Source organism: Littorina saxatilis, linkage group LG12 (assembly GCF_037325665.1).
Source record: "Littorina saxatilis isolate snail1 linkage group LG12, US_GU_Lsax_2.0, whole genome shotgun sequence".
In the NCBI taxonomy this organism is placed as follows: Eukaryota; Metazoa; Mollusca; class Gastropoda; order Littorinimorpha; family Littorinidae; genus Littorina; species Littorina saxatilis.
Window position 1 is genome coordinate 77,100,557 of NC_090256.1, and position 66,279 is coordinate 77,166,835.

Sequence of the window (66,279 nt, forward strand, 5' to 3'; positions counted from 1 at the left end):
CCAACTCAACTTGCTGCGATCGTAGGAATACGGGGGTGTCAGTGACCTGGAAATCACAAATGACACTGTTAACACGGACACATCATCAATGACACTGTTAACACGGACACATCACAAATGACACTGTTAACACGGACACATCACCAATGACACTGTTAACACGGACACATCACCAATGACACTGTTAACACGGACACATCACCAATGACACTGTTAACACGGACACATCACCAATGACACTGTTAACACGGACACATCACCAATGACACTGTTAACACGGACACATCATCAATGTCTGTCTGTCTACTTAAAATTACTGGACCTGTCAACTCCAGGTGCACAAATCCCCTACGGCTTTCAGTCATGCCTCAGGCAGCTATCCGTTTGAAAAAATAAGTTTCATTGACTTTCATGCAAGGAGTAAAAAAAAGCAAACTTTTTACGAATCAATTTTTGACTGCCACTGGGCAGGTCTTAGTCGCACTCGGCCAGGCTCACGTCAAGTCCCGCACGTGAACAAATTACATCCAAAGCCTACATGGAAGTCTATTAGTCTCGGCGAGAGGGAGAATGCTCTCTGTTTTGAGTACCTTACGGATATAACCTTGAATGGTTGAAAACGACGTTAAACACCAAAGAAAGAAAGAAAGAAAGAAAGACTACCTTACGTCAAGACATTGTGTGTGATCACATAAGAAAATTGTAAAAGATGGTTTGTGGGTCCATTTTGGCATACCGCACAACGAACGTGTTCCGGGGAAATGTTAATTACTATTTGGCGGGAGATGCGAACTGACAAACCGCATGCAGTTTCGTTTGGCTTGCAACACTAAAGGCATGTGTAGGCATCTGTGAGATAGTTGTGGGAAGCTCCTGGCTGTTTATATCGTAATCTGAGACAAAAATGACAAATCTTTGCTCTCCATGCTGCGACTTAGGCACTGCATCTTTAAAAGACCAATGGGTTGACACACTGTAAATGTAACGTTTTGTTTTGTCAATAATTAAACGTTCCAATAACCTACATTTTCTTTTTGATTCTGAATTTTGGAAAGTTAGCAGTCTATCTGGGTTTTTTTATTTTCACATCATCAATGACTATGTTTCTACTAATGGTGCGATTTTCACATCATCAATGACTATGTTTCTACTAATGGTGCGATTTTCACATCATCAATGACTATGTTTCTACTAATGGTGCGATTTTCACATCATCAATGACTATGTTTCTACTAATGGTGCGATTTTCTGAGAGCTTTGCCAGGTCTAACACATCAATATGCTCCCCGGAAACAGTTCAACAACAAAGACTCATCATTTGTACAAACAAAGGCTGTCAGCGACTTGGACTCAACAACAGAACCTTTTAACCCCTTCACTGCCCACCCTGTATGTAATACGTGGTCATTTTCGGTTTGTCGTACGCCCATAACCGTATCTCATACGTGGGATTTGTGTCAACAACATTTAAGGACATTTCTGAAAACTAAATGGGAGGTAACCACTGTCCAAGTACTTGTAGGGGTTCTAAACACAGTTCTTTCCCATAGACCGTTCGGATAAGTTACTACCACGTGTTGAAAACTGTGTTAGAAATGTAGAACCGATCTATAGCATTCACAATGGCGGCCGAAAGTCGGACTTCAACTCGTAGACCTGTTTTCAAGCGATACAGTGTTCTGTAAGCTCTACAAGAAGTGATTTATGGATTACCACACAGAAGATACTCTTATGGGCTGTAATGTGAGTACCTGATGTTTGACACCAGTTTTAGCAGTGTTTTGTGTGGTTTTACGTGCTGCAATGTGTGTGTGTGTAAGTCCGGAAACTGTAATTTTTGACAAAAATGGTCATTATATCAATTTTTACTATATCAATCACAAACAAAGTTCAATGATCATGTCATCCTATAATAGCCAAGGGTAAAAGCAAAACACATGCCAAAGATCTAAGAGATATCTCAATAAATGATCGAGCAGTGAACAGAATAGTGAACCTACCGAAGAAAGCGAAATTTTGCCCTGGCACACAGCAATACCAAAATGCTGGACATTATACTGTGGCAGTGAAGGGGTTAATGACAATATTTAAACTAACAAATCAAACCTCTCCTGGAGCAGGTTAATGCCAAAGAATCTAAGGCAGTGTGCAAAACATGAATATTGTTGCATCAAAACTTATCGAAACCTTCTCTTAGAGTGTTGCTTCTTATTCACATCAGGCTCTGAGAAATGTATGCCTGCCTGCATGCATGCTCTGCTGACCGGTGGGCACAGTTGCATCATCATATCTATTTGAATGTATTGTATATGTCCATCCTAATAGACCAAAAACTTAGTTTCTTTTTATTGTAAAATCATAAGATCTTCAGCAAGTTAAATGTACAGTCGAACTCGCTTAAGACGAATCACTGGGGATCGGAAAAAAAGTTCGTCTTAACCAAAATTCGTATTAAGAAAATTGATCGATTTTTTTTTTTTTTTTTTTTTTTTTAAGTCTTGTACATTTTATGGTGTTTCAATTTGTTTCTTTCGCAACTTTCATGCTGCTTCACGTTTAGACAATAAAGTGACATATTCAGGTACATGTTCATGTGTGTCTCATGTTGAGTGATGATTGTTGAGTTTGAGTGAGAGTGAGCACACAGATGTTTCATCCAGTTGTTACGTTTTTGGTCACACACACGCGCACACACTGACACTGTCCACATTCGCGGTGTTCCTATCATTTGTCCGGAATCACTTACCTTGGCGACGGGTAGCAAACCTTGGCCAATTTAGTTTTTGTTTTGTTTTGTTGCAACATGATGTTCAAATCCAAATCGAAAGCACTGACTGACTGATAAACTATCGCGAACCGGCGAACGCAAACGTTGAGAGTGTGGTTTCCCTTGTCCAAGGGAAACCACTCTGGCATCTATATTTTTTGGAAATGGCTTCCGTTCGATGTTTCGTTTTTGGTATTCGCGAAGGAAATAAACGTCAGTCAGTCATTCATGTTCAGTGTCTGAGCTATCAATCACTTTGATTCTAAATTTGAAATTGTTTTGTGAGTACAGTGTAATCAGTTTAACTTTATTCAGTGATCGGTTGAGCAATGGTTCAAGCAGTCGACGCAAGGGAAGACTTTGACACACGTGTATTCAAACTTCTCAAATTCCCATGATATGTCGATCTCGGGACGAGTTTAAAGATTTCGTCATAAGCGTGAGTAAATTACAGACATTATGCATGCTTGGGAATCCAAAAAGTGCTCGTTATAAGCGTAAATTCGTTATAAAGAATTCGTTTTAAGCATTTTTTTTAAGCATGAAGAAAGAGGTATTCAGTTGGGAACTTAAAACTAATTCGTTATAAGTCAAAATTCGTAACTAGCGTGTTCGTTTTAAGTGGGTTCGACTGTAAATGCTTTCCCATCCCACCAACTTACTACAGTTCCAGTGCCTCATCATTGTAAATGCTTTCCCATCCCACCAACTTACTACAGTTCCAGTGCCTCATCATTATAAATGCTTTCCCATCCCACCAACTTACTACAGTTCCAGTGCCTCATCATTGTAAATGCTTTCCCATCCCACCAACTTACTACAGTTCCAGTGCCTCATCATTGTAAATGCTTTCCAACCTAACCCAAGTTCTATTACTCTCTCTGCACTAACCTCTGTGACTGGGGTGGCGGGGGAGGGATTGGGGCAGGCTGCGCAGAGTAGCCTCCCCTCCCTTCAGGACGCCAGTTGCTCCAGGCAGCAGGGGGAGTCACCGCTGCCGCCCCTCCCCCTGGCGCTCCGCTGGGTCCCACAGTTGAACGCGTATGACGGGCAGCCTCGCCGAAGTCGACCATCTCGATGGGAACTCTATTTTTCCGTCTGCGGTCCCCATCCTCCCCTTCCTCCCCCTGGCCGTCAGAGCTTGCGCTCTTGCCGTCATCCTTGGACCCTGCATCTTCCTTCCTCACTTTCCTGGAACCCCCTTCTTCCTTCTGGTCCGCTGCACAATCTTCTTCCTTCTCCTCCTCTCCTTCCTCGAACAATTTGTCCAGAGAATCGTCGTCAGGCGACACAGGCTCCAGCTCCAAGTCTGCCATTACGCTGGGGGTCACAGGTCGCCGCTCGAGGCTGCCCTGAGTTGTGGCCCCTGTGTAGGTGGCACTGTGTGTGGCGTGGGCCCTGGGCTCTGCGCGCTCATCCCCGAGAAGCTGGTTGTCGTTGTCTAGCCTGCGGCGTGACCGCACGTCAGGGGCGTACGAGTCGCTTCTGTTCGAAGGATGAATGAAGATGAAATAGAGCAAATGCTGACAGTTCACCACTCATCTTTTTCTTACGTAATATGAATCGGAAACAAATCATTTGCTGCTCTACATCTATTCAAGACAATGATAAGTTTTCTCTCATTGGAATCATCTCCACGCAAATATGCCCTTGAATCTTGACCAGGGTCAGCCAGACTTGGGTCATGTTTAGTGGTCATCCTCCAACACTAGAAGTGTGTGAAGTTTCAAAGATCTAGCTTCAAAAATGGTTTAAACGTCCAAGCAAAAAATAGAGATTTATGTTTTAGATCTAAACTTGACACCACTGTGACCTTGAAATTATACTGGGTTCAATGAGACTTCGTTCATGTCAGAGGTGATCAAACCCTTCAAAAATACCAAGTTTGAAAGTGCTATCTTCAACAACCTCCATTACTATCATCTATATCCCAAATCTTCCAGCAACACACACAGTAGAATATATTTCTCCTTTACAGCTATGAACATCCAGAACCTTTCCTTGACATCATGTACAGTATCTTTCCCATACAGGACTATCACGTACCTGTCCCTGACAGCAGCTGAAGGCGGAGTGAGAGGTCGGCGGTGACTGGTGCGAGGTTTGTACAGGTCATCGGTGCTGTATCGCTGATTGGTGCGTGACCGGCTCTCTGACGGTTCTGGTGGGCCCTTCAGACGACTGGGTTGACACACAGCAAAACAGTCATGAGCAAGAAGAAAACCAGTCAAATAACCTGAGCAAAGCAGTTACATGTATTTGCAGCAAGCAAAACAGCAAACGGCTCTGAATGGACAGTCATGAGCATTGTTGCATGTTTAATCTGTATTTGCACCTATATGATATCACAAAAATACATGCAAACACATTTACCGTCAAAAAATAACCCACCTTGAACTTCGAGTGCGTACAGGCTCCTCAGGTTCGGGTGGCCTGTAAGGCGGTCGTCTGATGGGTGGTGACCTCCTCTGGCGATCCGACCCATCACTGTCGTTGGAATCACCACGTCTGCGTCTGCGTGGAGGGGAGGGGCTTCTGTCGGAGGAACTGGATGACGACGATGACAACGACCTTGAAGACTGCGAGTCGGGCGATATATCGCTGTAAGGGGAGCTCACCCTGCTGCTCCTCTGCACCCGCCGGTCGCGCGCTGTGGGCTGAAAGTCTTCGGAGAAGATCTCGACGGTGCCGGAGGTGTGCGGGTTATCCAGCAAGAGGGGGTCTTCGGGCAGCGGGATGGTCTCCGTCTCGATGACGCACTCCTCCTGCACCTCCATGTCCTGCACGATGAAGGCCCCCCCGTCCACCTCCACCTCCGTGTCAACCTCCACCGTCTGCTCCACGACGTTGGGGTCCGAGAGGCCCAGATGAGGTGCCAGGCTGCGGTTCTCCGTGAAGATCGACGTGAACTCCTCCGACGCGTATCGCCGGTTCAGCGTGCGTTGTCTGCGCGTTCGCATCGCCCGCCTCTGTTCCACCTGCAATGTTAACATTATAATATAATACAGTACAACACAACACACCGCAGTGTCAGTTTCTACATTACAAGGATGTGCTGTAAGCTGACACACCAAAACTGTTGATCAATCAAACAAGAAAGAAAGATTGTTTGTTTGTTTGTTTGTTTGTTTGTTTGTTTGTTTGTTTGTTTGTTTGCTTAACGCCCAGCCGACCACGAAGGGCCATATCAGGGCGGTGCTGCTTTGACATATAACGTGCGCCACACACAAGACAGAAGTCGCAGCACAGGCTTCATGTCTCACCCAGTCACATTATTCTGACACCGGACCAACCAGTCCTTAGCACTAACCCCATAATGCCAGACGCCAGGCGGAGCAGCCACTAGATTGCCAATTTTAAAGTCTTAGGTATGACCCGGCCGGGGTGCGAACCCACGACCTCCCGATCACGGGGCGGACGCCTTACCACTAAGCCAACCGTGCCGGTAAGAAAGATTGTGGATAAGCAACAAATTGCCACACTTTCAAAGCTTCATATGAGATACACAGGAGAAGTGCAGGACAATAATCAAACATTCAAATTACCAGACAAAAACACATGCATGCATTAATTTTTCTTCTGAAGCTGAAGAAGTCGTTTAGTCTGCAGCTAAAGATGATTCTTTTCGTCTCAGTTTGAAGATACCGTCTAAACTTCATCAATTTCCTATGCCAACAAACGAAACAATGCCTAATACAAAAGAAAATGACAACACAAACAACAACAGCAACAAAGGCGACAACAACAACTACGTTAAGCTTAGATAATGGAGTGCTATTTTCATTATTTCATAGTCAGCACTGACACTAAAGGATAAGCAAAACATCCCCATCGTCACCTTCTGTTGCATAAGTTCTTCTTTCATCTCAGCCTTGGTTCTGTGTTTCTTGCGTGGCGTTGCAGGGCCTTTCGATGTGGATGTTTCTCCCTCGTCTTGTGAGGACGTTGCCACAGCGGGACTGGATGCCGTCTGAGAGCGTGTCTTCCTCGGAGACGGAGTAACAGGTGTCGTCTCCTCCGCCTTGGATTCTTCACCTAAAACATGAACAGAAATTACAGTGTGCCTGAACATTATAACCACCCAGCAAGCAAATCCAATCAGTTTCTTTAAAGAGTGATGGTTTTTGTGATCTGTGTCCTTGACGGTCGTTCCTTGGTCAATGACGTACCGTACTTTCCGGGTCATAAGGCGCAACTTTTTTCCTCGAGTTCGACCCCTGCGTCTTGTATAACGAAGCGCCTAATCCGTGTATGAAATACGAAAAAAATCAAAGAGACCGCCTGAGTACCAGTCAAACAACTTGTGATAATGCATGTTTCAGCTACTAGGTACTGCCCTGGCCAAGTTTCCTCGAGCTCTCAAGCCACCCAGCTATCACAATGGACCTGCCTTTGATCTCGCCACACACACAGAGCACACATATTTCCACTCTGTTAAACTCGGTCACTGACCGGTCACTGACCCCGGTGCAGGAAGTGTTTCCTCTCTCAGATATGACAGAGGAACCACCTCTCATGGCAAAAACTGGGTCATTCCACTCTGTATTCTTCCTTTGATGTGCGGCTTATTTTCATTCTTCGACCGTTTGTTACCGGTATACTTTTTCAATTTTGGTGCGCCCTATCGGCCCCCTGCGCCCAATGGGTGACTGGATTACAATTTTTGTTAAAAAGAAGGGGGTGCGCCTTATGCGCTGTAGCGCCTTGTCACCCGGAAAGTACGGTATGTAGTGCTGCCTCCACCTTCCTCTTCTCGTGTCTGAGAATCAAAGAGATGAAAGCGCTCTAAATGCAACAAGAGTAAGCCAGAGGTATGTGGAACCAGTCTCCTGACACCTGAGACAATAACAAGCCTTGAAATGAACAAGCCACTTTCATCTCTTGTCTGTTTCTCTTACCTTCTCTCTTTATACAAACTAAAACAGCTCTCCTATTTCTCCCCCCAACCCCCCCCTTCCCCCCCTCTCTCTTTATAGAAATACACTTTCAATTCAAACTAACCTTGCTGGTTCTCAGGTTCATCCTTGACTGGCGTTCCTTCATCAGACACGGATGTCTCCAGTGCTGCCGGTGCTTTCTTCTTCTCCTCTCTCTGTCGCACTTTCTCTTCCTCCCTCTCTTTCCGCTTCACTTCCATCTCTGCTCGGCGTGCCTGCCGCTTCAAGTAACGCTCCTCTTTCTCCTTGGCCTGTCAAGAAATCAGCCCAAAATTAACTCTCTTTCAAGGATCGGCCTGGGATAGTTCGCAATAGGTCACAAGAACAATTCAAACTGATGGTAATTGGTCTTCTAATAAGTCAATAGGGCCAAACTTTTTTTCGACAAAGTATTCATTGCCCATGCCGCATACACAAACACGCTTTGGACTTGACTGTTTCACTCTCAGTCTCAGTTAGGTCATTACTTCTTTTTAAACAGCTGCAGTTTTAAACTGCTATGATGGTTTTAAAATAGGTAAAACTGTAACTTTCCACTTTTCATCCTGAACAAAAACTTTGGTTTAGGCCACAAAAAAAATAGGTCTGTTTACGGTAACATAGGCCAAAAACATAGGGTCGGTAGGTCGGGATTGTTTTGTTTTTTTGGTTTTTTTTCCCCAAAAAACTATATTTTTTACGTTATTTTGCACACAAAAAACAAAAGATTTTTTTTTTCTTTTTTTTTTCCCCAAATGCCAAAAAAAAGTCTAGGGTCGCGCGAAAAAAATAGGGTCGGTCGGGTTACCGTAAACAGACCTATTTTTTTTTTGGCCTTATATATTTTCCTGGGGAAGCAGTTTACACTTACCATGCGAGCTTTCCTCTCTTCCCTCGTCTCATCATCCTCACTGTCGCTGTAGCGGTACGACAGGGCCACCAGTTTGCGCGGTTTGACATCCGGTGTTGGGGCTGGTGTCTGTGGCTTGCTGGCCGGCTTCACTGGGGACAGCTCAAGGTCGGACATTTCCGACATCTTGGCGTCGGAGTCTGTGTTGCTCGATATCTCCTCAAGGTCATTGCTTGGTGCCGTGTCTTCCGGAACTGCACCTGTAGAAGACACTGTCAACAGAAAGATGCTTACTGAACTCAGAGAAAACATCACCAGACCTGTTTACCTAATTGGAACCTAGTTGGTGTATCTTCAAAATATTGAGTGTATTTTCTTACCAGGTAGAGATGCTTGTTAATCATGTGACCGACGTAAAACGGTTAGCTCAGTGAAATTTCAATACAACGTCTGTCGCACTGATGATAAAACTGTAAGAATATGACACTGGAAATCGTCGTACTTTCTTATCAACCAGCGTATCTATCGTATTCTTGCAAACTAGGCGTACAAAATCGTATGAGTAAACAGGTCTGCATCACCAAATACTTGTGTGAAGAAGTTGGTGTGACTGCAGTGACAAAATGGGAGTGTGAGTGGATACAAGACAAACAAGTCGCGTAAGGCGAAAATACAATATTTAGTCAAGTAGCTGTCGAACTCACAGAATGAAACTGAACGCAACGCAACGCAGCAAGACCGTATACTCGTAGCATCGTCACTCCACCGCCCGTGGCAAAGGCAGTGCACGTGGAATTGACAAGAAGAGCGGGGTATTCGTTGCGCTGAGAAGGATAGCACGCTTTTCTGTACCTCTCTTTGTTTTAACTTTCTGAGCGTGTTTTTAATCCAAACATATCATATCTATATATTTTTGGAATCAGGAACCGACAAGGAATAAGATGAAAGTGTTTTTAAATTGATTTCGAAAAAAAAAATTTGATAATAATTTTTATATATTTAATTTTCAGAGCTTGTTTTTAATCCGAATATAACATATTTATATGTTTTTGGAATCAGCAAATAATGGAGAATAAGATAAACGTAAATTTGGATCGTTTTATAAATTTTTATTTTTTTTTACAATTTTCAGATTTTTAATGACCAAAGTCATTAATTAATTTTTAAGCCACCAAGCTGAAATGCAATTTACCGAAACCCGGGCTTCGTTGAAGAGTACTTGACCAAAATTTGAACCAATTTGGTTGAAAAATGAGGGCGTGACAGTGCCGCCTCAACTTTCACGAAAAGCCGGATATGACGTCATCAAAGACATTTATCAAAAAAATGAAAAAAACGTTCGGGGATTTCATACCCAGGAACTCTCATGTCAAATTTCATAAAGATCGGTCCAGTAGTTTAGTCTGAATCGCTCTACACACACACACACACACACGCACGCACGCACACACATACGCACATACACCACGACCCTCGTTTCGATTCCCCCTCGATGTTAAAATATTTAGTCAAAACTTGACTAAATATAAAAACTAAACACTCACATTCAAGCGCTCTTACAAGGTTGTTTTCCGTCATCACATGATTGCTTTTAACACTCTATAATAAAATCATGTAAAGCATAAAACATTTTTGCTGTGAAAATTGCACTAGGTTATCAGACAACCTTCTTGCAATGAACTCTGTATCTCATATCATCAAACGTCTGGGTAGTTAAGTCTATGTTTGAGATCATAAAGTGTACCAGAACCAAGCAGCTTATAAACCTTCAGGCAATAACCATTATTTCTTATTTTGCAAAAGATCTTCGCAATGAACATTGTCCAAATTCTCATTTCTCATAAAACCCAAGAATCCTTTCAAAAGACCTCAACTCATGGCAACAGCATTCTCGTAATCGTATCCTACTTTCTTCTTTCATACAGTTGTCCTGAAACGACTTCATGCCAACAACATTTTCGTAGTCATATCTTACCTTCCGCTTTCTTAGAGTTACAGTTGTCCTCAAAATACTTCATGGCAACAGCATTCTCGTAATCCTATCATACCTTCTTTTTTTTACTACAGCATTCTTGTAATCATATCCTACCTTCTTCTTTCTTAGAGTTGTCGTCTTCTTCTTTGTCAGAGACTTGTCCTTCATCGCTGGACTGGCTGGCGTCACTGTAGCAGGAGAGGTCACTGGTGTGGATGGAGCTGATGGTGACGTCGCTCATTTCCTCCTCCTCCTTCTTGTCCCAGGCAAACTGGTACCGCCGCTTGCCTTCCTTACTCTCCTCTTCTCGCGCCGCCTTTTCCCCCTCCCTTTTCACATCATCTCCACCTTCCATTTTCACTTGTTCGTATTCCCCCTCCGGGGGCTCTAGCTTCACCTCCCCATCTTTTGTCCTTGGCTGTGGGAACAGGTTGCGAGCGACGTTGGCTTCCTTGGCCTCCTCGGCTCGTCGACTCTGTTCTTCCTTCATCCTGACTGCTCGCTTGGCGTCCTTCTTGGACAACTTGGACTGCGGTGACTCGATCATGGCCTCAGCCAGGAGGCGGGGAGAGAAAATGGAATGCACCACAGGCGATACGTTCACTTTGGGCGAGCGAGGAGGCAGGGAGATGGGCAAGGCTATTTCCGTCCCAGGGGGTGGGGGGTCAGGGGAGAGGACCGACGAGGTGTTATTCCCGCCAAAACTGGGCGGAGGCATGGGAGGAATCCCGTCTGCTGGTGGAGGCTTGGAAAGATGAGGGATCCCAGGGGGCGGTCCAGTGGGCGGGGCGGTGGGTAGAGGGGGCTGTGCGGGAGCAGCAGGCGGGGTGGGCTGAGCGGCTGATGCAGTGGGAATAGCTGGAGAGATTGCTTGCTGCTGTTGTTGGAAAAGGTCGAGCCCCCCGCCAGGGGCCCCCCAGCCCTGCATGTAGGGCGGGAACCCTTGCTGCCCCATCCCCGCAAAACTGAACGGGTTCCCAAACTGTGACTGTGGGAAGAAGCTGCTGGCGCCCGACTGCCACATCGGATCCTGGGGGTTGAACATGCCTGGGGGTGGGATGCTGAAGTTGCCAGGCATCACACCTGCACACGAATAGCAATCATTTTGTGTTTTCTTTGCACTGTAGTCTAACACTAACAGAACAGCATTGACAATGCTGCTCATTTTCCAACAACAGAAGCTAAACTTGGGAAGCAAATTGCTTACGCTGTAACTTTTAGCTAAAATAGCTGTCCGCTACCTATCCAGAACAAGTTATTTTGTTTGGCTGATTTTGATGTTTTTTCCATGCCGAATGAAGTAGGTATTAACTGTGTCAGGGGTAAAAAAAAGACAAGTTTTGGTATCCGTTCTACGGGGCCGAATGGCAAATACTGCTATCTTTAATTAACTCTTTCCAGTTCGGGGGTTTTAGGGCATATTTTACAGTGCTGTTGGTGCCTACTTGCCGAGTGGCTATCTGGGGTCATATTGTAAATGAAATATAGAAAGTTATATATCACATGAAAGGAAAATGAATAAGCTTTTCATATTTGCAAAGAGAATTGTGCTATCTTTAAAGGTAAAAAAGGTTATGGGGGTGACAACATGATTTTTGTTGAAATTTGTACGCCCATTTTTTGGAACACGTGACAAACACAAAGAAGACATTTTTTTTGTGTTTAGTTTATTTTAGATATGCTGCTAACTAGTCTGTTTTGGCATTAATTTTACATAACATAGCAAAGTTTTATTGAGTTTTGCTGATAAACAAAAAAGTTATTGTCACCTGAATACCCCCACCCAAATTTCAAAGTTGGACGTTTCATGACACACGCATGCCAAAGGCAAAACAAAACAAAAAGTCTGTTTACGGTATCCCGACCGACCCTATTTTTTCGCGCGACCCTAGACTTTTTTTTGGCATTTGGGGAAAAAAAAAAAAGTCTTTGTTTTTTGGCAAAATAACTTAAAAATATGGTTTTTGGGAGAAAAAAAAGAAAAAAAAGTCTTTTTTTGGCAAAATAACTTTAAAATATGTTTTTGGGGGGGAGAATTTTTTTTTTTAAATTCAAAAAATCCCGACCTACCGACCCTATTTTTTGGGCCTATGTTACCGTTAACAGACTATTTCTTTTTTTTGGCCTAATAATGCATTCCTATAACTAACTTATAACAAAAACCCAGCTTGTTTCTGTCATAAAGTGTGTCTAACATATATGAGTTTATCCACTGTCCAACCCATCCAATGTAAAATTACCAATTTTTTTCCGATAAGTAGATAATTGGTCAGTGGAAAACTACAGGGAGGGGGGGGGGGGGGGGGGGGGGCATCGTAAGCTTGCTTACGATGGGTAAAGGAGCGAACTGGTAAGAGTTAAGCAGCAGTATGAGTTATTTCCAATATGCTGAATGTTAGCAAATGATAACAGACATGTCGAGAAAATGGATATCAACAAGAGCCTACCAGAGAGTGACATGCACGTGTACACTACTGACCAGAGGTGACATCCATGTACTACCTACCAGAAGTGACATCCATGTACTACCTACCAGAAGTGACATCCATGTACTACCTACCAGAAGTGACATCCATGTACTACCTACCAGAAGTGACATCCATGTACTACCTACCAGAAATGACATCCATGTACTACCTACCAGAAGTGACATCCATTCACTACCCACCAGTAAGTGTAGAAGTGCCGGTAGCAGCACCGCTGACCAAAGCCTGTTGCTGCTTTTGCAGTTCAGCCAGTTGCTGCTGCTCTTGTTGCTTCTCCAGCTGTTTCTGCTGAATCTCCTTGATGGCCGCCTGAATCTTGGCCTGCTGCACAGCTTGCTGCGCCTGCTGGTGGTGGCGGATAATTTCCGTTTTGCGTCGAGCGTTCTCCGCCTGCCACTCCTTCATGTCGATGCCCAGCTGAGCGCACACCACCTCGTCGATCCTGGGTTTGATGACTTGTAGGATCTTGGGGTTGACAACCTGCTCGATGATGCGTTCCACCCCCTGTGTCAGCATCCCAGACCTGTTGACATCATTCCAAATCTATATATATATATACGACTTGTGTCTGTGTGTGTGTGTGTGTGTGTGTGTGTGTGTGTGTGTGTGTCCGCGATGCACGGCCAAAGTTCTCGATGGATCTCTTTCAAATTTGGTGGCCATATTCAGGTACACCCCGGACACAACCTGGTCGATGAGATATTTCAACACGTGCTCTCAGCGCGCAGCGCTGAACCGATTTTGGTTTTTCTCTGGATCCATTCCCAGTAACTCTTCCTTATCTTCTCCAGTGTTTTCAGCGTTTATCTCCCTTCCTTCGTGTGGCGTCAATCCATATTCCCGTTTCTATTTTTAGAAGGTCACTGTCGACAACGCTCAATCCATATTCCCGTTATACTATTTTTAGAAGGTCACTGTCCCGGCAAAGCCGGGTATTACTCTTCTCCAGTGTTTTGCGCGTTTATCTCCCTTCCTTCGTGCGGTGCGCCGGCTTGCAGCCGGGTATTCGGCTCGACTTCTTCCCGGCGAAGCCGTACCCGGCGAAGCGGGTATTCATCTAGTCATAAATATATTGTATCACTCCCTCCCCCTCTTCATGTCAACTGTTTTATGCACATCTGAACGTCAAAGTGAACATGGAGGTTCATCTAACGAAAGGGGACCTTGTTCATTTACGACCATCCATGTGTGGAATTTGATAAGAAAGATCAAAGTAATTAAAGTAATTTCGGTAAGGAGAGTGTCTGGGTCTTGAGTGCATGTTTTATTTGTGTCGCTGTATGTTTTCTGAGTACCAGAAAATATTCTCTGAATATTCTCGTCATTGTGTATGCCTTATGCCTCTTTGTAAAATTAAACCTAGCCTAACCCCTGCAATGATATCATCCCACAGCCTAAATAATGCACTGAACACTTCCAGATTTCTTTCAACAACATGAAACAAGTCGCGTAAGGCGAAAATACAACATTTAGTCAAGCTGTCAAACTCACAGAATGAAACAGAATGCACTGCATTTTTTTCAGCATCGTCAGTCCACCGCTCGTGGCAAAGGCAGTAAAACTGACAATCCAGAATAGCGCGGTGGTGGTTGTGCTGACCAGGATACCACGCTTTTCTGTATCTCTATTGTTTTAAACTTTCTGAGCTTGTTTTAATCCAAACATATATATCATTAACAGCTATTGTGTTTTCAGCGTAGCAATAGGGTCTGATATTTAGACTAGACAAGTATAATGTCGACAAGTCGAAGACGAGTCGCATTATACTTGTTCGAGTCTAAATATCGGACCCTATTGCTACGCTGAAAATACAATAACGATTATATAGCTGTTCTGACCTTGATTTGTTGTTTCAAACTTACAAAATGACAGTATTTGCGTCGATGCGTTGATCTCAGGTTTTGAAAGCAGACGCTGTTTCTTATGCGCATTAGTTTTGCGCAGGTGCCACACTGACTCGATTTGACAACACAGCTGTTAAACAGCTTTTTATTAGTTCATTCGTACAAAACAAAAAGAAGTTTGAGTGTTTTTAATTTTGAACAAGACTATATACTTATGAAGAAGACCAAAACACAACATCAACGAAAAACTAGAAACAACTAAAGAACTAGGATGCAACAAGGGGAGGAGAAGAGAACAGCTAATCAGTACAACGCGAGCAGACGGCAGCGAAGTTTTCAGTTTGGGTGAATGGCATTTATACTTGTCTCGTCATGAAGCGAATTTTTCAACTACTTTTCACGGCCTATTATTCCAAGTCACACAGGTATTTTGGTGGACATTTTTTATCTATGCCTCTACAATTTTGCCAGGAAAGACCCTTTTGTCAATCGTGGGATCTTTAACGTGCACACCCCAATGTAGTGTACACGAAGGGACCTCGGTTTTTCGTCTCATCCGAAAGACTAGCACTTGAACCCACCACCTAGGTTAGCCACCACCTAGGTTAGGAAAAGGGGGAGAAAATTGCTAACGCCCTGACCCAGGGTCGAACTTGCAACCTCTCGCTTCCGAGCGCAAGTGCGTTACCACTTGGCCACCCAGTAACCTAATACATCAGAGAAGAAGTGGGGCATTTAGTGTGGAGTTACGATAATGTGAAAGTTTGTGTCAGTCAGCAACTGAGGGCACACAAAAACGGCTGTTCCGTTTTACTCCCTGTTTGTACATCTTTCAACTTTGGGCATTTTGTGATGTTTAGGGACAGAAAATAATTGGTTTAGTCCTGTTTCATCGGGAAGTTAGCAGAAAAGGGTATGCTATCGACATTTGTAAAGCTGAAAAACATTCCCGAGAAGAATATCAAGTTGTCAGTGTATGCTGTTGTCGATTGTTAACATCGTGTGGTACAGATGGGTAAACCGGAACCATGCGTCTTTGTTATTGCCAATATGCTTTTGGATATTGGCAAAAATGGACGACTTCCGTAGCATTATGCTTTGATGATGATGTTGAGACCATCCAATCACAGCCCCCGAATTCCCCCACGTGTCCATCAGAATAGCTATATATCTATATGTTGTTAGAATCAGGAACCGACAAGGAATAAGGTGAAAGTGTTTTTAAATCGATTTTGGAAATTTAATTTTAATTATAATGTTCATATTTTTAATTTTCAGAGCTTGTTTTTTTTTTATCCGAATATAACATATTTATATGTTTTTGGAATCAGAAAATGATGAAGAATAAGATGAAATTCTTTTAGATCGTTTAATAAAAAAATAATTTTAATGACAATTTTCAGATTTTTAGTGACCAAACTCATTAATTAATTTTCAAGCCTCCAAGCTGAAATGCAATACCAAAGTCCGGCCTTCGTCGAAAATTGCTTTGCCAAAATTTCAATCAATTTCATTGAAAAATGAGGGTGTGACAGTGCCGCCTCAACTCTTACATATGACGTCATCAAACAAAGACATTTATCGAAAAAATGAAAAAAACGTCCGGGGATATAATTCCCAGGAACTCTCATGTCAAATTTCATAAAGATCGGTCCAGTAGTTTACTCTAAATCGTTCTACACACACACACAGACACACACACACAGACACACATACACCACGACCCTCGTCTCGATTCCCCCTCTATGTTAACACATTTAGTCAAAACTTGACTAAATGTAAAAAGGGTTAACAATTTGAAGACTTATTCAAGTTATTGCCACGGTCCTGAAGAAGACCCTTAGGTCGAAACGTCGCTGTTATTCGTTCCGTGTTCGTCATTTTAACGTGAGTACATTGCTTTTTGGTCTCTTTACAGTCCTAATAGGTAATAAAATAATAAATAAAAAAAAGACGTACTGGATTATCTGTTTGCGTAGTGAATCTCGCAACTGGTTCTTGTTCAGTCCAGGGCTCCATTTCTGCTGGGCCAGAAATCGATTCACAAACCCCTCCACACGCTGGCACAGGTTCTGGGCAGCAGGCTGAAAACAACGAGCAATCGACGCGAAAGGTTAGAAAAGACTCTAAGTATAAAGTCAATGACTATTGCATGATGTCAGGGTTCCACAAACTGTGTGTTCCAGCGTCCTGTATGCACTAGAACCCGGAGAGAAAAAAACCGTACAATAACCAAATGTAGGGAGACACACTGGACACACTACACATTTAATACAATTAAAAATGACAATCTGTTTTCACGCCTTACCATCAGTATTTTGTTTTTAGAAAATGGTCTCTTGGTCTTAGATTCAGTACAAACACTAATTTACAGAGTTAACCTAGCTACCTTCTGTTAGTGTAGACCTACTGAATGTTTAATTACTTTAAACAACATGTGTCGTTTTAAATCGTGCAGATTATCCCTGCAAGGTATAAGCTAGTTTAAACGTAGGAAGCGAGTGGGGGGTGGAGGTCGGGAAGGAGGGGGTAAGTTACAATAAGAATGTGGGTGTGGCCTGTGGGTGTGAGTGTGTGTGTGTGAAAGAGAAGATGCCAGGTAGCGTGGAGGGAAACGGAATTGGTCAGTGCAGGGATAACCACACACAGCGGCGGCAGCAGCCACAGCACCGAGCAGCAGCGATAATAAACAATGTGTGACAAGGATTTTTTTCCGTCCTTTGTTCGAGGCAACGAACTTGACAAGGACGTTGTTGTGGCTCTCGAAACGGAGAAGATAGTCACTATGACGTCAATGATGGGATTACGGGAGACCGACATTGACGCTTTGTCTCTAAAAAGAGGAGATGCCTCTGCCCTTCGCAGGGCTGTAGGACTGTTGCAGGCAGAAAATGGTGGGGGACCCATGTCAGTGACTTCTCCAGTTGTGCCCCAAGGTGTATCAGCAGAGCGGTCGCCCAGCATGCTGATGCATGATTTGCTGGGGACGCCATCAGTTCTCCAGGATACAGAACACAAGGTTTCCGAAAGGGTCGACCTGGACCCACAGGTCTACCTTTCAACAAAAAGGCCACAAGGTGAGAAAGCCCACATCATCGTGGATTTTTTGCCTGCCACGGAAAACGTGGAAGAGGTGGCCCTCATCCCTGGCACGTCCCTGTACCTCAAGACAGGGACAAAAACGAAGCTGCGGGAGGTGTCACCAGCGCAGTGGATGTCCGCCAACGCCAGGATCATGGCCAGGCTATTGGATGAGGGTCGCCTTAATGGCACAGGAATAAAGGACTACCTGTCCTATACAGCTAAGGTGGGAGAGCTGGCTTGTCGCTTTACCTGGACAAGCGTGTTGGTATACGACAACGAGTACCGACAACAACAAGCGGCAGCATCCTTCCGGTGGGGCAGCGACAGTCAACACCTGTCAACAACGCTCCTGAAAGAGAAGCCTGTCACCGTAGCGACGAAGACCAGCCGCCATACAGACAACCGTGACAAGAAAAAAGGCCCTGGTGGAAAGGACATCTGCCTTCAGTACAACAACGGGAAGTGTTCGTTTGGAGCTCGGTGTAATTACGAGCATGTGTGTCTGGTGTGTTCTAAGCCACACGCTGTTGTCCTTTATATATTTTAAATCAACACACTTGCAAACAACTTAACAAGAAAGAAATGTGAGGTAAACTTTGATAAACTTTTTTATTTTATAGAACCACAGCAAGCACCTGTCTATGATTACCACTTTTGGTTGGTCCCTTAGGTACTAGGTAGTCATTATCTTTTGACAGGTTTGACTGTACATGTACCTACCATTTTCCCTTTCATGTGAATGATTGCAGTATGCTGCCAGCTGGACTGTTAGTGTTACCAGAAACATATTTTTTATCTATGTCTCTGGTGTTACATGTATAATATGTTCACTGCATTATTACTCAACAAGTCAAACTACAAAATAAAGCTGTCTTTTCTACACATACATGAATGAAAGCTTACGTATGACTACAATTTTACTGGGAGAAGTTCAAAAATGTAATACTAATAGTGTACGGTGTACTTATAGTTATACTTATAGTAAGGCTGAAGGGGTCTATGTCGACCAAAAGTGGGTGCATGTGTTACGCGCATTCTTACGATTACGACCATCTTAAGATGGCGCTGTGCCGGTACACGCCGCGTGTATTGGCGCAGCCGGCTTAAGACGGTTGCGCTATTACACGTCTGCGGAAAAACAGATGGCTGCGCCGATACACGTTCATAATCACAATCTATCAAACTTAAGTCGATACATATTGATAGTAGCCGACCAATGCTTTAAATGTAAAATGTGTGTATGTATAATTATCGGTGTGGGTTTGAAATAAAGTTAGGTAGTAGTAAACATTTGTTGTGAATATTGCTATTCTGACAATGTGGGTAGTATGGAAATGTGAGCATTTGAATATGCCTTTTAGGAATTACAGTACTCAGGAAGAGAGATGAGAGACAGATAGAGTAAATCGCAATAGGTTGTGTGGAATCTTTGTGCTTTGAGGATCTCCCGGCAACTCTTCCTCTCACGTAAATCCTCTGGGGTTGTGGTTGGGAGGGAGCTGTTGTCCTTTATATACTTTACAATTTTGTTGTAACGGCCTTCAGTCATAACAAGAGACCTAGGATGGTCGGCCCTGGGACAGGCTGATCTTTCTTAACCCAGTGTGGGATTTTCAGTGGGGCGACCACCCCCAACCCAGCGCGTCCCCGGGTGGCGGATAGGGGAACGGTCTTCAGATATGGAGATCAGCCGCTTGCGGCCGCGGACCAAACTGGCTCCGGGTGGGATCCCGGAAAATCCTCCCCCCTGTGCTCTCAGGGTAGGACGTACGGGCCATGAGCTAAGGGTGAGGTAACCCCGACAGAAAACCCCGAATGCTGAAGACGGAGGACCCGGGCCGCACGGCGCATTCTAACAAACCATGGGTACACGCACTTACGCAAATGATGACACAATCAACCAGCACAGATGGAAATGGCGCTCGCCCATTGAGGACCCCCCAGGGTGGAGCAGCGTCGGGTCCCATGCCTCAAAGGGACCCAGCCCCAACTACTGGAGGTCCCTCCCGTCCGTCTTGTCACGCCAGGGGACGCGGGAGGAAAGTGACTGGCACCACCACAACCAGGAAGAAACCCAGTCAGCAGCGACCTTTTCAGGTCATGCACTGGAACGCAGAAAGTATCCTGAACAAGAAGACAGAGTTGGAGCATATCCTGCATGAGAAGAACATCAACATCTGCTGTATTCAGGAGACGCACCTGACACCCCAAAAGTCCTTCAAAGTGAGAGGCTACCAATGCCTTAGGTCCGACAGAACAGACCGAAGCAAAGGAGGAATCCTGACCCTCATCAGGAACAACATCAATGCCTGTTTGATAGAAACGCACATGGAGGACTCCGAATATCAGGTGATTCGAATCCAGACGAAGACATCAGAATTCCATCTTGTCAACTTCTACTGCCCCAATGATAGACACCTCGCCCTTGACACGATCCCCGCAAAGGCCTCCAACTTCATCGTGGTGGGTGACTTCAACAGTCATTCACAGAGTTGGGGATATGACCACCTGGATCGGAGAGGAGAAGAGGTGGAGAACTGGCAGGACGACAAAGGTCTCATCCTTTTGAACAGTCCCTTTGACTGCCCTACATTCTACTCCAGAAGATGGCACACTACATCAACTCCTGACCTAGCCTTCTGCACGGAAGACATGCACCAGCTAACCAGCAGAGAGGTCGGAGAACAGCTAGGTGGAAGTGACCATCGGCCAGTCTTTTTGACCCTGGGCATGGAGTCCTGCACTGAAGCTTCCTTCCCACGGTGGAACTACAAAAGAGCGAACTGGTTCCTCTTTAGACACCGCACCAGCGAACTCACCAAAGACATCAGAGTCGAGGGTCGAGACATCAACATGGTGGCGAAGGACTTCAACATGAGCATCCTCAGAGCAGCGCGTGAGTCCATTCCCAGGGGTGCCAGGAGAGACTATAAGCCCTACTGGAGCAATGAATTGCAGGAACTGGATGATGATCTGGCAGACGCCAGAAGGGAAGCAGAAGTCAACCCGTCACAAAACAACAACATCCGCCTCCAGGAAGCCAAAGCCAAATTTCTCAAAAAGAAGCTACAGGCAAGACGGAGAAGCTGGCAAGAGAAAACAAGCTCTCTGAACCTTGAGAAGGATGGCAGAAAGCTCTGGAGGCTCACCAAGCAGTTGAATGATGAGAACACCAGCAGAGGAAAGATCACATTAGAAGAGAACGGGAAGGTGCTAACTGGAAAGCATGCTGCCAACCAATTTGCTGAAAGCTATGCAGCTGAGAGCAACCTCCATGTTAGCCCCGAGAAACAGAGAGAAGCAAGAAGAGAGAAAAGAGAGAGACCTGCCAGACAGTCGACAGTGGACGCCATGAGTCAACCACTCACACTCCACGAGCTGCACTCAGCTCTGAAAAAGTCAAAGGCGAAGAAGTCCCCTGGCCCAGACGGCATCACCAACGAGATGCTAACCCACCTTGGTAGTGCAGCAGAGAACAAGCTACTCGAGGTCTTCAACAGCAGCTGGCAAGAAGGATCGCTACCACAACTCTGGCGAGAAGCGATCATGATCCCCATCTTAAACAAGAAGGGCAAAGCCCATACGACTCACATGCTTTACACATTTTTCCTACCAAAATACATGTGACCTTGACCCAAGGTCAAGGTCATCCAAGGTCATGCAACATAAAGCTGTTAATTCAAGACATAGGAAGTACAATGGTGCTTATTGGCTCTTTCTACCATGAGAATGGTCACTTTTAGTGGTTCACTACCTTATTTTGGTCACATTTCATAAGGGTCAAAGTGACCTTGACCTTGATCATATGTGACCAAATGTGTCTCATGATGAAAGCATAACATGTGCCCCACATAATTTTTAAGTTTGAAACAGTTATCTTCCATAGTTCAGGGTCAAGGTCACTTCAAAATATGTATACAATCCAACTTTGAAGAGCTCCTGTGACCTTGACCTTGAAGCAAGGTAAACCAAACTGGTATCAAAAGATGGGGCTTACTTTGCCCTATATATCATATATAGGTGAGGTATTCAATCTCAAAAACTTCAGAGAAAATGGGAAAAATGTGAAAAATAGCTGTTTTTTAGGCAACATTTATGGCCCCTGCGACCTTGACTTTGAAGCAAGGTCAAGATGCTATGTATGTTTTTTGGGGCCTTGTCATCATACACCATCTTGCCAAATTTGGTACTGATAAACTGAATAGTGTCCAAGAAATATCCAACGTTAAAGTTTTCCGGACGTCCGGACGGACGTCCGGACGTCCGGACGTCCGGACGGACGGACGGACGGACGACTCGGGTGAGTACATAGACTCACTTTTGCTTCGCATGTGAGTCAAAAAAGGGAAGGATCCAAAGAAGGCCACCAGCTATCGCCCAATCAGCCTCACCAGCTGTGTTGTGAAGACCCTGGAGAGAATTGTGAACGAGCGCCTCAGGTGGTACCTGGAATCCAGGAACCTCCTCGCCCCTGAACAAGCTGGATTCCGACAGTTCCGCAGCACTGAAGATCAGGTCACTTACCTGGCGCAAGAAGTTGAAGATGCCTTTCAGGAACAGAAGCTGGTCTTCGTCACCTGGATAGATCTTCAGAAGGCCTTTGACAAGGTCTGGAAAGATGGACTCCTTGTAAAACTGCTGAGGAAAGGCGTGTCCAGCAACATGTACCAGTGGATTCGCTCTTACCTCTATAACCGCAGGGCAAGAGTTAACGTCGACCAGACCAAAAGCAAGAAGTTCCTCCTTCGTCATGGCGTCCCTCAGGGCGGAGTCCTCTCCCCCACACTCTTCCTTCTCTTCATCGACGATCTGGTGTCTGAGATGCCCAAGGGGATCAAAGCTGCTCTCTACGCAGACGACCTTGTGATCTGGTGCAAGGAGGAGCACGCAAGTACTGCCACCTACAGAATGCAGCAAGCGGCAGATAGGCTGAACGCATGGGCAGAAGATTGGTGCGTCTCCATCAACAAGGAGAAATCCTCCACCACCCTATTCACACTGTCGCCAAAGCAGAAAGCCGGAACCATTAGGCTTGGTGGAACTCCTCTGAGAGAGGATGAAGAAGCAACGTACCTTGGTGTCACCTTTGATAGACGGCAGACCTGGAAACCACACATTGCACAGGCAGAGACGAAGGCCCGGCGCAAGCTAGCCATACTCAGGAAGCTGGCAGGTACCACCTGGGGAGCGAACGAGAAGATACTGAAGACAGTATACCAGGGAACAATCAGACCCCACCTCGAGTACGGCTCCACAGCGTGGTCAACCTCAGCCAAGACAAACCTGCAGAGCCTTGACCGTGTGCAAAACCAGGCCCTCCGACTCATCACCGGTGCAATGAAATCCACGCCCATCAAGGAAATGGAGAAGCTTACCACCATCCAACCCCTCTGTCAGAGAAGAGAAGCCAAGACTATGGTACAGGCCGAGAAGCTCAAGTGCCTACCCGACCACCCCATGAAGCACAGACTGAGCAACCTCACCAAGAACCGGCTTAAACGGAGCAGTTTTGTACACGAGAGCAAGAGACTTTCTCGACAGTACAGGGAAGTCCTTCCACAGAACACTCTACCTCTGACTCAAGAAGAAGAGGAAACCCCCAAGGCAACAGAGAAACCAGGCATCCAGATCTGCACCAGTGTTCCACATGTTACCTCAGGAGAAGATCAGAATGACACAGCTCGACAGGCACTCACCTTAGCCCTGATCGACGAACAGTACCCAAAAGAGGCGTGGATCCATGTATACACCGATGGATCAGCAACTAACGCCGTGCTCAATGGAGGTGCAGGCATTCTCATCCAGTTCCCTGGGGGACATACAGCTACATCCAGCGTTGCCACTGGCAAACACTGCACAAACTATAAAGCAGAAGCAGAAGCTCTCATGCAGGCCGCCTCCTTCGTTCAGGACTCCGCAGACCCTTGCTACCAAGTTGTCTTCCTCTCGGACGCCCTTTCAGTCCTTCAGGCCCTAGAGAACGACAAACTCCCACAGCTGGCCAAAGCATTACAGATGGTCAGACAAACCAGAAGAGTTGTCCTCCAGTGGATACCAGCACACTGTGGGATACCAGGAAATGAAAGGGCAGATGAGCTGGCAAAAGAAGGAGCCGTGGAAGACCAACCTGAAAACAGTGTCAGCTTTAGTGAGCAGAAGACAATCATCAAGGCATTGATGAGGCCAAGGACAAACAGAGATGACTACCACACAATGTCCAGAGAGCAGCAAGTCAACCTCATCAGGCTGCGTACTGGCCACAACAGGCTCAATGCTCACATGAACCGAAAGTTCAAGCTGGCGCCATCACCAACCTGTGCCTGCGGTCAAGAGGACCAAACAGCGGAACACATCTTACAGCGATGTCCCTTACTAGATGAGGAACGAAAAGAAGTGTGGCCGTCACCAACTCCCTTGCAGACCAAACTATACGGCAGTCGACAGGAGTTGGAGAAAACGACAACATTTATCACCAGTGCTGGACTGATTGTGTAACCTCTGCGAACGCCAAGAAGAAGAAGAAGAGGATGGTCGGCCTGTTCTTTTGCGAGGGTCTCGCCGATTTCTCGCCAGACTGGATCCATGTTGGCTAGGAGAATGACGATGGTCAGAAAGCGACGGGCACACACAGTGGCACTGAACACCTGGGGTGGAGGTCACGACGCGATCGTAAGGCATTTACAAACGAACTTAGCGATACGTCTGTCGTTTAGTGCTCGAGATCTTAACTTCACCAAATATGTGAGTCGTATCTTCGCATGTAAAATACGTGCGTCTCATGACCTCGGGCACCGGTCACAGTGAGTTTCCAAAGAATGACGCTATCACGTGTGACAACAACTCAAATGTGAAAGTGAGCAATGCTCACACATTAGGAAAATAATAGGTTTTACTGAACGCAGTTTGCTTTGCAGGTGAACGTGTATCGGCGCAGCCATCTGTTTTTCCGCAGACGTGTAATAGCGCAACCGTCTTAAGCCGGCTGCGCCAATACACGCGGCGTGTACCGGCGCAGCGCCATCTTAAGATGGTCGTAATCGTAAGAATGCGCGTAACACATGTATTCCCTGTAGGTGGATTTCCTGTAGGGATTTTTCCTGTATACAGGGAATACACTCTCTGTAGGAAACAGGGGTGGGACTCTCTTGTGATGAAAAGCGAGGAAATCCCTTTTTTCTAGGGGGGTTCGGGGGGTTGCTCCCCCCAAAATTGTTTAAATGGTACATTACAATCTGTGTAACCTGGTGCATTCTGAGAGTAAAATTCAACTCGTTTGTATCAGGTAAAAACGACATTCTCCTCACTCCCCCCAAAACACAACAAAAAACACAATTTCACACAACAATGGTAACATTGTAATGGTGCATATTTACATAATGACCATATGTATTCATAATCCAATACTGGCAATAGTATGATCCAAGTGACGCCCCAATGCATTCAGACCTGTCAACCCCTTCCAAGGCCAACCTGTACTAATATGATTAAAAACTGTAATCAGGGCAACAATCCCTTACACACTCCCAAAAAATGAACACACGCAAACCTGAGTTCACACGCAAGACTCGCAATTCACTCGCACGACATAAAAAAGAAGAAAGACCAGCTGGTAAATACTCAACATTTATTTTGTATTCATAAAACACATCTGATTTAGCATTAATAAATACATACAACTACTGTAAAACGCACCCACACAACTACTACTGTCCACTGACCAGGAAAAATCACAGTCCAGTCTCACCTGATCACTTTAAGCTTAAATTTATAACACAGTCACACCCACACAACTACTACTGTCCACCAGGAAAAATCACAGTCCAGTCTCACCAGATCACTTTAAGCTTATGTACTATAACACAGTCACACCCACACAACTACTTTGTACTACTGTTCACCAGGAAAAATCACAGTCCAGTCTCACTAGATCACTTCAAGCATGACACTTGTTGTAGGTAGCAGTAGCTGACTTTGCCGTGGCAAGCAGATTGACTGTGGTAATGGTTTCATGGTATTGGCTTGGGTCACATCTTCTTCCGTTGGAAGGCGGCTGTCTCGTTTCTGGAAATGTTGGTTCACAGGCTTGAACTGTTTCGAACGAATCAATGATTGTTTGTGTACCGCCGTTTCAAAATGCTGCTTCAAGTCGTAGTGACCAGAAGCAGCAACTTTCACTTTGATGTGCGAGCCACATGGCACGCACAAACTGTACTCCTTTCCCTTGTCCGATGATCGCACGACACCAAAGTACGTTTTCTCCCACTCCGACATGTGCTGACCATGTCCGGCTTTCTTTCTTTTCTTCGCTGGCCTCTCCATCTTCAGTTGTAGCACGAAAAGTGACGCAAATCGTTGTCTGTCGCTGAAGTAAGTTCTGAAAACAAAGACCAAATTTCGCGACACGGAAGTAGCGGATTGGGCCACAGCGCCCTCTATGATACCTTCTGCACATGCGCACAAGCTCAGTTACAGTCTTTTTCTGTTAGTTGTTGTCGTCTGCTAAACAGAAACGAATCTGATGATCGGTTTCGAATCTTTGTTCGGGTTTTGAATTTTCCCGTACAATTCCCGTACAATTTGGTTTGTAAACCCGTACAGCTAGGCGTTGTACGCCGTACACACCAAAATTTGAGTAAATCCCGTACAAAATACGGGAAAACCGTACAGGTTGACAGGTCTGGGCATTGAAGCTCAAAATGACTATTAGTTATCAGGAGTTTTCAGTCAGCACAATTTAACTCTCAAGCCTCCAGTGTTCTGTTCCATCTTCACTTCTCTTCATATCATTCAGTCAACAAGTCATCTAGATCTATACTGTGATGAAATGGGACGCGGAAAAATAGATTACCCCAGCGGAATTCGAAAGTTGTGTCCGCGGAAATCCGCGGATTCGCGGAAAAGTCCCACCCCTGAGGAAAGTACAATGCCGCTCAATCTTGCGCCAAGCGTGTGACGGCTGTAAACCGATTTGAATATGGTGGCTAACGGAAGTTAAAAGACTTTGGAACGCTTTGTAGTATGCCGTTATTGCGAGTAATTTAATTAAGCTTCGTTTTCTTTAATTTAGTTATCAATTTCAACTTTTTTTCTATACAAATTACAACCGAATTGAATTTCTAAGAAATACCATAAATTCAATTAGATTGAAAAACATCAAATTCTACCAATGTCGCTAATCATCATGTGACTTTCAGCGAGATTGTCGAAACGCCACGGGAAATTCATCCAGGTGTTTTCCCTGTACATAGCGAAAACCCCTACAGGAAATCCACCTACATGTTCAGTTTTGGTCCACAAAGACCCCTTCTGAGTTCTCCCGGCTTCTGCCTTGGTAGGTGTATGAGTCTATGACCAAGGAAACGTGATGTCAAAGTCAGTCTACACATTTTGAGAGGGTTTTCCCACTTTTGGCAAATGTCATTTGACTCAGAGTGAGACAACACATCTGCAAAGATTATTTCCTTCGCCTGTGTTAGACGTCTTTCTCACCTTTGTATCAACATCAGCTAGACAGTCTTTACGGAACTGGTCAAACAGTCCCTGTGATTTGATCTTGTTGATTGCATCCTGCACCATTTTTGCTGTCTCTTCATCACCAGCCTCCATCTTTGTGGGCGTTGAACTCGACATGGCAGCGTCTAAGACTGCAGTTCTTGATTACAAATGTTATAGCCTTGCTTTCTGTATGGACGCCGCCATTTTGTGTACTACAGCCTCGTTATCGATATAGGACAATTGGTTTAGTTCATTGGAAAGGAGGGGGTGACGAACATTAGGAGCACATCACCGACTCGATTTGAACCGTATGGCCGCGGCGTCACTTTAAAAAAACAAGTCGCGTGAAGCGATATAAAACATTTTGTCAATCGTTAACAACCTATAAGATCAATAACCAAAAAAACAGTCATCGCCGAGGCTACCAGTAAGTTCGTCACACAGTAGATTCGTCAGGCGGTCCCGGTAACTTCGCCGTGGTGGTGGTGGTGGTGGGGAGGGGGGGTTGAGTGGGACTTTGATGTGTGATTTTTTTTTTATTTATTTATTTTTTTTTAAAGCTGCATTATTTTAGTTATTCATGAGTGGGTGGGTGGAGGGGATGGGCTAGTTCTAACTATGCATTAGATTATAAAATTGTATTCTGTGTAGACCCTTCCACTAGCATCTTAGACCACTCTTTGTACTTTTTCTTTTAATAGATGATTGTCATTTGTTTTACCTCATGTCTGCCCTGCGTGTGATGGTGTGATCGTGACTGCTGTAGTGTGGGCGTGTGTGTGTTGGTGTGTATGTCAGTGTATGTGTGGGCGTGTGTGTGTCAGTGTGTGTGTGGGTGTGTGTGTGTGCGTGAATTTACCAACACCACGCTAAATTCCTTGTGCTTTAAATGTTTTTTAATGTCACTTGGCTCAATAAATACTGTATTCTGTATTCTGTATTCTTCGTTTTAACTTTCTGAGCGTGTTTTTAATCCAAGCATATCATATCTATATGTTTTTGGAATCAGGAACCGACAAGGAATAAGATGAAATAGTTTTTAAAACGATTTCGGTAATTTAATTTTAATCGTAATTTTTATATTTTTAATTTTCAGAGCTTGTTTTTAATCCGAATAAAACATATTTATATGTTTTTGGAATCAGAACATGATGAAAAATAAAATAAAAGTAATTTTAGATCGTTTTATAACAAAATAATTTTAATTACAATTTTCAGATTTTTAATGACCAAAGTCATTAATCAATTTGTAACCCTCCATGCTGAAATGCAATACCGAAGTCCGGCCTTCGTCGAAGATTGCTTGGTCAAAATTTCATTCAATCAGCGAAAGTCTCAGGGCTTGGAAAACACGAAGACACGCATGCATCATCTCTCGTCTCTGATTATCATGATCGTATTTCGATACTTTGACGAGACAAACCCAATGCATGGCATTCCGTTTGTCAAATAATTATTTGGATACTTTTTCATGTTTTTTTCACCAGTTTTAGCTAAATAATCATTATTTAGAAGCTCATGTGCTAAATAAGTAATTGTTTATAAACAATGTAAAACAATTCTAAATAATTTTTTGTTTACGTAAACCATTCATTATTTACGTAAATAATTCATTGTTTACGTAAATAATGATTTATTTACGTAAACAATATATTATTTAGACTTATATTACATTGTTTATAAACAATCAGCAATGTTGCTAAATAAATCATTATTTAGCGAATCTGCTAAATAATGCATTATATAGGTAAACAATGATTTATTTAGCAACTGCTCACTTTATCCACCCAAAAAATATTATTTTGTGAAATAAGTGATTATTTGTGTAAACAATACATTATTTACGTAAACAATGAATTATTCACGTAAACAATGAATTATTTACGTAAACAATGAATTGTTTAACCTGTAAACAATGAATGGTTTACGTAAACAAAAAAATATTTAGAATTTTTTTACATTGTTTATAAACAATTACTTATTTAGCACATGAGCTTCTAAACTAATGATTATTTAGCTAAAACTGGTGAAAAAAAACGTGAAAAAGTATTCAAATAATTATTTGACAAACGGAATGCCATACCTTGCGACGTTCTCTTGTATTTCGATACTTTGACGAGACAAACCCAATGCATGGCATTCCGTTTGTCAAATAATTATTTGGATACTTTTTCATGTTTTTTTCACCAGTTTTAGCTAAATAATCATTATTTAGAAGCTCATGTGCTAAATAAGTAATTGTTTATAAACAATGTAAAACAATTCTAAATAATTTTTTGTTTACGTAAACCATTCATTATTTACCTAAACAATTCATTGTTTACGTAAATAATTCATTGTTTACGTAAATAATGATTTATTTACGTAAACAATATATTATTTAGACTTATATTACATTGTTTATAAACAATCAGCAATGTTGCTAAATAAATCATTATTTAGCGAATCTGCTAAATAATGCATTATATAGGTAAACAATGATTTATTTAGCAACTGCTCACTTTATCCACCCAAAAAATATTATTTTGTGAAATAAGTGATTATTTGTGTAAACAATACATTATTTACGTAAACAATGAATTATTCACGTAAACAATGAATTATTTACGTAAACAATGAATTGTTTAACCTGTAAACAATGAATGGTTTACGTAAACAAACAAAAAATATTTAGAATTTTTTTACATTGTTTATAAACAATTACTTATTTAGCACATGAGCTTCTAAACTAATGATCATTTAGCTAAAACTGGTGAAAAAAAACGTTAAAAAGTATTCAAATAATTATTTGACAAACGGAATGCCTGTGTTTTGCCTGTGTTAGTATGCTTGCAGATTGTATTGATGTAGTGTTTAAGTTTCGTTGTTCACTTGTGTGCTGAATGCTGCTGCACATGCTTTTGCTTTGCTTTGTATGTATTATGTATGTTTGTCATTGTAAAGCGCTTTGAGAACGTAAAGCGCTCTATAAATCTCCCATATTATTATTATTATTAATGCCATACCTTGCGACGTTCTCTTGCAAGCATGGACAAACTTTGGTCTCCAATGGCTTTTACAATTTTTTTAATCTTCGGGTCAATCTCTGTTTTACTGTCTGTCTCTGCCTGTCTGTCTGTGTCTGTCTGTCACTGCACGGCCGTCTGTCTGTCTCGGTCTCTGTCCCTGCCGTGTCTCTCTCTATGACGGCTTACTAGCGCCAAAACTAAAAATTAGTAATTAACCCGTGAAAGTTACTAATTTTCACGAGAAAATTACAATTCTGACGGGAAAATTACTAATTTTCACGTGTTAATTACTAATTTTCTAGTGTTAATAACTAATTTTCAAGTGTTAATGTCTAATTTTCAGTTTTGGCTCGCTTCCTGACGGCTTACTAGTGCCAAAACTAAAAGTTAGTAATTTTCACGCGTTAATTACTAATTTTCTTGTACCTCGTGACTGTGGGGGCTCAATGCGCATGCGCGACTGTTTCACCTGCCAGAGCAAAACATCCTTCGACTGATTCGAAACTTTTCTGGTCCATAGTTCTTTAATTAGATGTAAATTAACACTAAGAGCTGAGCGCATGTGTAGATAACCGTGACATACAACTGTCTGTCCGAAAACTTGTTGAATAATGAATTCTATCGAAAGATATTTGTGAAAGTGTGTGAGTCTCGATGAAGAGATCCGTCTGCTAGTCGTCGGACCTTTTGCACATGTCCGACCGGGCGCCATTTTTCCTCTCCTCGGTTCGAACATTTTCGGATCGATTGTCCTTCCCTAATACACTTTTAAGCAAATGTATGAGTGTGGTAGTGGAAACAAATATGAAGTACAGCTGTCTGCCTGACAACTTGTCGAATAAGGAATTATATTGAAAGATATCTGTGAAAGTGTGAGACCACAGCCGATCAAAAGTCCGTCTGCTACGAACAGCTTCGTTTCGAAAGTTTTCAGGGTCGATTATTCTTTTCTAAGATACCCAAAACAACGTTTAGGATAGCGCTATTGCAGAAAACAGTGACATGCATCTTCCCGTCGAATTACTTGCTCGATAAGGCCTTCTATTAAAAGATATTTTAGAAATAGTGTGAGAGTGATGTTTGCCGGGCGCTGGAGCCTCTCAGTGCGGACTCTTAAAATCCGACTACTGTGACCGAAAACGAGGCAAAAATGAAAATTAGTAATTAACACTGTTAATTACTAATTTTCACGTGAAAACGATAACCCTAGGTTTTGGCACAAGTAAGCCGTCATATCTCTCCTCAGTCTTTGTCAGTCCAAGCATAGACCTAAATATAGGTCCCTGGTCCAAGAGAACTGTGACGTATTTCAGCGTTCTTGTTTTTCTATTCTGTACAAGAAAACATTGGGTTTTTTACTTTTGACTCAGCTGACGATGATAATGAGATCCGTAAGTTCCTTTCCTCAATCGGTCAAGTTCAGTCGTGCAGAACCCGATGATTTGTACACGTATGTGTATGAACGATTATGAACAATCATTTTGTTACACCCTTAACGCATAATGGACCCGTCCAATAGTTCTACTTCTCTGATTGGCTGAAAGTGCTCAGTGTCCCAACATGGCGGTTGTGGTCGTGTCCCCGTAGAGGTGCACGAGGATACGGGCGTAGAACGAGGTATTTGACGATTCCAGACCTGACCTGAAGTAGTTGTTCGGTTTTACGGTCGACCAATATGGAGGATGACAATCCATATGAAAGTCTACCGCCTTCTAGCACGGTTACAACCCACATGTTAGCGGGAGCTGCAGCCGGAATCATGGAGCATAGCGTGATGTACCCTGTTGATTGTGTAAAGGTAAGTCTGTAACTTTGAGGTGCCCCAATCAGACTTGAGAGTGACCCCCATCAGTGTGAAATTGTGACAGCCTTTTGAACACAACTTCCAAGCTTAGCGGTTTAAACCGCGTGCTTTTACCAAGTTTCCTCCTTGAATGATCATGTTTTATAAACTCGGCACACGTGTACGCCTCACAAGCGAGTACTGCATGGTGTTTACATGATGGTTGAATATTTTGTTTAGTCATCATGATTTGCACATGGGTAGGCTTTGCAAGTTTCATGGTCAGTATTCTGCACACCAACTATTTGACTCCTAGTGCCAGAATTTGCCTAAAACAGCTGATTCAATGTCATGTTGCATGTAAACACATGCATGTGTACACACATGCTGTTTAGACAAAATAACTAGCTGCAAGTGTACTGGGTCACTCTCCTGGAAACTGGTCAGTCGGGACAGCGTACAAAAACATTTAAATAAACAACAAAATAATTACTTTCCTTTATTTTTATGTGTTTTGTTGTCTTCAGTGTTATTTGGAGCAACAGTGTGAACAAGAACTAAAGCGTTTGTAAATTCTGTGATTTGCTTTGCACTGCAGAAGCTCTGAAATCGCCACTTTTTTCCATTCGAAAGTGTGACATGCTATCTTTGCACATACACATGCCTCAAATTTATCCATTTGATAACACATTTGTCTACAATTGTTGCAAATTCCTGTGTATGAATTTGATTTCACCCGCCCGATGCGCCCAAACGATCTTTTGATAATAACTTGGTTGCATTTGACCATGTAGAAACAATCGTCTCGCACGTCACGCCTGGTGTCCTATTTTTAGCTTCAACGCCATGCCCAAACATAACTTGTGCATACTGTTTCAGGGGATGGATAATTCTACTCTGACATAGTAAAATATTCGATGTCGTTATTCGCGATTGAATGAGATTCAAGTTGAGTCTGTAAAGCAAGTTTAATGAGATGTTCTGATAGATCTGCAAGTGGTGTCCGAAAATTTGCGATACGTGTGAGCACATTGCCGAACTATTTTCTGGCAAACTTGCGATTTTTCAACCCATTCGCGCATGAATATAAGGGAGTCCCTGTGGGGGTTACACGGTGCAAACGTGTTTTCGTACAATCGAGCACGCGGTTAGACGCAGGAAAACTTTGTTGTTGCGGGGTCCGCGCCAAAGTTGACGACAGACGTGCGAGACGGTACATGTGATCACAACCTTTGAGGTAAGTTTGAGCTTTACGACGGCTCTATTTTTACTATTTTACGTGTAGAACTTAAACCACTAATATGATTTTGTCATGTTTACAAACTGAATTCAAAAAAAATGCCTTTCTGTCAGAAAAACGCAACCAAGTGGCAAATTCATGGGTAGAGTAGATCTAGGTACAGTCCAACGTGAAAAGAAGTTTTCGTTTTTTATGATTGTTTTGCGCCTCTTGTTAGTTTATTTTCTATTTTTTTAAATGAAGATTAGATCATGTGGTTCAGGTTCATTTGTTTTGTTGAGAATCTCAAGAAATAACGTTTGAATCTCTCATCATAGCCAGAGCTGTCTCGTTCGTATAGCAGACGCCATTGCTGCTTTCCGCATGCGGTGTCAGCGATGCGTGCGGGGCAGAAATTATGACAGATACTGGCATTTTCATTTGCACTGGAGCAGATTGTAGTCATTTTTACATTTAGTCAAGTTTTGACTAAATTTTTTAACATAGAGGGGGAATCGAGACGAGGGTCGTGGTGTATATGTGTGTGTGTGTCTGTGCGTGTGTGTGTGTAGAGCGATTCAGAGTAAACTACTGGACCGATCTTTATGAAATTTTACATGAGAGTTCCTGGGCATGATATCCCCAGATGTTTTTTTTCTTTTTTTGGATAAATGTCTTTGATGATGTCATATCCGGCTTTTTGTAAAAGTTGAAGCGGCACTGTCACACCCTCATTTTTAAAACAAATTGATTGAAATTTTGGCAAAGCAATCTTCGACGAAGGCCGGACTTTGTGTTGCATTTCAGCTTGGAGGCTTAAAAATTAATTATAATGACTTTGGTCATTAAAAATCTGAATTGTAATTAAAATTTTATTTTTTATAAAACGATCCAAAACTATGTTCATTTTATTCTTCATCATTTTCTGATCCAAAAACATATAAATATGTTATATTCGGATTAAAAACAAGCTCTGAAAATTAAAAATATAAACATTATGATTAAAGTTAAATTTCGGAAATCGATTTAAAAACAATTCCATCTTATTCCTTGTCGGTTCCTGATTCCAAAAACATATAGATATGATATGTTTGGATTAAAAACACGCTCAGAAAGTTCAAACGAAGAGAGGCACAGAAAAGTGTGCTATGCAGCACAGCGAAACCACTACCGCCCTAAACAGGCTCGTCAGTTTCACTGCGGTCATTGTTAAAAAATGCAGTGCGTTCAGTTTCATTCTGTGAGTTCCACATGACTAAATGTAGTAATTTCACCTTACGCGACCTGTTGTTTCTTTGTGTTACGAGGATGTGTTCAGGACAGAACCACTCTGATTTCCAATGTGTACGCGTGTATCTTGGGATCTTGACGGTTGTAACATGCACTGTTATGTACCTCAATGTGCGATGTAAAGCTGTGGTAGCAATTAAAATATCTGACTCCAACTGTTGCATACTTTTTTTTCAGATGCCAGGATGCTGCTAATGCTCCTATCCTTTCTGCCAGTCCAGTCAATGCTGATCCAGGAGCAGATCAGAGAGACCGGTACGTTTCTACTGTAAATAATTGTTTTAACATGTTTTTCATTAATCTTAATCTTATTATACTGGAATGACTTTGCTTGCATGCAGTCATTTTTTTTAATTGTCTGTATCCATACTGATTTGTGCAGACATTCCTAGCAAAGTCTTTTCATGGCATGGTAAGTGCAGGTTACATATGGAATCAATTACATTTATACATGTATTTCAAGTACCAAATTACCCCTAGTTGGTATGAATGGAGAGCTTCAGTTGTCTGCTTTTCTGAGGTAGACATTTCCAAGTAATTCATGATGTAAACCTTTTCAGTTACTATTTTTAATTTTTCTATTTTAAGAAAGGTTCATTTGTTTGTCCACAGATTGACACACTGGATGGGAATGGGGTGGTTGTCCGTTTACTTAGGAAACAAGGATCATCGTCTGTGTGGCCTGCTGTGGAGGAGATATTTTTTGTGAAGTTTGAGGAAGTAGTTGAGGTGCTGCCTGTCCCAACTCTTGACAGACGTGGCAGACACACATTTCAATAAAAAGTTGTTTCGTTTTGACTGAAATAAACCCATGGTTAACTGATATTGGTGTCTGTGTTTGTTTGCGGTGTCCATGGTTACACGCGAGACGTTCTGTGTCATTTGATGAATATCTGTATTACCAAGATTTTTCAAAGTATGTCCATATTCCTGTTTTAAGTATTCATGGAGATTCTTTAAATCATACAATTTTGCAGATAGCAATATCTGATCACTTGCTGGAAAGGTTTTCTGTAAATGAGGAAATTGTTGATCTGGCGTCCTCATAGTAATCCCCCCATTATGTAAGTGTATGGTATATTTTGAAACTTCTGGTACTTCTATGAAGCAATTTCTATTGTATCTCATTGGAAATTGCATGATAATCACTTGTATTTTTTATGATAAGAGTAAAAATGTGCCTCTAATGGTGTCCTGTGTTACATGCGAGACGAGGCAACCTTCAACACATTATCTTAAATTACAACATTTCCAAAAGTTTATCTTGCTTTTCAAAACCTTGTGTTGGAAAGTTGAGATGTTAAACAAACCAAACACACCAAAATATTTCAATTTTGACTAACTTTATTTTTGGGCACTCAAGTCACACATCTGACCAGTTTTCAGGAGAGTGACCCACCTCTGTAATAAGTCATTAAGTGTAACACTCATGAAAGCTTATACACTGTACGTCAGCTTTGCTTAGGAAGTATAAAACTGTCTAGCACCCAATCCAGACTATTTACATGTTGATCCGTGATCTCTGAGCAGAGTCAGCATGCAAGGTCTTGAAGGTGTGTGCTTGTGTTGTGATGAAACTAAAGTGACAATTAACCCCTTCACTGCCACAGTATAATAGCCTTTTGGTATTGCTGTGTGCCAGGCCCAAATTAAGTTTTTTTAGGTAGGTTCACTAATCTGTTCACTGCTCCTTCATTTATTGAGATATCTCTTAGATATTTGGCATGGTTTTTTTTATAATACCCTTGGCTAGTATTATGTGATATCAAAATAATAGGATTTAAAAAAAAAATTTTGTTGTAAATATTGATATAATGAACATTTTTTTTCACAAAACAAACAGTTTTCGGACACACACACATACATTGCAGCAGATAAAACAACACAAAACACTGCAAAAACAGGTGAAAGTGTATAATGAAAATGAAGTCAAACATCTGGTACTCACATTACAATTTACAGCCATCAAAAGTGTTCTGTGTGGTAAATCCATAAATGAATAAGGGTACCACGCCCCATTCCTCGGCCACGCCGCCCCCGCGAACTCGAGCCCCCAGTCCCCCTACAAGTCCCCCTACCACGACCTCTTACTAATTAAGTGATTTAGCTCATGATTGCGTTATAATATTAAGTAGAAGTGCATTGCCAAGGCACAGCATACCCACCGCAAAGGACAAAATGTCTCTCTCTCTGTCCCTGTCTCTCTCTCTCCCTCACACACACACGCACACACTCACATACATGACATGTATACTAACATACTTACGCACACACACACACACATGCGCACACACACACACATACTAATACGCACATACACATACACACACACAACTTCACACACACACATGCGCGAGTGCGAAAAAACACGTAAACACACACACACACTAACTTGCACACTCATCATCCGTGCACCCAAAGCACACACTCAAATCTACATAGTCAGAGAGACACCCACACACACTTACAGTTACACACACACACATACATGCACGCTCTCTCTTTTTGCTTCTCTCCCTTATAGACACACACACGCACACTAAGATATAAGGCACACAAAAAAAATAGTCTGTTTACGGTAACCCGACCGACCCTATTTTTTTCGCGCGACCCTAGACTTTTTTTTGGCATTTGGGAGAAAAAAAATCTTTTGGTTTTTTTGCAAAATAACGTAAAAATATGGGGTTTTTTGGGGGAAAAAAATCCCGACCTACCGACCCTATTTTTTTGGCCTATGTTACCGTAAACAGACCTATTTTTTTTTTTGGCCTAAGGTTACACTCTCTCTTTCTCTCTCTTACATGCATGCACACATACTCGCGTGCACGCACGCACACACACACACACACACACACACACACACTCTTATGCACTTAAACATGCACACATATATATGCACCACGCGCGCGAGAAAAAGGCCCGAGAGAGGGGATGACGTCACGATGCATTGACGTAAAACAACGTGACGTCGTCTACTTGCGTGATCATGATTCCTGTAGTCTCGGAAATTCTACCCACCGTATTTTAGAACTGTTCTTAATTTTTCGTGAACTTCCATCCCCAACTGTAGCCTGAGTTAGGGCGCTAAGATTCCTTCTTTATCATGTATTATCGGCATGAAAATTTCTCAAGTCGCTCTCAGTATGCGTTCGTGGGATACCTCCAGCTTCGCTGGGATAATGTAAAGTATGTATGCCACTTTGGGTTTGATGTTTCTGTCTGAGTGTCTCTCTGCATATTTGTTCCTGTCTTGCTCTTCGTCACCTGAGTGGCATTGCCAGTTCTGTGCATGCAATATATAAAGTGTGCATCACTGCATGGCATTGCACAATGGAGACTGCATCTTGGAACCATTCTACAGGTCAGCCGCATTGTTGACACAGGTGTTTTCTTTCGCGTTGCAGCTGGAGACACTATTCTTTGCTCATGTTCTAGATATGCAGTTTGAAGGTTGCATTGTCATGTTTTCACTCTCTCTGTAGGCATAGAATTGTCAAGTCTTGCAGAGGCAATGTGTGCCAGTAAGTTAGCACAGAGGGGCATGAGAACATGTATGCAGTATGCTAGCTTTTAGTTTTATGCTCGCTCTCTCTCTCTCTCTCTCTCTCTCTCTCTCTCTCTGAGTCTCTCTCTCTCTCTCTCTGTTGTCGCTAGAATGGTTGTTAAAACCAACAACCGGTGCTTTTTGAGTCACTTGAGAAAAAGTGACTCTATGTAATCGGTCAGTGTTAGTCTGTCCGGCCGGCCGGCCATCCGGCCGGCCGTCCGTAGACACCACCTTAACGTTGGACTTTTCTCGGAAACTATCAAAGCGATCGGGCTCATATTTTGTTTAGTCGTGACCTCCAATGACCTCTACACTTTAACGATGGTTTCGTTGACCTTTGACCTTTTTCAAGGTCACAGGTCAGCGTCAAAGGAAAAATTAGACATTTTATATCTTTGACAAAGTTCATCGGATGTGATTGAAACTTTGTAGGATTATTCTTTACATCAAAGTATTTACATCTGTAGCCTTTTACGAACGTTATCAGAAAAACAAGGGAGATAACTAGCCTTTTCTGTTCGGCAACACACAACTTAACGTTGGGCTTTTCTCGGAAACTATAAAAGTGACCGGGCTCAAATTTTATGTGAACGTGACTCATTGTGTTGTGAATAGCAATTTCTTCCTGTCCATCTGATGCCTCATATAATATTCAGAACTGCGAAAGTGACTCGATCGAGCGTTTGCTCTTCTTGTTAACAATGTATTACTATTTTTATATACACTGATTTTTTCGAATGTAGTGTATGTCAATGGGCATGGCATTCACAGCTTTGTTGCGTCAGTGCAATCAACTCTATAATTCTTAACTCATGTCACATGAACTTACATTTTTCATTTAAGCAATGTATTGTATGTAAATTGATGTTCTTACTTTCATTTTATTATAAACATGTAGCAGTAGTTTTCTTTACTTGCTTATTCTTTAGCAATTTTAGACTAGTCCCTCTTTAGGGCGAGGGCCAGATGTAAAAAAGCAGATCACTGCTTACTCTATTACCCTCGTTAAATAAAGAATTGTTCTTGTTCTTGTTCTTGTTCTTGTTCTCTCTCTGAAAGGGCACGTTGTAAGATTAGGCCCTTGGCTTAAAATGTTTACCCTTTATGTCAATAAAATGTTCTAAGTCTCTCTCTCTCTCTCTCTCTCTCTCTCTCTCTCTCTCTCTCTCTCTCTCTCTCTCTCTCTCTCTCTCTCTCTCTCTCTCTCTCTCTCTTCCCTCTTCCCTCTGCCACTGTGAACCAACAGAAGATTATGTCAGACTGAGAGAGCAGTGAGAACAACCTCAAGTAACATTCATGATCTGAAGTGCAGAGGATGCTTGAACTGGCTAGGTCACACATCTTCTAGTACTACAGTACTACTAGTCAACACTTCAGTCTTCAGAGGTCAAGGTCTGCACACCAGGCTCTAAGACAAGAGGTCACAGAAAAAGAGGAATGTCACAGATGTCTTGGCAAGAGACAGGAGAGTTACACATTTGGTGGTGCACAGACAATAGTGCAGTAATGTCACAGATCGGGACCCAAGGTTGCTGAACAGTCAATAGAGGGATGTGCGCGCCCTTGCTGAACAGTCAATAGAGGGATGTGCGCGCCCTTGCTGAGAACACTCAACAGTCATATCTCATTAACTGGTGCACCCTTACTTCCTTATGGCATGCATCTTCAGATGCAGGAGTCAACGCAAGTCTTCACATCAATTTTGACTCCATGTTATTTATACATATCAAATACAACTTACAAGGGACTAATTTAGTAAAAACCACACACATAAGCTTAATAACGTTAACATAACAATTTACAATTACAGGCAGTATGTGAATGTGTGTGTGTGTGGTTTTTAATCCTTCTGCTAGTACAGTATTGCATGATTTTGATGCATAGACACAAAGGGTTCAGTCTGGAAGAAAAAGACAATGGGACTTTTGTTCTCCTCAACGATGGGATATAGTCGAAGGCAAGAAAAACCAAGCAGGCTTAGGTCGCTCGGAATAGTTTTTGTCCAAAAATGCACAATGGTGCAATAGTGTGCCATTTGAGAATTTCCCACTGTATCATGTTATTGTGGTGTGTGAATGAGTGTGTCACTGTGTGTGTGTTTTGATGTCAGAGACACGTGTTTACATTTTAAATGTTTAGCATCAGGCGCCCACATAGGTAGCAGATGCATGCGTTAGCGAACATAATATCAAAATCGGCAGATTTTATTTGCAGAGCAAAAAAAAAGTGCTTTTAAAGTCACACTGAATGTCTGTTCTTTCTTGTGGAAATCTGCTTTTGTACCTTGCTTCAGGTTTTAGCCATCTTTGCGACGTCTGATGCATCCTCTTTGACTCACATGCGAAGCAAAAGTGAGTCTATGTACTCACCCGAGTCGTCCGTCCCGGCGTCCGTCCGTCCGTCAAACTTTAACGTTGGATATTTCTTGGACACTATTAAGTCTATCAACACCTGATGTGGCCTGATGGTGTATGGTTACAAGATCTCAAAAAACATGTGCGGCAACTTGACCTCACTTCAAGTTCAAGGTCACAGGGGCCGTAATTGTTGTCTTAAAAACGACCATTTTTCACATTTTCGCATTTTTTTCTGAAGTTATCGAGAATGGCAACCTTAGCTATGTATGCTATACAGGGCAATGTAAGCCCTATCTTTGGACACCAGTTTGGTTGACCTTGCTTCAAGGTCAAGGTCGCAAGGGTCCTTTAAAGTTGGATTGTATACATATTTTGAAGTGACCTTGACCCTGAACTATGGAAGATAACTGTTTCAAACTTAAAAATTATGTGGGGCACATGTTATGCTTTCATCATGAGACACATTTGGTCACATATGATCAAGGTCCCGCAGTGGGGCACTGCGGTTATGAAATTAAAGGCCCCTCCTGTTTTTGGAACCGCAGGAGCTTTCTAGTTTGCTGTTAGGTAGATTTTTGGTTCCTCTTTCCTGTCATGCTCTCTTTTTCTTCATGAATTCTTTTCTTTTTTCTGCCTTCTTGCTCATTCACCTGTATTTTTTCCAAAAATCTCTTCTCTTGCCGCTTGTCTCGCGATTCATGTATAGTTTAATCTGTTAGTGTTCTGATGTAAGTCCAGCAGTAGATAGGTTAAGCCTATTTTAACATACTGGAAACTGGTAATCTTCCAGTAGGTATTAATTTAGTTTTACTAAAGCCTGCTGGGACACAAGTAATGGGTTAGTGCATTTGTAAACAGGAATCGCTTGACAAGTGGCCCCCTTCATCCCCCCCTTCCTCGTCCTGATATGGCTCTGCGTAGTCGGCTGGACATTAAGCAACAAATAAACAAACAAACATGTATTTTGGTAGGAAAAATGTGTAAAGCAGTTCTTAGTGTATGATGTCATTGCTAGGTTTAGCTGAAGGTCAAGGTCATGTAAAGGTCAAGGTCAAGCATGTGAGTCGTATGGGCTTTGCCCTTCTTGTTTCTCTAGACGTCAGTTGCATGTTAATTAACTGACTTTAGTGGTTCGAAAATTGTCAGAATGTTGGCGTTTTGAAGTTTTAGACAATAACATTACTAAACATAAGTCCCTTATCATAGAACCAAGGGTAACCTTTTAGTCAGTGTTTTGGACCGTTCATTTCTTTCAAAGTTTCTTCCAATCGTTAACAGCCAAACTCTGTTGCTCACCGCTTTCATAGCCATTATTTTCTTCGGTAAGCTACGTGCGCCCTTTGAGGCGCTAAAGTGAATTCTAATGGGACATTTTAAGATTGTATGCGCCAATGGCGCAAGGCGAACTAGTAAACCAAACCCTGGTCTTCAATGAGGAGTTCCACTGTAAAGCATCAAGGGTGGTCAAGAACAGACAGGAACACTGACCGATATTCACAGTTTCCATATGCTTTACTCTTTGGACTGAATAGGTATTTGTTAGGGAGGGTGAGAGCGATGTTTCGAACGTTAGCAGAACCCGCTTCTCCTAAAGTCGTCTGCTCTGGCGCAGTGCATGTGGCATGTGACTGGTATCATCATGCGGGGCGATCGGGCTCATGAGCCGTGAGGAACAAATTGTACGATTGAATCGCAGCAAATAGTGACGGCCCCATCACAGCATCAATGTTGGATTCATATGAGTCTGCTTTTTCCACATTGACACTTTTAGTGCAACAATCACAGAATGAGATATCAGGTGTTATTGTTATGATGCTACACTCATTTGTTCAACTAGTACACACGGAACTCACTGATTGTGGCATACACCTGTTACACATTTTTGGAGTAACAGCTGTTTTGTTCTGGTTACACTTACAGGGGCTCTCCCTGTCAACACACTGACCCTGAAATACACCTAGCATCAAAAATGAGAGAATTCAGTTTTGAGCTTGAGAGCAATCTTACCAGCAATTCATGATCTCAGCTTGCAGACCAGAATGCGCATGTTGGTACTACTGCTAACAAGTAATATTAAACAATCTTACCAGCACTTCATGATTTCTGTTTTCAGACCAGAATGCAGAGGTTTGTAGTTGTACCACTACTAAGTGTGAACATGATTAACAGTATTAAACAATCTTACCAGCACTTCATGATTTCTGTTTGCAGACCAGAATGCAGACGTTCGTACTCCATGTACTACAAAGTGTGAACATGATTAACAATATTAAACAATCTTACCAGCAATTCACAACTTTTGTTTGCAGACCAGAATCCAGGCGTTTGTACCAGTACCAAGTGTGAACATAATTCACAATATTGAACAATCTTAACAGCATTTCATGATTTCTGTTTTCAGACCAGAATGCAGACGTTTGTACCACTACTAAGTGTGAACATGATTAAGAGTATAACCAATTCACAATACAAAACAATATTACCAGCAATTCATGATTTATGTTTGCAGACCAGAATGCAGACGTTGGTACCAGACCCTAAAGCGGACTACCGCAGCCTGCTGGACGCTGCCAACAAGATCATCCGCTACGAGGGTCTACGCAACACCATGCGTGGGTTTAGCGCCATGGCAGTAGGAGCTGGACCCGCTCACGCTATGTATTTCGCATGCTACGAGGCAGTGAAGAAACGACTCAGCGGGAACCAGCAAGGCAACCATTTAGCCAACGGTAGGGAGCAAGAGGTTGACAAGAGTGGGAGAAAGTATTGGGAGTGTTCTGTGTGAATCAGTTGAATGTCAGCTGTTGCATGTAGTGGTGGGTCTTCCTTGTGTTGCTTTATTTATAGTAAGAGTCATGGTGACATTTCTATTCTTGTGTTCTGTTAAAGGCCGAGGGTCGGGTATAAAAGCAGAGCGGCGCGTGGCACTTCAGTCTAATGTCCAACCCTTTTCAGGAAACGAGCTCTCACTTGAAATATTATTTTCAAAAAAATACTCTGTCTATACCAAACTCAAAAGCACCATTTTTGTCAGGCAAACATTTCAAGGTGTACACCACACATGCACCCCAAAAAGTGTGTAGAATAAGTCCTGGATAACGTACTTTCAAAAAAAAAATTCACTTGCCAAATTTGAATTCAAAATCAAACGGCTGTCAGTCGTGGTGGACTAGGCAGAGCTAAAGACACGAGAAAGATAATGTCCATGCACCGCTCATTCCTTTTCGGCAACACACACCCGCAACACAACGTTTACCAGATAAAAAAATAAAAAATAAAAAATAATAGGTGTGGTTACGGTAACATAGCCAAAAAAAATAGGGTAGGAAGGTAGGCAATCTCTTTTTTTTTTTTTTTACTTTTTTTTCTAATGTGTACAAATTAAACCTACTTGACAGGGAAATAAGTGTGCGACTCGGGCGCTTTCGCTTTCATTGCGTTTTCTGCACTCGTTTACTTGTTTTTTTGGTGGTTTTTTTTGACAAATGTAATAAAAAGTTATAGGGTCGGCCCCAAAAAATAGGGTAGGTCGGGTTACCGTAACCACACCTATTTTTTTTTTAGGCCTTACCAGATGTTGCCTGATCCGGTCACTCCGCGCTATTGCAGCCGCCCTGGATGCTACATAATACCACTAACCTGTCAAGTCCTACGCATTCTGCGTAATTCTTAAGGTTTTTCAGTGTTTTTTGGGTCCTACGTCGTATACCTCAAACCATACGCATTTTCAGCATTTTTATTTTTATTTATTTATTTATTTTTTGCTGGCATGGACTGCCGTTCATTCATTTCTGAGGAGGAGCTTGCACCAGCCACACAACAGAAGTTCTGGCATGATGTGCGCCAGTTCTACGTGGCCTGTGTGCGGAAAATGTTGAATAAATTTCCATTTGGCAGTGAAACCCTGCAACACCTTCAAGTGCTGGATCACAGTCTGGGAGCTGACACACTGACTGCCTTCTTGCAGGTCAAAATTAACTCTGATGCATGCTGCCATGATTTTAAGGTGACTGGCAGCATGATTGACAAAGCAAAGATTTGCACAGATGAATACAACAAAGAACACAAGTGACAAGTGAGAAAAAAAATGAACGAACAAGAGTGCAGTGTAAATGTATTACATGTAGTGGTAAATAAAGAGCAGTTTGTGTAGAAAGGAATTTATGTGTTTTACTTTTAGTTTGCGAAAAACAATCTGATTGGTTTAGTGTGTATGCATGAGAAGTTGAATTTGTGCGTTTAACCACATCCTGATCCACGCATTAACTATGGTTTTTGATGCCCAACTATGGTTTCTTATGCCATTTACTATGGTCAGAGGCCAAAAGTACTTGACAGGTATCTTTGGACCCTTTTCAGACAAACGAGACAATGACAAAAGGTGACGTTTTCATGTCAGTATGTCCCAAGTGACGTCACCAGTACATTTTTCATTATATAAATCTGTTTTTGTTCTATTTTCTACCTATTTCTTATTTGTTTATTCTTTTGGCAATGGTGAAATGTCAGCAATCATGTGTCATTCGGGACAGTAGACATGACACCTGACTTTTTGTCACTGTCTCAAATGTAAAACAGTGATATTGATAGCTTAAGCAGCATAGCATAGAGTTGGCCTGGTTTAGGTTATCATAACCAGAGATTTTTTCCAATGCCAACATGCACTCAATGGGGTGCTCTCATATGTTTGTGTTTTTAATTTTTCAGGTATTGCTGGTTGCACAGCTACCCTGCTTCACGATGCTGTCATGAACCCTGCTGACGGTTAGTAGCTACTAGCATATTCATACACTCACACAGACACATACGAGCACACAAACACCCATACACAGACTAGCAGAGAGACATATATATATGTGCGCACAGAGTATCCCTATTTCATGCTGAAGAGTTTCTGTTCAATAGTTGAAACAGTGTAGCTGTTGTAGTTTGTTGTTGTTGTTGATTTGGATACTATACTGGATGGCAGTCATTCTGATCATCCCTTGGGAGAGCTGCTTATCACAGTTTGAAATCTGTGAAACTCTTGAACTTTTACAGTGTGGGATTTTAGTATGTGGAAATTATTGAAAGGGCTAGACATGAGTGCATGAAGCTTAGTGCACCAGGAGAACATTGATTGAATGAAGGCATTAGATGTAAGATTTAGAGTGATGTTAATCTGTTCACTTGTTCAGTTGTTGTTGATTGGGATTGTATGAAGTTGTCAGATGTCGTCAAGGATGTTCACTTGTTCTCTTTGTGTCTTTTCATGTGCTGCTCTCCCTTTTGCTGACGAATGCTGGTTCTGCTGTCTAATGGATCTACCCCTAATGCACCTGTCGTGGTGTTTCTGGCATCACATGGGTCTACACCATACCTGTCTACTCACTGCTCCTGCATCTTGCTTTCTTGTTCCTGCTGCTTTACTGGAATGTCGCCCATTTCTCCTTCTGACCGACTGCGTTGTACACCTGCATGGCTTTGTTGGTTCGTGTATCCTGCCCGTTTTTCAACTCGTGGGGAGGCAGTGGTAAAACAGCGCATGCAGGTTTTCGGCAGCAGCTACACGACTTGCCTGCAGTGCGCACGCAGCATAGTGCGCAAGGAGGGCGTGTGGGCGTTCTACCGCAGCTACAGCACACAGCTGGTCATGAACGTCCCCTTCCAGGCAATCCAGTTCGTCACCTACGAGGCCATGCAAGACTTTCTCAACAACGAGCGGGGCTACAACCCGAGTAGCCACATGTTGTCTGGGGGTGTGGCGGGGGCGGTGGCTGCGATCGTGACGATGCCTCTCGACGTGTGTAAGACTCTGCTGAACACGCAGGAGGCCTGCGCCCGCACACACCTCTCCTACATCAACGGAATGGCCGCGGCCTTCAGAACGGTGTTCGAGTTCCGCGGCTTTCAGGGCTTCTTCCGAGGCCTGCAGGCACGCGTGGTCTACCAGATGCCCTCCACGGCCATCTCCTGGTCCGTCTACGAGTTCTTCAAGTTCCTCATGACGCACCGCCACAGTAAAGACGATTGCGGCTACCTCTCAGCCAGTGTGCCTGTCGGAAACGTGAACGGTGTCAATGTTCATGCTGTGTCCCCACTCAGGTGAGCATGTGATATCAGCCAGGCCTAGTGTGAATCACTGTGTGGTGTTGACGTTCACAGCCATGCCTTGAGTAGGGTAGGATGGGTAATGTGAATCACTGTGTGGTGTTAACGTTCACAGCCGTGCCTTGAGTAGGGTAGGATGGGTAATGTGAATCACTGTGTGGTGTTCACGTTCACAGCCGTGCCTTGAGGAGGGTAGGATGGGTAATGTGAATCACTGTGTGGTGTTAACGTTCACAGCCATGCCTTGAGTAGGGTAGGATGGGTAATGTGAATCACTGATTGGTGTTAACGTTCACAGCCATGCCTTGAGTAGGGTAGGATGGGTAATAGGAATCACTGAATGGTGTTAGCGTTCACAGCCATGCCTTGAGTGGGGTAGGATGGGTAATGTAATTCACTGAATAGTGTTAACGTTCACAGCCATGCCTTGAGTAGGGTAGGATGGGTAATGTGAATCACTGAATGGTGTTAACGTTCACAGCCATGCCATTAAGATCGTGGCAGGAGGGAGGAGGTCAGTGAGATGTCAGAATGAATGTAAATTAAAAATTAGATAGATGCAGATTTTGTTCATATTACTTTGTCTGTAAGAAAGAAAGTCATTTCAGTGTGCATTTACGATTCTATCAGTTTTAGATGCATCTTATCTTTAAACAAAAGGAGTAAATTGACTGGAATCGCCGTGTGTTAAAAGGATCGCTTCATCAACATGTGTTAGGTGCAAGGGAGGTAATCATAGGGTGAAAACATTCATGTCAGGTTTCTTCCCTTGGTGTACAGAAACTCATGAAAAACATTTTCGCTTCTCTAATTGTCTGTCTGTCCGTCACTCTCTCACACCCCTTCACAACCAGCTGCTTACCATTTCATTTTCATTTCATATAATTATGCTTTGTATGTATTTCTTGTAATTGAACACTAGATAGACTAGATAGAGAAATGCGTGAACATTGGAAACTGGTCTCCTGTTGCCGGGATTTCTGACCTGTGAAAACTTGTCAATCCTTCCGTTTTGTCAGAAAAGAAATGAAGTCTGTAATCCAGGCTTCCTTTTTCGGTGATTTATTGATAAAAGCCATGTTTCACTTATGGGATATAAGACAAAGTTTACAACCCAGCTAGCTCGTATGACATGAAATCCATGACTAGACGTGTGAATGAGAATACATAGTCTTTGGTAATAGTTCTCAGCATGCTGTCTTTGTATAGGTCACATCCCCATCCAGACAGTACATACGGCCAAGATGAAAAATAAATGTTTCTGGTTCTCCAACAGACCCTATATTTTCCTTCTGACCCTAGAACTATTTTTTGCCCTTGAAAAAAATTATTTGAAAATGACAAAACTCCATTTTGCAGGCTTTACAAGGAAAGTTTCTCTTTCCCGACATTCAGAGGACACAGCTTGCACAATTTTGAGGCAATAAAAAGCCAGGTGCCTGTGTGAATAAAAAACAACAAACTTCATTAAAAAAACAATTAATAAAACCTTCTTTTAGAAAAACAACAACAAGGAAAAAGACCTACTGACCCTCGTCGCTGACCCTCATCGGACACAACCATTTTCTTTGGGTCCGGTGTCCTATTCTTATGCACTGTCTAGACATGGATGTCAACTGTCATGCCATTACCATACATCGGCAGGGATGTTAACTTTATATATTCCATGAGTGAAAATACATTGAATAACATTCTTTATCAACAGTGAAGCTGAGAAAAAGTGAGTACCGAGTTTTCTTCTTTAATCTTTGGGTTATGTTTTGGTGCTGAGTGGCGTTTTTGTGTGTCTTAGAAATGTGACTGATGCTTAGAATACTAACTAAAGTTAACATAATAAATAAGAAATTGTGTCATTGTGTGGATCAATTCTGTCCCTTTTCTGTGCTAATTTAGTTATGTTTTCTGTTGTTTAAACTAAAATGAAATTTGAAAATGTCCTCACTCATTACTGTCAAAAGTTAAGTTGATGTCTGTGTATAGTCCTTGGTAGCGTATTAAAAACCATGACCCTAAATTGACCACTGCTGCCACTGACTGACTGAGGACTTGTTAATTATCTGAATTTCATGGTATACAGTCTAACGCTGTCAATTTTCTGTTTGCTTCCTTTGTTTTTGTAAAGGACTGAGTAGCGGAATTGACGCTGACATGGCAGCCCAGTTGTTGACACGCCCATAGGATGCTGGATGGAAGACTACTCTGATGATACAAGACGGTGGATGAGAGACAACTCTGATGTGAATGGGAGACTACTCTGCAGAAAGATGTTAGATGGGAGACTACTGTGGTGGGGGAAGCCTGCAGAAACCACATGGCTCTGTGCTGCAAGACAGGCAGGAGCTGACTACTACATGTACACCAACTTGCGATGATGACGGTCGTCTTGGATAACCGGGTTAGGGGGAGTTACCCCTGGCATTTAGAAATTTCGCTTTCAGTGCAACTGAAGCTTGAATGTTTCCTTTTTTACTCAGCACATTTAGATAAAGGGTCATGGCAAGTAATCTTTTTTTTTGCACGTGTTCCTGAATTTATTTTGTGGGGTTTTTTTTCATTTGCTGTTTCATGGTTAGATTTTGCTTTGGAACAAAGAAGGCTTTCATTACAAAATGCCAGCCAACTGAACTATATTTTTGTATTATTGATTATTCAATTATTTTTAAATTATTTTGGACTTAAGATGAGATTAAAGATAGGGGTGGGATGAACCTGATTATTGAGTTTTGGGACTGCATTAGTCCATTGTCATTTTAGTAATATTTTCTGTCATTGTTTGACATTTATCCTTGTAGGTGTTCAGTAATAATTTATTTCAGGCCAATTTCAGTCTCGCTTCTAAGTTATTGTGCACCCCCCACCCCCTCATCTCACCCAAAAAAAACCATCCCCCCTAACTACAAGGAATACTGGTTGCATTCAACATTAAAGTCATTCATTTTCATAACCAAGCTCGAGATTTAAAACACATAAATAAAAAAAAATTGTGGTCTACCAGTTTAAACCATCAACTAAATGTAGGACAAAAAGGTAACATTGTGGGTATATTACTTGAAGAAAGGTCAAATGTGATGAAAAATTGGTGGATTAGTTTCAGCATTTTAAGAGGATATTATCTGTGGTAAACCTAAGTTGTTAATACTTTGTAGTTTGTGAGTACTTTGTACACATACTCGAAAGCTGTTAACCCTTGTAGTTTAGCGTAGTGAGCAGTACTATGTACGCACACCTTAAAGCTGTGGGACATTGTCATGTAGCTTTTGAAAAACATTTATTTCTTGGCATAGGTAGACCAACGTTCACTAGGTTTAGTCAGGACCTTGTGTTACTTTATTATCATGTAAGCTTGGAGAGGATTTTGCTTGTGTTGTGAGCTAGGCTATGCCTATAGCACTAGGGGTTGTCATCATTGTTTCTATTCTTTTTCTTGCTTGGTCTTCCTTTTCTGTGATTCAAACAAAAAATTCATTGAAATAAGCTCATTGTCATTGAAATAAGCTCATTGTCATTGAAATAAGCTCATTGTCATTGAAATAAGCTCATTGTCATTGAAATAAGCTCATTGTCATTGAAATAAGCTCATTGTCCATTGAAATAAGCTCATTGTCCATTGAAATAAGCTCATTGTCATTGAAATAAGCTCATTGTCCATTGAAATAAGCTCATTGTCATTGAAATAAGCTCATTGTCCATTGAAATAAGCTCATTGTCATTGAAATAAGCTCATTGTCATTGAAATAAGCTCATTGTCATTGTGCTCCACTGAAGTTCATTGGAGCATGGTCAAAACCGAAAACAGATTAAACTGATCATGTGACTGAACATGAAGCGAGTACATTGTTACTAGTAAAACGGTTATACAAGTTACTAGATGCTGGTTATTAGTGGTCAAATCATTGATGTGCTATCATTTAAAACTAGCTGAGGGCTAATAGGTGTACAAAACAACACGAGGACAGTTATTTGTGATTACCTGTAACATAATTAGTGTTCTGTCGATAACGGGTGAACAAGTCAACACGAGGACAGTTACTTGTTATTACCTATAACATCGTTACATCATTACATTGTTAATGTGCTGTCAATGTCATTAACAGGTGAACAAGTCAACACGAGGACAGTTGTTATTACCTGTAACATCATTAGTATGCTTCGCTAATAGGGGAAAAGTCAACATGAGGACAGTTACTTTTGATTACCTGTAAAATCATTAGTGTGCTGTCGATAACAGAACAAGTCAACACGAGGAAAGCTACTTGTTACTACTTGTAACATCATCACTGTGCTATCACTCAGAGGCTATCATGCAAGTCAACATGAGGACAGTTACTTGTTATTGCCTGTGAAGCTATGTGTCTGCTACACGTAGTATTATAATGGGCATTAAAGTCAACGCGAGGACAGTTACTTTTAATGCCACTGGAAAACAGTTGATCTTCTTTCTGCAAATGGGCTTGCAAGTCAACACGAGGGGCAGTTACTTGTTTACTGCCTGTAACATCATTAATGTGCTATCGTTAACAGGTGAACAAGTCAACACGAGGACAGTTACTGTTACTGCCTGTAACATTAATGTGCTATCGTTAACAGGTGAACAAGTCAACACGAGGACAGTTACTGTTACTGCCTGTAACATCATTAACGTGCTATCGTTAACAGGTGAACAAGTCAACACGAGGACAGTTACTTGTTTACTGCCTGTAACATCATTAACGTGCTATCGTTAACAGGTGAACAAGTCAACACAACAGTTACTTGTTACTGCCTGTAACATCGCTGTGCTATCACTCAGAGGCTATCATGCAAGTCAACATGAGGACAGTTACTTGTTACTGCCTGTGAGGTTATGTGTCTGCTATTACAATGGGCATTGAAGTCAACACGAGGACAGTTACTTTTAATGCCGATTGTTCTTCTTTCTGCAAATGGGCTTGCAAGTCAACGCAAGGACAGTTACTTGTCACTGCCACTTCAAATTCCTCCAGTCTGTGATCAAAGTGTGTTGTTATTGTTATTATCTTATATTCCCGCAGTCGCTTGCTGCATATAAAGCATAGAGGTTGCCGTGTCAAAGCGAGGACATTTACACGACAACTGAGGATCTGTAATCCGGTGTGAAACATGCATGTACGTATAATGAGTGTGTGCATGGTGTGTGTTTACAAGTGTGTTGTGTCAAAATGAGAACATTTTACATGAGGATTTTTTTTTTTTTTTTTAATGGATCAAATGGTGAGCGTGACAATATGCCAGGCTGATTTGCCTCCGTCAGTTTGAAATGGAAAAGAAATGTGTAAAGTACATGCATGGTTGCTGTGTCAGAATGAGAACATTTTACACAATGACCTGATTTTCTGGGAGATTAATTGGTGAGCATGAAGAGGGCATATCTCCCCATTAAATTGAAAGATATTACCATTAAATGAACGAAGAGGGTTACACTAGACGACAGTAAATTGTGTTGTGCAAAGTATGCGTGAGGTTGTTAATGTTACGTCATGTCAAAGAGAGTGCATTTCACATGATGATTGAACCTGTTTGTGTTATTGAAATTGAATGGCGTCTCAGTCTTGTTCGTGAGTGTGCATGTCCGATTGTGTTTCTGTTGTTGCTGTCTGTACTGTCATGTGCATGTCGGTGTCAGAATTGGACCTTTCACATAACAGCATGTGTTGCCAGCGTACAGTTGATTTCATTGGAAGAGGAAGAAATTCATGTGAAAATAGCATCGTAACATTGAACTAGATGTGGCTTCCTATGCCAACCAAGAATGTTCGTGCCTGGGAACATTTTATGTAACCAGTTAACCTTTTAAAGCCCAAATTCCCTTAGGGTCCAGTTCCCAGGGAAACGAGAAATTTAGCAGGCATAGAACCCTCACTAGGAGTAGGAACTCTACTGTATCATTGAAACTTTTGATAACCGAGCTAAGTCTCATGGCTCAAAGTCTTTAAATGTTTACCCTACAGTCCGTTCTGAGCCAAGTAAATTTCGTCTTGCTTGGGAACACAGTCGAAAGAGAGCTGTGGCTTGTAAGACACTCTGACTCAATTGTATGGGTTTAGCCAAAAAACAAAGTGTGTCTGTAAACGTGAGGGGGGAGAGTGTGTGTGTGTGTCTCTCTCTCTCTCTCTCTTTCTCTCTTTCTCTCTCTCTCTTTCTCTCTTTCTCTCTCTCTCTCTCTCTCTCTCTCTCTCGTGCGTGACTGTGTGTGTGTGTGTGTGTGAAGAGAAAAGAAGAGAGCAAGTATATTTGTAAAAACTGATGCAGAAGTTAACACCTGATTCTGTTTAAAACTACATGTATGCCACTCCCTGATGCACATTGACTAACTTTTTACTGCATGACTCGGGGAATGTAATACCCCCCGCGGGTTAGGGGGAAAAAATTACCCGATGCTCCCCAGCATGTCGTAAGAGGCGACTAACGGATTTTGTTTCTCCTTTCACCCTAAAGTGTTTCTTGTATAGAATATAGTCAATTTTTGTAAAGATTTTAGTCAAGCAGTATGTAAGAAATGTTAAGTCCTTTGTACTGGAAACTTGCATTCTCCCAGTAAGGTAATTATATTGTACTACGTTGCAAGCCCCTGGAGCAAATTTTTGATTAGTGCTTTTGTGAAAAAGAAACAATTGACAAGTGGCTCTATCCCATCTTCCCCCTTTCCCCGTCGCGATATAACCCTTCGTGGTTGAAAACGACGTTAAACACCAAATAAAGAAAGAAAGAAAGGGGAATGTAATCCAGCTTTATAAATTTTAAAAAAGACAAAAGGGAAAGAAGATGTTAATCATATGGGCCATTTGAGTCACAGAAATGAAGCTAAAATAAATAAAGGCAGGGCCGGACTAGGCGAAGAGGAGGGGGGGGTTGCCAGTGGTGGCCCAGGGGGATGTCCCCCCTGGCAGCAGGGGCGGATCAGTTCATTTTATGACTGGTTTTTTTCAAAAGTATATTGTGAAGATATGGGTGTGAAGGCGCGAAGCGCCGAGCCGACGGCGTGAAGCGCCTAGCTTGCTAGGGGGGTCCGGGGGCATGCCCCCCCGGAAAATTTTGAAAAAAAGGATGCAAAATGGTGCAATCTGGTGCATTCTGAGGATGATCATTACCAGTTTCAGGCAGCAGATTTTGTCACTGATTAATACCCCAAAAATTGAAACTCAATGTAAAATAAAGAAATGCATACCTCATTCAATATTTTTATTTTTTGGCTGGGGGGGGTCCGGAAACCCTAGAACCCACACCCCCCCCCTCGTTGTGGGGGTCAGGGGGCGAAGCCCCCTGAAGCTGACGGGTAGGTCATATTCTGAGATAGGAAAATGGTCGCTCCTTACATGAAACGGCATAAAATAAGCAATAATAAAAAAAAATTAAATAAGTAAGGTACATGTTTAGGCTAGGGGGGGGGTTGCGCAACCCCCATAACCCCCCCGGTAGTCCGGCCCTGCAGGCTAATGAGGGTTATGACTGATTTTATGTTCTGTTACCAAGCTGTTATTCTGCCTGATTTTATGTTCTGTATCTCCGTTTCCCTCCATCTTTAGTTTTGTTTGTTTGGAGCGAATGGTTCAACTTCAAGTTGCTTTGTGGTTTCTGTTTCTGTCACTTTCTTAGATAATGAGAGCATACATTACATGCATTTTTGAATCTGTCGGCATTCTTGCGCAAATAATGTAACTTCAGATAAAATTAAAAAGCATTTGAATGACAAACTGTCATGTTTAAAAATATGATGCATCCTAATGGCTTTTGATGTGAACATGCATAAAGGCTGCTTCCATTTTTACATTTAGTCAAGTTTTGACTAAATGTTTTAACATAGAGGGGGAATCGAGACGAGGGTCGTGGTGTCTGTGTGTGTGTGTGTGTCTGTGCGTGTGTGTGTGTAGAGCGATTCAGACTAAACTACTGGACCGATCTTTATGAAATTTGACAGAGTTCCTGGGAGTGATATCCCCGGACGTTTTTTTCATTTTTTCGATAAATACACTGTAAAAGTTGAGGCGGCACTGTCACACCCTCATTTTTCAATCAAATTGATTGAAATTTTGGCAAAGCAATCTTTGACGAAGGCTGGACTTTGGTATTGCATTTCAGCCTGGTAGCTTAAAAACTAATGAATGAATTTGGTCATTAAAAATCGGAAAATTGTAATTAAAATTATTTTTTTATAAAACGATTCAAAATTACGTTTATTGTATTCTTCATTATCTTCTGATTCCAAAAACATATAAATATGTTATATTCGGATTAAAAACAATCTCTGAAAATATAAAATATAAAAATTATGATTAAAATTAAATTTCCGAAATCGATTTAAAAACAATTTCATCTTATTCCTTGTCCGTTCCTGATTCCAAAAACATATAGATATGATATGTTTGGATTAAAAACACGTTCAGAAAGTTAAAAAGAATAGAGATATAGAAAAGCGTGCTATCCTCCTCAGCGCAACCGCTACCGCGCTTTTCTGGATTGTTAATTTCACTGCCTTTGCCACGAGCGGTGGACAGACGATGCTACGAGTGTACAGTCTTGCGGAAAAAATGCAATGCGTTCAGTTTCATTCTGTGAGTTCGACTGAGCTTGACTAAATGTTGTATTTTCGCCTTACGCGACTTGTTTTCTCTTTGATGATGGCTTTAATGGCCGTTTGTAGTTTAGTGATTATTTGTTTTATGCATGACCTTTTTATTTCTTCTCTTTATTTTCTTCAAAAGTTGTTAATGTTACACTTCAATATTTTTGCTTTGGTCTGTAATTATTATCCTTGACTAAAGTACTTGAAGAGTTGAGTTTTCAACAACAAAACAAATACCCCTATTTTGATTTTATTTATACTTATTTATTTATTTATTGATTTATTCATTAATTTATCTGTTTTCATTTAGCATCGGGTTCTGTACATGTATGTGTCGTGCCTAGATCCTGAAAGTGCCTAAGTTCTTGAATTAGGTAGTCTCTTGCCTAATTCGTGAAATAGGCAACGGCTGTGCCTAACCTGTGAAATCAATGTTGAATTTTGCCTAATTTGTGAAATTTTATGATTTAGGCTGCCTATTGCATAAATTAGGCAGCCTAAGTCGTGAAATTAGGCAAAGTTTCGATTTAGGCACGATCGACTACTGTACAATTTAGGCAAAAATGTCTACAGAATAGGCAAAATCCTTGCCTAATGTGTCAAATCAATTTTAAGGTCTAACTGTTTTACAAATAAGTCAGTCTGTTTGAACCCAAAATCATCCGCGTGCTTGCGCGCCTCTCACTGCGTTGCGGGTGACAACATATCAAGTTTGTGAACACTACTAACTACTTGTGAACAGTACTAACTGTGATACAAGTGAGATAATAATCACACTGAAGCATTTCAGATAAAATTTCTCAGTCACTACTTCACACCAGCACCTGAATGTCAGTGTTAAGCCAAATCCAGCCATGGAAACTAAAAGGTCACAATTTCGTATTCGTTTGAAGTACAGCTCTAGAAGAACTCGGTCCACAGAATTCAACTGAAAATGATGCAGAGGTGGAAGGTGCAGTTGGAGGGGCCGCCACTTCAAGTACAGCTCTAGAAGATCATGCAAGCAACTTGACGCAGTGCAGACAAGATGCACGTGAAGGACAAGAAAAAAGCCGTGCTGAAATGCTGCGAACAACAAGAGCCAAGCTGGTTCCACTGCTGCAAAACGACGGCGTGCTGGTTCCAGTCGGCGAGTTTGATCGTGGGCGCCTTGATTGCAGAAACGTGCCTGGGGTGGTCCTGAAGGTTCACAACGACCTGTACCAAGTTGGCACCAAGCATGGCATCATAAACACTATGCTCTTCCGCAATCTAATTATCGAGGCCGATTTCCAAATTGTCACTGCTGACCAAGTGAAGGACACTGTCCTACCAACGAGAAGCATCGCTCAGCTTCATTCAAGGCATGGAGGACAAGGGTTCAAAAATTGTTCTTGCAATGGGAAGTGCGATACAGCCAGATGCACTTGCAGGAAAGCAAGAAACCACTGCCATAGTCACTGCCACCCAAACAATTAATCTTGCAAGAACAAAAGCAAGTAAGCTCAGAAAATCGAGTTGAACTGGAACGTCGTGGGTTTCCCTTTTTTGACCCCAGTCCAAACTGGGATAATGTTTACCTTTTGTAAACTTTAATTGTTTGTAAATGAGGTAGAGGGGTATTTTTGTTTTGCTTTTGTAAAATTTGTTTATTATAATTAGTCATGTAAATGGTACATATGATAGCAGTATGTTTAAATTTTAAGTTTTATTATTGTTACTGGCGTTCAAACAGACTGACTAATTTGTAAAACAGTTAGACCTTAGAATTGATTTGACACGTTAGGCAAGGATTTTGCCTATTCTGTAGACATTGTTGCCTAAATTGTACAGCAGTCGTGCCTAAATCGAAACTTTGCCTAATTTCACAACTTAGGCTGCCTAATTTATGCAATAGGCAGCCTAAATCATAAAATTTCACAAATTAGGCAAAATTCAACATTGATTTCACAGGTTAGGCACAGCCGTTGCCTATTTCACGAATTAGGCAAGAGACTACCTAATTCAAGAACTTAGGCACTTTCAGGATCTAGGCACGACATATGCATCACTATTAGTTAAAGTGCTGCCAACTTCAGAAAATGAAACACACCCCTGTTTGAGACAGCTTTCTTCTGGTGGGAATTGTGAGCACGAAGAAAGAAAAAACCCAGCAAGCAACAGAAAGAAAGTCATTGCTCTGCATATATATGTATTTGATCAAAAGAGGAGGAGCAGGATCTCGCTTGGGTTGACACAATCTCACAGTAAAGAATATCGGACCAGATCTCTCTGGTTCTATCTCTGTCTGTAATTTGTCTCACACAGAGTCATCTGTTCTTTGTGATGCCTATCAGACCAGGCCTCTCTGGTTCTATCTCTGTCTGTAATTTGTCTCAGAGATAGAGTCATCTGTTCTTTGTGATGCCTATCAGACCAGGCCTCTCTGGTTCTATCTCTGTCTGTAATTTGTCTCAGAGATAGAGTCAACAGTTCTTTATGATGCCTATCAGACCAGGCCTCTCTGGTTCTATCTCTGTCTGTAATTTGTCTCAGAGATAGTCAACAGTTCTTTGTGATGCCTATCAGACCAGGCCTCTCTGGTTCTATCTCTGTCTGTAATTTGTCTCAGAGATAGTCAACAGTTCTTTCTGATGCCTATCAGACCAGGCCTCTCTGGTTCTATCTCTGTCTGTAATTTGTCTCAGAGATAGTCATCTGATCTTTGTGATGAATATCAGACCAGGCCTCTCTGGTTCTGTCTCTGTCTGTAATTTGTCTCACACAGTCAACAGTTCTTTATGATGCCTATCAGACCAGGCCTCTCTGGTTCTATCTCTGTCTGTAATTTGTCTCAGAGATAGTGTCAACAGTTCTTGATGATGCCTATCAGACCAGGCCTCTCTGGTTCTATCTCTGTCTGTAATTTGTCTCAGAGATAGTCATCTGTTCTTTGTGATGCCTATCAGACCAGGCCTCTCTGGTTCTATCTCTGTCTGTAATTTGTCTCAGCTCTTCTGAAAGTGAAAAAGGAAAGAGGCGATAATTCAACTTGAAAAAGAAGGTTCCGTTTTGCATTATCAGCCTAATTGCTAATTTAAACAGTAAAGAGTTTGTTTTTTAAAATAATTTGTTTAGCCTCGGTAAGCGGGAGGGAGATGAGTTGGTGATGGTACATGTATGTAATATTCTGTTTTTACATTCAGTCAAGTTTTGACTAAATGTTTTAACATAGAGGGGGAATCGAGACGAGGGTCGTGGTGTATGTGTGTGTGTGTGTGTGTGTGTGTGTGTGTGTGTGTAGAGCAATTCAGACTAAACTACTGGACCGATCTTTATGAAATTTTACATGAGAGTTCCTGGGAATGATATCCCCGGACGTTTGTTTCATTTTTTCGATAAATATCTTAGATGACGTCATATCCGGCTTTTTGTAAAAGTTGAGGCGGCACTGTCACACCCTCATTTTTCAATCAAATTGATTGAAATTTTGGCAAAGCAATCTTCGACGAAGGCCGGACTTTGGTATTGCATTTCAGCTTGGTGGCTTAAAAACTAATGAATGAGTTTGGTCATTAAAAATCGGAAACTTGTAATTAAAATAATAATTTTATTAAACGATCCAAAAATAATTTCATCTTATTCTTCGTCATTTTCTGATTCCAAAAACATATACATATGTTATATTTGGATTACAAACAAGCTCTGAAAATTAAAAATATGAAAATTATGATCAAAATTAAATTTTCGAAATCGATTTAAAAAAATTTCATCTTATTCCTTGTCGGTCCCTGATTCCAAAAACATTACCAGCTATTGTGTTTTCAGCGTAGCAATAGGGCCCGATATTTAGACGAGACAAGTATAATGCCGACGAGTCGAAGACGAGTCGCATTATACTTGTTCGAGTCTAAATATCGGACCCTATTGCTACGATGAAAACACAATAGCGTTTATATAGCTATTCTGACATTAAATTCTGTGTTAAAATCATGTTTTTGTCAGCAACAAGTACCAGAATGGTCCATGTCGTTGATTGCAGACGACGGTTCCCTTTCCGCATGAAGCCACGGAAATAACCGAACATTGAAAAACCCACAGACATGTATTACGGAGAAAACTCGAGATAACCGGATGTTTAGCATTACGTCAATATGCTAGGAATCATATGACGTCATGACGTATCATGCTTGCCTACGTATATTGTATGTTCGAAAGTCTGACTTCTGTTGGGAATTCGCGTGGTGAAGACTGCGGTAAATCTGTAGATGATAAGAGAACAAGGATTGTCTCAAAAGAAACGAGTAAATGTTTCAGACCGGTAACTTCATTTCAACATTGCACTATATAATGGACGTTCTATGTGACAGGAGAGTTTGCTGATTTTGTGTTAAACATTGGAGAGATGATCAGATCGTCTGCTAGAATCAGAGATAGGTCGCTTCAGATTGCAGCTTCTGGAAATGTGCAAGGTTTGTTGCCTGTTTAAGAACTGGATTTTACACGTAATGTATGTCATGTACAGTAAGCAACAACAAAAAAACACACAAAGCAAATGGCATCGTCTGTCGACTAGTCACAGAAACAAACCTGGCGAGGTATGCGTGTACTTTATACACGTGGAAGAAACCGGAACCATGCGTCTTTGTTTACGACAATATGCTTTTGGATATTGAGTAAAATGGCCGACTTCCGCCGCATTATGCTTTGATAATCGGAAGAGACCATCCAATCACAGCCCCCGAATTCCCCCACGTGTTCATCAGAATAGCTCTCAGTAAGCTAAAAAGAATAGACTTACAGAAAAGCATGTTATCCTGCTCAGCGCGACCACTACCACACTATTCTGCATGGCTTGTCGATTTCACTGCCTTTGCCACGAGCGGTGGACTGACGAAATGACGAGTATGTGGTCTTGGTGAAAAAAGCAGTGTGTTCAGTTTCATTCTGTGAGTTCGACAGCTTGACTAAATGTTCTTATTTCGCGTTACGCGACTTATGTTTTTGTTTCTTTGTTGTGTTGTTGTATGGTTTTGTTTGTTTGTTTGTTTGTTTCCTTTCTTTTTTGCGAGGGATCTCTTGCAATTATAGAATATTCCCTCATCTACATACTCTCTGTTTATAGTTTTAGAAACATATGTAAATAAAATTAAATTTTGACTTGTAAACACTCCTACATGTCTTCTGGAAACTAAGATTTACCCTTGAATGACGCAGGTCCCTCTGTGCTCTGAGTTTTTGATTGTTTTCTCTTTAGAACACAGTTATATGCATGAGGAATATATGATGTGTGGTGATATATCATGTCAACAAAGAGAATTTTTACATGACTCAATGCCGAAAAAAATGATTATGAGCAAAGGAAAAATATACTGAAACAAAACTTACCCGAGTTGTGTAATTTGTTGAGTTTGCGTTCACTGTTGTGACCTTGACCTGTGTCTCTCTTGTTCACAAAAACCCGTTATACCAAAGTCTGTACATGTATAATCATTTTATATGCACATATTGCATGTGTGTGAGAGAGAGAGAGACTGAGAGAGTTTGTGTGTGTACTTCTATGTAGTCCTACCATTGACGCAACAGTAGAAGCACCAACAACATGACTGAAAAGCAGAACTAAAGACAAAATCCAGCGGGAAATCATGAAATGCTAGTTGAAACGTCAATCAATCAATCAATCAACATGAGGCTTATATCGCGCGTATTCCGTGGGTACAGTTCTAAGCGCAGGGATTTTTAATTTTTTTAATTTTTTATGCAATTTATATCGCGCACATATTCAAGGCGCAGGGATTTATTTATGCCGTGTGAGATGGAATTTTTTTTACACAATACATCACGCATTCACATCGGCCAGCAGATCGCAGCCATTTCGGCGCATATCCTACTTTTCACGGCCTATTATTCCAAGACACACGGGTATTTTGGTGGACATTTTTATCTATGCCTATACAATTTTGCCAGGAAAGACCCTTTTGTCAATCGTGGGATCTTTAACGTGCACACCCCAATGTAGTGTACACGAAGGGACCTCGGTTTTTCGTCTCATCCAAAAGACTAGCACTTGAACCCACCACCTAGGTTAGGAAAGGGGGGAGAAAATTGCTAACGCCCTGACCCAGGGTCGAACTCGCAACCTCTCGCTTCCGAGCGCAAGTGCGTTACCACTCGGCCACCCAGTCCGAGCGTGCCTGCGCTCACGTAACGCACGCACACACGCGCGCGCACACGCATACACGCACTAATAAACACAATACAACACACACACAGACCAACGCACGCACATTAACACCAACACACACTTTAAGGCACAGTAACCTCCCGTAAACCATCACAGATACTGTCAGGCTTTTACACACAGTACAAAACCCTTTCATTTAAACACTCACCGCTTGAGAACATCCTTGGTGCCCTCCGTAAAGAGCGAGCAATTTTCAAAGAATTTATTTTTGCGTGGTTTATCTTACCCCTGAGCCATCGTGAACCCGTGTGATCCAGTTTCCCTTTTTCACAATGTAGTCGTCAGCTAATGGGACTCGATGTGAGCTTATCTGCAATAGCACGTTATTATGTACCTCTGACTATGCACGAAACAAACCGCTGTAGTTCACAAGAACTCGAGCGATGGCTTTTGACTGTTCAGAGGAACTGCATGGCGATAGGCATAAACCGTCGTCTGCTACGAGAACCACGACCTTGCGTGACCCTGCTTCCGGGCTTTTCTTTTTTCAAACTTTCACAACTTCGAATTGTAGGCCTACTGATCTTGTTTTGATGAAAAAAGAATTCTTTTATGATTTAAGAATGTTTGTGTAACAAGCTGTCAATTTATTATTTAGATTCTCTCTGTCTTGCTAATAAAATAATAACGAAGAGATACACACAGAAAGACACACGCACACAACTGAACAGACACACACAACCACACCCATAGACATGCATATATACACTTTCTTTGATCCAGAATCACAGAGACAGACGGACAGACACATACACCACACATACGCATAGACATGCACACTATACACTTTGATCCAGATAGACACATAGACGGACGGACACACACATTCACACCGTCAAACACACGCATGCAGTCACATTCACACGCACATATACACACACACACACTCAAAACACACATAAACACACGTCATACCTCCAGCAGATTCTTTTTACAATGTAGAAATATCTAGGTCAGCTTGACTAAATGTAGTAATTAATTTCGCCTTACGCGACTTGTTATTTATTGTCCTGGATTGGGCTGTTGCTCTCTTAAAGTGAGGCAGATTGAGTTGAAGTACCTCTCAGTGATTTGAGGTTTTTGTTGTACATGTACCTCTCATGACCCTTGACTTAACACCCCCCCCCCCCCCCCCCCCCCCTTTAGCTTCTCCGCTGACTGTGTACATAACCCCATTACAGTGTTTCCATCGGCAAGGCAGAACATTAAACTTCCGGTCCATTATCGCTCTCAAAAAGCACTTTCAACTGTCATAACCACACAAATGCGCCGGTGTAGGATGGACTACTTCAGAGGGGGGACCGGACCGGATCCTACACCGGGTTCGTGACACTGACCGGCACGCACATCCGTACCTGTTCGAGTAGACCAGGCTAAATATTTTGAATAAAAATGTCTCTATATTTTCTTTTGTGAATGCTGAAAACGACAGAATAGTCGAGGATAACGTTTTTGTGGGCAAGCTGACTTAAACAAAGCTGACCGTAAACAAACTGGCTGAACATAAGCTAACTGTAAACAAATTGACTGTAAGCAGTTTAACTGTAAATCTGTTTGCTGTAAACAAGTTTACTGAAAGCACGTTTACTGGAAGCAAATCGATTAAAAAGATGACTAACAGCAAGTTGACTGAGTGAAAGCAGGCTGACTTAAAACAAGCTGACTGAAAGCAAGTTGACTGAGCCACGGTGAAAGCAGGCTGACTTAAAACACGCTGACTCAAAGCAAGTTGACTGAGTGAAAGCAGGCTAAGCTTACTCAAAGCAAGTTGACTGAGTGAAAGCAGGCTGACTTAAAACAAGCCGCAGACTGAAAGCAAATTGACTAAAAGCTAATCGCGGAAACTGTTGATTGCTTTTTGCAGTGCCTGGTCACGTTTGAGAATGATTCACTACATTTTCAGGTCGTCACGGTAATGGGGAGGGCATATATTTGAATGTGACGTGAATACAGGTTTCGTCATCATGTTCACGACTTTTCATTCATAACTAGCTGGGTTACAAAACACACTGTTCATATGTGACAAATCCAAGTTAGTTAGTTAGTTAGTTAGTTGTTGCTTTTTGGGTCCAGCGGACAATATAGGCCATATCAGCACCCTCACAAATCCAAGCCGGTTGCCAATGGTTTTGAGTTTCAGGTGAGACGTGGATTGTCAAAATAAAAGCCAATCAGGCTGTTTGCTTGAATTGTGGCCACCATCGCGGCTTTGGATTCGTGTTTCCGAGGACAACGACTGCACTGCTAACGATCACTTTCAAATACCAAATCAATGTTGGAAATTACCGCCAAGACTCGAGTCATGGTCATTTTGCAACTAAGCACTTTAAACACTGACAAGGAAAGGTACATGCTAAACGTGACTGACCTCGCAAATATGATGGCAGCTCTGTGCATTTTCAGACTGGAAGAAACGCAACCTAAAGTGTACGATTGACGTCACATTTTCAATTATGACGTGATCGATTGAACTTCTTACGCACTTTGGGGCCCAGAATTGCATTCTAAAAATCAGGCTCCCTGTGGATGATTGTGCGTCAGTTTACTTTTGCACTACCAACATGATGACAAAAACGATGTTTGGTGGCTTTTTGTCAGACCAGCATTTTTTGTGCTGGTCCTCGGGGAGCATATCGCCTTTTGTTCCATCTTTACCAACCTCGGACCAACAAAAAAGCTGGTATGACAACAAACCACAAAACATCTTATAGTGTTTCCTAAAATTTGATCAAGTAGGAAATATCCAGACGAAAATGGAAGCAAAACCAGATTTTACTTCTTGTTCTTCTTAAAAAAAAAATCCCCCCAAAAAATCGGAAAACCAATTACCATCATGCTCATAACAAAATGCACAAATACTGCGAAAGTTGTGTCGTGTGTGACACACTTTTTTGGGACACAAAATTGGAGGGCGATTCAGTTTTCCCTCTGCAGAAATTCCACATCAAGTTACAGTTCTTGTGCTCTTCCCTCATACATTTTACAAGCACTTTAAAACAAGTGTTGAAAATATCAGCAAAAAACCTAGATGATTCACAAGGATGGAGAAAACCACCACCACAGGTAATGGCAATGAAAGCATGGGCATGAAAACGTGACATTTTTCACTGTCTCCTGTACGTTACTCCGCAGGACGCAACTGTATGAAACGCAATATGTCGTGTGTAATTTATGTTAGACCGAGCAGTGTGACCTGGCGTGAATTCACCTTGGAGACGGTGACTTTCGCAACAAAATAAATGTTGTCTGTCAACAACATTAACTTTCCCTTTTTGCAGTTCTTGTACTGGTTAAAACGGCATAAAAAGGCAACATTGAAACGTATGTTACATTATGTTTTAAAGTCTCGTAACCAACATCGATTTGGTATTCATGCAATGCAAGTGAGCGAGCTAGCGAGTGAACGAGTGTAGTAGGGCAGCAAACTAATACATGTAATCACATTTTTTTCATTTATTTTAATAAGTCTCGTCAATAACTACCCAGAAAACTAGGATATTCCATGTATTCTCCAAGTTTGATTTTACTGCCGCACATTGCCTTAACAGGCAACAAACCTTGCAAAGTGTAAGCATAGAGCATTTATCTTGGACCGCCAACTAGCTCTCTATCCGCTTTTTCTCTCTATTACGAGGTAGCGGCCTCTCGCATTTAGGAACCTACGCTTGCAAGCCTTTCAGAAATCAGGGGGACGTGATATCCGGTGTCGATTGTAAACATGGACGAAGTTGCCGAGGTAAGTTCTGAAAATGCTAAAATAAACTCAGCAAAAGTGCATAATATGGAACATGTTTTTCGATGAGTTTTGTGGAGTTTAGTTTGGAGTTTTGGAAAATCCAGTTCATTGTCACCTCCCATTGTCACAAATAACTGGAGCGTGCTTTCTTTTCACTGTCTTCGAATCGCTCGCCTTTCAAACCGGACGCGACGCGCCCCTGAAAGTCGAGAGTCGTAACCTCGATGGGTCACGTGACGAGTTGGCGGTCCAGGCTATTTAGTCTATGGTGTAAGTCAAAAATACACATACGCAGTGAAAATAAATTACAACAAACTAGGACAATTAATTTAAAAACATGTAGCCTATGCAAAAAAAGCAGGAGATGAGATACATCAAACTTAAAAATTTCGATTGTGGTTAAAACTTTGTAATAAATCACGCCTGGCGCTGAAAACGTCAAATGGCGTTTCAAAATCTAATGAACAGTCGATTTAAAATCTTCAGCGGTGACAGGGGAATTGAGTGTCACATTTTGTTTTAAACATTTACAAATGATTCCCCATCTGCTGTGAAATAGAAGATTTTTTACCAAGGCAATAAACAAAGAATAATCTCTTATCGCGTTTTAGCAAAATGCAAAACACTTACACACACACACACACACACACACACACACACACACACAAACACACACACATGTGCACACACACGCACATATGCAGACACACACACAGACACACACACACACACACACACACACACAAGTACGGCGCACACAAAAACACACAAGTACGCACACACAAACACACAAGTACGCACACACACACACACACACACACATACACACTGATACGCACACATGCACACACACACACACACACACACACACACACACATGCGCGCGCTAATACAACCACACAAACACACAAAGGACAGGGAAAAGTGCATTTAATTTTTATGTTTGCAAGAAAGCAAGATGAGAAACATTAAAATAATTGAAATTTCGATTGTGGTTTGTAATAAATCACGCCTGGCGCTGTAAATGGCGTTGCAGAATCTAATGAACAGTC

At 42.0% G+C, this 66,279-nt stretch overlaps 2 protein-coding genes and 1 long non-coding RNA gene across 4 annotated transcripts in view; 2 read left to right on the forward strand and 1 right to left on the reverse strand.

The window, feature by feature from the left end:
- The window catches only part of LOC138982820 (serine/arginine repetitive matrix protein 2-like), a 38,456-nt gene extending 10,831 nt beyond the window's left edge, over positions 1-27,625 (reverse strand). Inside the window, exons 1-10 of the mRNA XM_070356172.1 lie at positions 27,412-27,625; positions 16,798-16,922; positions 13,177-13,517; positions 10,623-11,591; positions 8,555-8,805; positions 7,769-7,955; positions 6,606-6,802; positions 5,159-5,745; positions 4,814-4,948; positions 3,659-4,252 (exon numbers count right to left, since the gene is read on the reverse strand). Coding sequence (XP_070212273.1) covers positions 3,659-4,252; positions 4,814-4,948; positions 5,159-5,745; positions 6,606-6,802; positions 7,769-7,955; positions 8,555-8,805; positions 10,623-11,591; positions 13,177-13,517; positions 16,798-16,922; positions 27,412-27,552 — 3,527 coding nt within the window. The 5' untranslated portion in view covers positions 27,553-27,625. The remainder of the gene's footprint in view (positions 1-3,658; positions 4,253-4,813; positions 4,949-5,158; positions 5,746-6,605; positions 6,803-7,768; positions 7,956-8,554; positions 8,806-10,622; positions 11,592-13,176; positions 13,518-16,797; positions 16,923-27,411) is intronic.
- A 4,363-nt stretch (positions 27,626-31,988) lies between these two features.
- Positions 31,989-60,634, forward strand: LOC138982823 (mitoferrin-2-like). Of its 2 annotated transcripts, XM_070356176.1 has the most exons (8): positions 31,989-32,223; positions 43,131-43,350; positions 45,329-45,385; positions 46,132-46,705; positions 48,417-48,431; positions 48,834-51,232; positions 51,368-53,545; positions 54,159-60,634. In XM_070356176.1, exons 1-6 carry the CDS (start codon positions 32,101-32,103, stop codon positions 48,841-48,843), a joined length of 999 nt encoding a protein of 332 aa, XP_070212277.1. In that variant the 5' UTR covers positions 31,989-32,100; the 3' UTR covers positions 48,844-51,232; positions 51,368-53,545; positions 54,159-60,634. The 2 variants fall into 2 exon arrangements, with proteins under 2 accessions (XP_070212277.1, XP_070212278.1); XM_070356177.1 differs by lacking the exon at positions 48,417-48,431.
- LOC138982815 (uncharacterized) lies at positions 33,262-35,540 on the forward strand. The gene is made up of 3 exons (XR_011460982.1): positions 33,262-33,445; positions 34,895-34,972; positions 35,330-35,540. It is a non-coding gene; the product is annotated as an uncharacterized lncRNA (long non-coding RNA).
- Positions 60,635-66,279: the final 5,645 nt, after the last annotated feature.

Coding starts and splice junctions, on each gene's coding strand:
- LOC138982823 (XM_070356176.1), top strand. CDS start 32,101: ATGGAGGATGACAATCCATATGAAAGTCTACCGCCTTCTAGCACGGTT. Junction 32,224..43,130: donor ACCCTGTTGATTGTGTAAAG/GTAAGTCTGTAA, acceptor TTATGTTTGCAG/ACCAGAATGCAGACGTTGGT. Junction 43,351..45,328: donor AGGCAACCATTTAGCCAACG/GTAGGGAGCAAG, acceptor TTAATTTTTCAG/GTATTGCTGGTTGCACAGCT.